The sequence below is a fragment of the Buteo buteo genome, chromosome 9 (genome assembly GCF_964188355.1).
Source record: "Buteo buteo chromosome 9, bButBut1.hap1.1, whole genome shotgun sequence".
NCBI lineage: Eukaryota > Metazoa > Chordata > Aves > Accipitriformes > Accipitridae > Buteo > Buteo buteo.
The window spans coordinates 15,328,098-15,400,186 of record NC_134179.1 but is presented as its reverse complement, the minus strand read 5'-3'; the positions used below and the strand labels follow the sequence as shown (position 1 = coordinate 15,400,186).

At 41.2% G+C, this 72,089-nt stretch overlaps 1 protein-coding gene across 1 annotated transcript; it reads left to right on the top strand.

The window, feature by feature from the left end:
- Window positions 1-32,398: 32,398 nt before the first annotated feature.
- JAG1 (jagged canonical Notch ligand 1) lies at window positions 32,399-69,133 on the top strand. The gene is made up of 26 exons (XM_075035461.1): window positions 32,399-33,036; window positions 33,997-34,302; window positions 45,109-45,160; window positions 50,678-50,932; window positions 51,918-51,978; window positions 55,796-55,926; window positions 56,241-56,360; window positions 56,821-56,934; window positions 57,490-57,603; window positions 58,446-58,559; window positions 58,961-59,007; window positions 59,512-59,685; window positions 60,195-60,345; window positions 60,882-61,046; window positions 61,574-61,687; window positions 62,343-62,456; window positions 62,567-62,680; window positions 62,805-62,921; window positions 63,427-63,454; window positions 63,619-63,704; window positions 64,505-64,618; window positions 64,879-64,988; window positions 65,070-65,306; window positions 65,641-65,772; window positions 66,251-66,401; window positions 67,184-69,133. The coding sequence occupies exons 1-26, from the start codon at window positions 32,959-32,961 to the stop codon at window positions 67,639-67,641; spliced, it is 3,657 nt and encodes a 1,218-aa protein (XP_074891562.1). The 5' UTR covers window positions 32,399-32,958; the 3' UTR covers window positions 67,642-69,133.
- The last annotated feature ends 2,956 nt before the right edge of the window (window positions 69,134-72,089 follow it).

Below are 72,089 nucleotides of genomic sequence, written 5' to 3'. Positions count from 1 at the left end.
GATATCAAAATATTACATCTGCAAGTCTTGGCTGCTGGACAGTACTTTGGAAAGCAAAGCCAGTTTCACTAGTCCAGATTAGTCAACATCAGGTTCATTGGTCTAACATTTCACAAAATATTTTCCCACATTTGTCCGACTATAGTTTGAAGGGTGTAGCTGACAACATAAATGTGCCCTTAGGTGAAAATCCCTAAACATTTCCCTTGGCGATCTTTGCGTCTGGACATTACCAATGCAGATGTCTGTAATCAAGAGATCTCTACGGGCCTGCTAATTATTCCCTAGGCTTTTCCACTGGCAATAAAAATCCCATTTGTCCCAGCTTGTTTGCAGAACTGCTTCCATTTCTACAGTGGTGGCATTAATTAGCAAAAACCTGTGAAAATTGTTGGAGTTTATAGGTTCAAAAAAACTCACTAAGTATTGCTCCTAAATATTCCTATAAATTCAGCCATGGCAACAAGTCCTGAAAGTCCAACTTTCTCAGTTGGAACAATTTTTCATGCTTGTAGCAATAAGTGGGAAATAATGGGGGTCTCAGATTCACATTAGGAAAGTTGCTTCTGTGACCTCTTCATGCAGATGGATGGTGAATTTCTCAGATAATAAATCAAAGTTTCCTGATGGTACAGTGGCATCTCTTGCTGAGGACCGCAGAGCTGCTGGCTGCCCTCTATTCAAAGGCAGCAGGCCTCTACCCTGCAGGATGCTTTCTCTACAAATCCTTCAGTCACAATCAGGAGGTATTAGGGCCTCTATAAACTGCCCAGGCATTTTGAGGAACAGCCAGCATCCTGCTGGGAAATGGACACTTTTCAACTTCATTGACATCTGTCACATATACAAAGAATAGAAAGTGATCAGGAAAAAAGCCACATTATGACTTTCCCATCAGCAGGGCCAGTTAAGTCTTTGTTCTTATAAGATATTTAAAAGGTTCATCAGAGCTACCTTGCTTAATAGTATCTTTACTAAGAGAATCTTACCTTTGGGGTTTTAATGACCATAGCAAGTTTCTCTATTTCTTGGTACTTTTTGCATTTGGCTAACTTTCCTGTAGGAATTTCAAACAAAACAAAAAAATAGTTGTGATGCTAGTTTTTCCATTAAGTTTTTATTAACTTTCTTCTGAATAAGTCCCTGCAAGGAAAATTACACCAATTTTTATTATCAGAAATATATTTATTAAGTGACAATCTAACTCCCAGAATAGCAATGCATTCATTTTTTTGGAGTTAAAGCTTTTTCCCAAATGACCCTAAAATAAGCATGGGAAAGTGGTATTGTAAATACAGTAATGAACTTCAAGTGAATACACTTTTTTCCCTCAATGTATTGTCTATATTAAACACCGTTTGGGGGATAGGGTTGTCAATTATTGTGCTTGTATAACATAAGGATAAAACTTAAGGTGATGCTCTCTTGCTGTTTATAATAATTTTTAAGTGTCTTAAATGCAGGCGACAAAATTTCAGTAGGAATTTCCCAGCCTCTGAGTGTGGTGTATATACACAACTATTTTTTCAGTTCCTTCTTTATGCAAGTATTTCCCTCAAAAATCAATAGAATTCAGTAGGTAAAGGCACCTGGTAGGGAAACAAGAATTTTCAGCTGTAGCTCTGACACACTATGGGACTATGGGCATACTTCTGGGACTCAGTTTCTTCAAGAGCTGATGATGCATAATGTAAGTGCTTTTATATGGCATTGTGATACCTAATGATAAAAAGAATTTTTAACTACTCTTGCACTTATCACAGAAGTCAATATAATCTATTCATTCTGGGTTTTCTTTATTGGCTTCAGCAGAATCAGTGTAGTTTATGTAATGGTAACTGAAAACAGGATTTGGCCAACTGGCTTCAGTCTTTCTACTAGTTCCACCCAAGTCAACTAAATTCAACAGTGAGGTGAATGAAGCAAGCAGAACAGGGCCATATTTTATACAAAGACAATGCAGAGCTTGATCTGGCAGAAGTATGGGAGATAATGTACTTACCCCCAAAAAACTGGGGGAAAAATCTCAATGTGCCTGCTCAGTTACAATGACAAAGCCCTGTTACTGCATAGGTGCCTGGGGAAAGGGATTTAGCTGCTGGTGGCTGGACAAAGAAGAGCAGTGACAGGCTGGGATCATCAGTCACTGAATGCTGACCATGGTATAATATTTGCAATTTAAGATTAGATGCAAGATTAGATGAGTAAATGATAAAGTGGGCTTAGAAATGGGTCCTGGTGAGGCTTACAGCAGACCACTAAGCCCAAAACCAGCTGGTGCACTGGTTTCCCAAAGCAGCATGACAGCCAGAGTCATACAAATGAGTCACACCTGCTTAAATCCATCGCAATAGAGAGTGATGAAGGGCAACCTGGTAACGGAAAGCAGTGTGGATCCCTCCACTGGGTGATAGATTTTTAATAACTTTTTCCCCGCTTTAGTTAGAAGACTTCGTTCTAGAGGCTGAGCCTGACTGAGCAAACTTAGCAGCAATGTCAAATTTAGCAGTCTTCAAAGTTTTAATGGAAAACACTATCAAATTCTGTTGGGCAGAAAATGTGTTTTTCATGAAGAAAACCTCTTTGTTAAAAATTAACATACTGAAAGCATTAACATAGTGTTTAAAAGACTAGGCTCATTCTGAACACCTTAAAACAAAAGTAACTACAACATTCCAGAAATAGGTTTTCATTCAGTCAGGAATTTAACAGTTAAATACCTTTAAAGGTCCAAAGTTTAATGATTCAGATGCTGGAATGACTTTTTAAAACTGCCTAATTCTACTAAAGCACGTAATTTTTTATAGCAAATAGACTTTTCTGAAATAAAGCTGCAATTTCCATCTTTCTTATTATGATTTCATGGACTGCCCACAGAATGTAGTTCACTGCACACTTCAGTCCTGGGTGTATGTGAACATGGCATAAGGATGGAGCACAGTTTATCACCATCAGTGCTACCTGTGCTCAGAGCTCAGGTTTGGAGCACAAGGACAACCCAATGAAGTATTTAAGCTTACACTTCATGTTCTAGGGTACAAATGGTGAAACCAAAGTCAAAGAGTCTGTTCAAATGCTTAAAACTAGTCACGACCTCAAGCATTTTGCTAGATGAGCCTAAAGTGCTCCCCATCTTGCTGGATCAAACTCTGATGCAAGGGCAAAGAGTTGTAAAATTGCAACACAGTCAAATCAAGCCAAAGGCAGCACTGAAGTCAGTGGTCTTCCCAGTTGATGCTAAAGCTACCCCATACAAAACAGTTAAAATGTCAATGCTTTAATTATGTATTGACTCTACTTTCAAAAAGGGAAATGAGTCAAAATAATTCAAAAAGGATCTTTCTATTTTTTTAACACAGTTTAAATATTGCAAAACAGATTTTCAAACTGTTGTTTTGTTTTCTGTTTATTTTCTGGAAACTGTTAAATAAACTGCTGTTCTTCTATTCCTTCTCTCAGGCTGTACCTTTTTCTGAACAGCTGCATGTTTTATAACTCTATATAGAGGGCATTTTATCACCAAGAATTGAAATAATCTAGATATTCTGGAATATAAATATTGAAGTAATAGAAGTGTCCTTAACAATCTGCAAGTATCAGCATATACTAAAGAAGTGCATTTAATACCGATAATGAGTGCATAGCTAAAATCTTAAGGCAAATAGCACAAATTCTGAAACACAGGCATTTATGGCTTTTAATTTTATATCATCAGGTTCTCCTTCTAGCATTATAATACAGCTTCAGAAATAATCTGATACTGTTGCTCCTATGTGCCCTGTATATAAGAAACTGCTATCCTTCTTTTACCTATTGTCTTATTCCATGGAGGGACTTCTGGGTTCTTGTTTTATTTAGGAAAAACCTACAGAATGCTGAACATGCCTTACTGTCATTCAAGCACATTTAAAAGCTAAGGGACCTCTCTCCTCTCCCTGGATCAAATAATTTCCTCTGTGTAAACATGTTTAAAATTTTAAAACTCTTTTTACACATGAAAAAATCTGGCAATCTTTCCCCCAGGATCTTCTGAACAAAATGTGAATACTTCATACTCTTGTGCTGTAAAGGGGAAAATTCATTCATCCTCTGACATTCATCCTTTGCAGTTACTGCAGAAGATAAGCTAATAACCCAAGATTTGCAAGGGGACTGCCCCATGCTGCGACTTCCAGCTTTCTAAAGGCCACACAGAAGGTTTCATTTGTCTCATTAACTTCCCCACTGTACCAACCAGAAGTTTATTATACAGTACTTTTCTCTTTCAACTTTTACAGTTCATATACCTCAGCAGGAGCCTGGACACAATGACCCAGGACGCCCCTTCCAGTCCTAGGTTCCTATGAGATGCATGAAAACAAATCACAAAGGTCCAAAGCAGTATTTTTAGAAACTCCAGATTAGATGAAGCACAACAATGGAACATATAATTACAACAACAACCTTCAAGGTAGTATGACAGACACAAACCATACTGTGTTGTATATAAACTATACAAACATTTCCACTTGATTTCCTAAGCAAATGAGGCTTATGCAGTCATGCCATCTGTCTGTTCATGTCCCCCCCTAATAACTTTCAAACCCACTGGCACATTTCAATGCAAGTAGTCAGGGGAAAAGCAAAAGACTTGGAGATAATTATGTTCCTTCAGGTCTTGTCACTGCACAGAGGAAAGAGACCTAAATTAGCGCCCCCCCGCTGAGGAAAACCTCCTTGAAGGTGTGGGATCAATGGTTACTCCCATCAGTACAAATCAGCTTATTTCTAGCCTTCGAATCAGTGCATGCGTAGCTCCATAGCAGATGAAGCAGAAGTTGCCTTGTGCCTTCCTGGTCATTAGTGGTTCTGGGAAGTGTCTGGGGGTGTCATGAAGGTCCTTAGAAGGTGTATGGGAGACAGAGGATATGGTTTCATAGGAAACTGGGCTTCTGCTGCTCCTAGAACAGCTCCTAATACTTTTTCACAAAACGAACAGTGTAGTTTCTGATTTTAATCCCTTGGCTATTTCTGCTCTGTCAGTTCTTCCATTGGCCTCAAAGGGCTGGAATCCAGTACACAGTTGTTCAAGAATGCTTGGTCATACTACTGGCTGCCTTTTTCAATTGAGATTGAGAAATTTATTACTGGGCTTAGGATTCCCTCAGACCTTTCAGAGACTCTTCTAGAGAGGGCATGCTCCATTCTCCTAGCCTTCCGGTAATTTATTAAACCATGTGAGCTCCTGCTGACATGCAAGGTTTGCTCTTTCTCACACTAAAGTTAAATCTACATAGTTTTATTCTTTTGCCACCCTTTGCTTGAGGGTGTCCTTTGGAACCAGTTTATCTTCCACAGTTACCTTCCTTTCCCCTCTCTGCTGCCTTCTCTTTTTATTCCCAGATCACATACACTAATACTGCCATGTTCAGAGGCATTCTGAGACACCTGTTAAACTCATGCTAAGTGGAAAGCAAAATGAGAAGAAACTCCTTGAAGCTGTGCTACTGACATGCATCATATGGAAAAGTTTTGTGAAAGTGGCTGGCTTCAGCATCCCATGGAGCATTCTAAATCCTGTCACTGCACTTGGAAAAAAAAAATAATTAAATTAATATGTCTGGATGCGAGAAAAATCACCCTGAAAAAAGAACTAACTCTCTGAAAAACATCTGACACCATTTCCAAGCCACAAAGAAAGTCAAATAGAGCAGGTAATGCAGCAACTTGAGAACTGAGCAGAAGAAAAAGAAAGCTTTAATCTAAATGTACCTTGAAGTACAATACTTTTGGATCCAGCAAGGCCTGTCCTTTTAACAGCTATTAAGTATTTACACACAGAGAAGAAGGACAGATTCATTGCATGTGAGATAAACAGAATACTGATGCCAAGTTGGAGAGTCTTTTAAAAATGTCAGATCAAGTCAATCATTAAATTAAAGGCTGCAATGCTTTGCACACTTGGGATGGGAAGCTCCCTCCCTTTCCAAGTTATCTGTCCTTCTTTTGAGGAATGAAAGTACACATACAGGATTTCTAGAAATTGTGATTTTGGAAAAGGTTTACACTTGCATTCTTTGCTGAAAATGAGTTACTTGCTGGGGATGTAGTCATATTTTTAAAGGATTCATCAGCAGACCTTATTTTTAGTAACCGTTTAACCATTCTGCCAACAAAGCATTACTCTTAAGAATTAATGAATGGATAATGGTGTTAAAACAGTGTTTTTCAAGAAGGACCAAGTGAAAATGAAACTGCAATCAGAGCATCTGGACAAACAACACACCGTCCTCCAAACCCAGTGTTATGACTCAGTTGGGCACTGTTGCTGAAGTCAGCCTGTTATTTGCATGGATATGAATTGTGAGAATTAGGCTTTTTTCTTTTTAATGAGTTATTGATTTTAGAAAATCACTCAAGGCGGAAAATCCATACATTAACAGGCCGGCTTCATTCACCAAGAGGTGTTATTTTATAGCACTACTGAGAAAATTCAATGCATAAAGTCCTTTCAGCTACTCTAGACAAGACAGATCAATGTGTTTCTTAGAGAACAACACTTTACAGTACTGATCAATAAGGAAATACCTGAGAGACTCCTCCCTCAGAGGGATTAAGATGTTTACACTTTTTCAGTGTGACAAAGACCTGAGATGATACAGAACTAGGGGGTGAAGTAGATTTTTTTTATTGTACACATAGCTTTTATAGACTTCCAGTGGATTTCCTTGTATAAGAAATTCCAGGTCTTGAAAACTAAGGGTTTGTGAAAATGTAAAGGAATATACTTTTAAAATCAACAGGATGTTAAAGCAGATGTGTTTTTGAAGGGAAAAAAGAAGAAAAGTAGCAAGACGCCAGAAAATAGAACTTCCTTAAAATAGTTGAAGCACACAAGCTATATCTCCAGTTCAGGAAAGCATCCCTATTCAGAAAAGGTGGTTTTGCACACAATTACATGTTGTCCATAAAATGGACGGATTTCAGTATGTGTTTAAGTGTTGTCAGAGCCTGGATTGGCAGCCTTCTATAAAATAAATGCATTAAAATACATTTAGAGAATATTCCTGAACTTAGGAAATGCAGTGGTAACAAAGCTCAAATGGACTTTTGAGGAGGATTTTTTGTCTGAGCTCACTTGTTTTTTAAATACCACCCCCCCCCAAAAAAGTATAAATTAAATTTCTACTTCAACTAACTTAGGTGTTAAAGGTACTCACTTCCTTGTGACTTGTTAACTGACAAATATTTCCAAGTTAAACATTGATTTTCCTTTGCCTCTTTTCATTCCTGTCTTGAGCAATGTCTCAGATTGTGGCATTACAAAAAGAGTACATACGTATATCACTCATTTCAGGTTTCATGGACTTCGGAATCATTAGGTCTTTATAAAGTAAACCTACAACAGCCAAGTCAGACTACATCTTTTGAGAGTGCTATTGCTTTGAAACCAGAGTTGTTAAAGTTAGCAGAGGTGTGATCTGGCCCACTGTCTGGCCGGAAATAGTTTTGCAGAGATAACCGAGTGGAATTCTATGGCATGCAAAATACATATGGTCATATTAGATAGTCTTGAGTTTCCTTCTAATCTAAAATCCATTAATTTAGTTATGATTCCTTCGTAAATGAAAGAGTAACTTTTGACAAGATGCAGATATATTTGTATCTTCACTAAATTTCTGCTGTACTTCTTGAACTCAATATTGTCCCAACTTTGGACTAACTTCACTGTGATTTTACTGCTTTCTGTTTATGAAAGTAATCACAAAAATGAATAAAATAAGCACAACATCCTATGAAAAACATTTAAAAAGTAAAATGTCAGTGGAGTAGACAAAGCCCAGAACAAAAATCTTCCGAATTTTGGGTCTGCTTTGCTACTTCCTCCCAAGAGCCAAGTTACTTGCTTCATTTTTCTGCCTCATTTTTTTTCTTAAAAGTAAGAGCAAAGCTGCCTGCTTGCTTTTCTCTCAAGCATATTGTAAAAATTAATTGATTTTTGTGCTTGCTTGTTTTATTTAGTTTACTCAAATTTAATAAGGCCCTCATCCGGCAAAGCTCCTAAGTGTATACTCCACAAACAATTGTACAGCCTTCTGCAAGAACAGAACACCTTGAACCTGACCTTCGCAACTGTGATTTTTCATCTTGCTTTCTGTGCACTCACTGAAGTTCACCAGTACATTTAGGGGTTCTTGTTAAAATGGATTTCCCCTTCTACACTTGCAATGATACTACCTCTAAGAGCAAACCTGCCCTGCAGCTTGGCTTCTCTGGACATGGTGGAGACTGCACTTATGAATGCAGGGAAGAGAAAAGCTTGTTGGAGACAGATGTAAGGGAGATGAATGGGGCTTTATGTTTCTTCTGCAATGAGAAGGGTAATGATATAGAAGGGCAGTAGAAAAGATTTGAGATACTACTCTGGGTTCTTCAGGTTTAGCAAGGGTCACCTCTCTTGGTTTCTAAGTAAAAAAGCAAAAAGAAGCCCAGTGGCAATACACCATAACAAGTATGCATACCCCAGAGTTTAGTGCTTAAAGGGCACATTTAAGGCTTGTGGAAACTGCACTTTCATTAGGCTCTGATATCTGTCAGTCAGACTCTCATTAGCAAATCAGGCTCCAGCATTAAGTGATGTTGCTATTAGGAGTGAAGGACGTTGTTGGGTAGGCAGAGTACTGTCTCCCTTTATTTGGAGCAACTTCTGAGAACTGTAAAATAATAGGAATAAAGTGAAAAAAGACAATATTCTATGTGGAAGAAAGAAGAATTTAAAAATCCCATCAAAGTCAAAGCCCTTCAGAAAGACAGAGTAGAGATAAGGGAAGTTTAAGCAGTAACTTTCCTTCCTAGCCAACAGGAACATGGTTTCCTTTCAGGTAATGGTTGATTCTGAAGCTATAGAGGTTTTATATAATTTAGTTAACTCAGGCAGGGGATGCAGACTATTAAATGTACAGGAGTAATATACTGAAACAGTACAGAAAAAAAGATGGAAATATTCTGTTACTAATTGATAGCTGAAAACACAAGCTGGTATGAGGGTCAAGCTGATATTATAGTGTAGGGGCGGGAAGAGAGAGAGAAATATTGTTAAAAGATTTAGGAATAACCCAACTAGAACTTGCCAAGAAAACGAAGCCACTCTACCCAAACTGAAAGTTAGGGGGCAGGGACAGTTCTGACAGATATGAGAGACAACATACAGAAATAGAGACCTGTGGCAAAAATATTGGAGTCCACAAAAACAAGACACAGTTTGTGAATAAAAGAAGCCAAGACAACATCTGGTATTTGGAAAAAGATACCAGAACTGCAATGGCTCACATCATTTTGGCATTTGCAAACTCTTGAAGGGAGGTACTGGACAAAGTCCAGTACAAAGTCAATGGCCACTGCAGGACTAGCTCAGAAAAGGTTGTAGGACATTAGATAATGCTGCAGAGGATCAACTGACTGCTGAGAAAATCGATTGTTTCATTTAAGTTGGACACAAACATGCAAGACAGTTTTATCCCAGGAAAAGAGTATTTGTGCTTGTCAATATTAGCGATGATCATAGAAAACAGTCAACAAAATGGCAAAACTCTTCTCTTTACTAAGGAAATGGAAACTAAGCATTGAGGTAGATACACTAGAAAGATATATTGTGTACCAGTACCAAAAGAAAGTATCTGCTGTGGAAAAAAAATGTTCCTGGGTCTTCTTAAGAGTGTGCATTCACTGCAGCGTTATGGGTCAGAAACAAATGAAGACTTTGATGTAAACTTTCAGGGGCAAGCAACTTCTTAGAGTACACAAAACTCAGCGAGCCCAAACACGTGATATTTCACACTCCTGGGAAAGTGTCCCTGGAAGCTACTAGAATATTTGAATAAGATTATTGTTTGAGAATAAGCAGAAGAGCCAAGAGTCAGTTCAATCATCAGTTCAGATTAAGGGGGAAAAATGAGTTCTTCTGCTGTGTATTGGCACCTCCATTCTGCCCCAACAAAAAAAAACCCTGAACCTTCAAATGTGTCACTCAAGTGGTCAAAAAGATCAGATATAGAGATCCACTGGAAGAGTGGTGTGCAATATGATGATAATGCTCAGTTTAACCATCCAATAGTGATCTGAGAGGACAATGGCAGGGAACAGACACAAGGGCAAATCACAGTAAAAAACAGGAAAAACTGAAGGAACGAGTTAGACGTGCCAGACCCAAGGTGTGACTGCAAACTTAAATCTGAATTCCCTCGGAAATTGCTAAAGTGGGTACCAGCACAGACTTGACAGCTGGGATGCTGAGGTTTCTGAAGACTCACAGCTTGCTGTAGTGGCACAGAGCATCCTGAACACTGAATGAATATTACTAATTAGTTAATAGATACTTAGAACACATAAAATGCTGTATTACGTTAATGTTTTGGGGCAAACTATCTTTAACATAATTTATTATGAGCAAGTTGGAATTTCATAAGTCACACAGTCTCATATTAAATAAAGCTGGGTCTGTCAGACACCTTGACTCCAAGCAATTTCTGCATGGTAGATGACTGGATGCTACTCTTGCTTTTTACATGTTTCTCAGTGATGATAGTCCTCTGCCAAAACTTGCAAGGTTGTACCTATATCAAGTTCATGGTGAATGAGGTAAGGCTCTGCTCACTGATGTAATCTGAAATAAATGGGATAGACAAGTGATCAGATTAAAGAAGTGGGTCAGATCTGCCACTGGCGCCGCTCCACTGACGTCAATAGAACTAAGCTGATTTACACCAGCTGAGTATCTGGCCTGAAGGTTTCAATGTATTTAGACAAAATAAATGAAAATGCACATAAAAAGCTTCCCTTGGAAGATCCCAAATCCAAACATCTCATTTCTAAATAAAGTAAATAAATTACAAGAAAGCAGTTACTGTAGACATCACTCATTACAAGTCAACAATGAACAGAATAAAGGTCAGGCCACCCTAAATCTTTAACTGCCCCTTACACTCCTGAGTGAGAAAGAAACTGATAATTCAGCACAAAATCACCTTAACTCTGACCCAGAACAAGTATCTTAACAGTAACCATTCCTGGAATGAACAGGTGCTATCCTTTGCCTCATGAAACATTAACTTCAATCCACATCAGGCAATTGAGGTTACAAAATAAAGTTTAGCTTCTGCCCAGAACTGGGTCATACCTTTACTGCTGAAGAAAACCAGTTTGTGGTCTATATACAGGAACGCAAACACTTTCTGAAAATAAATCTACAAGCATATATAAACTTTCAGGTGTTCCTCAGACTTAAGTTCACATCCCCACCTCCTTATGCTAACTCTAATACAATTTCCTTTGGAAAATGTCTTTGTAATTGCTGTTTTTCTAAATAATCCTTCAAAAATATTAGTCAGACAATATGTGTGCATTGTAATACTTCGTAACTTCGTCCCTGATGAGGAAGTATTTAGCTGTTGATAGTGTAAAACAACCATAAGAAATAGTAAATCAGGCTTATTATAATGAAAACATAAATCATACACAGTTCTTTGCATCTAGGAAAAATAGGCCATATCCTCAAATTGTTGGAAATCAGTGTTGCCCTGCAGAAATTACATAGCTTTGCCACTTGCACCAAGTGAGTGTTTGCTTTGACGCATTTATCATACCAAAAAATAAAACATACTCTCAGTTATTTAAGGATAGTGATCTAGAAAGGTGGAATTTCAGATGTTTAGATATAGTTATTTTCACAAATGACACCAAGCTGTATGTATTCCATACAAAAGCACTCTATTCTTTTTCCAATTTACTTCAATCTTAGCAATTCAATTCCTAGGTGCTTCTGTTCACACTGTGTTGACTTAAGGCACAGATGTTTCTGATGAGGCCTAGAAGAGAGCTGGAGAGTTTTATCACGTTTTAAAAATCCATCAGAAATCATACATTCAAGAAGCAGTCAAATTGTCCTGCTGGATGTACAAACTTACTCTGGCATCTCCCAAGTCTGTACTGCTTGTGTTTGCCACAATAAACTTTGGTGTGTTTTACATATACAAACTCCCCCAAAATATTTGCAAAGTAAATAGATTTGTTTATATTTATATGGTTGGGGTTTTTTCCTCACAGAAAAACAACTGTTTCAACTTCTACACTTCAGTCTCAGTTTTGAGGTCTTACTGATTCCAGCTTTCTGCTCTCTTGGGACTCAATCCACACCTGCTTTGTGGTATGGAGAGCATGAGCAAAGATGCAAACCTGGGAAGGCTGACTTGATAGTCTAATCCTTCCTCCTCTACATTCAATTATCGAAGCCTTCTTCCCTGCTGTGTGTTTGTGCACTAGAAACCCTCCTCTACAAACATCTACCCTGAGTAGTTGTACGCAGAATAAGTCTTGTGTTGAACTTATGCTGCCAGCATTCCAAAAATGCTACAGCTAAGCACAGAATTTGACCTATAGCACAGTGGAGGAAAAGTTCAAATACAAAACGAGATATCCATTCCACAATCTGAAATCCAATAAGCAATTTCCTTTTCCCAGTGTACCACAGATTCACATCAAATGACAGGCAGTAACAGACAGAAACCTTGCCAATTTTTATTTTATTTTTTATAACCCATAAAATTTCTTCAAGCAATTGTACAGATTTCAGGCTTCCCTTTGATCGGTCTTTGCAACAATGACTCCGGGCCTTTGCCTAGGTATGATTCCTCAATCCTAATACATACAATGGAAGCACCCTAGCCCACAGAAAGGCTTCTCATTAAAGCTCTAATCTGTTCCACTACATTCTTGCAAGCCAGAATTATCCAGCTTTAAAGCACGCCTCAATAGTGAGCCGTAATAAGACTGATAGAAACAGCTTAAGTAATTGGATTGCTATATGGTATTGAATGTCTGACAACAAAAGATATCAATCTCTATTCTACTACCAAATCTTTGTTCCAGCAATGAATTCATTTAGTAATGCACTTGGAGGCTTGCAGTCCCTGCAGGAGAAATAACAGACTGTGGACACAAAGGCAGGGCCATCTGATGAGCACAGAGAAAGCAACTGTGCCATTCCAAGAAGTTAATTACAGTGAACAAAAGCGCAAGACTATGACTTGTTGACCATTACCATAATCACTTTACTATAGTCCTTTATTCCCAGCAGCAGAGGGTCTATTCTTTCTTTCTATTTGGCGCTGCGCATCATATTTGTATTTTGTCACCTGAAATGTATTGTGGAACAGACCTCCCTCTAAAGATAGCTGGAAATGTCACACTTCTGCTTTGGTGCTGTTTCTTTTACAGTTTATTCTTTCAAGGCTGATTTACAAATACTGTAAATAGATTGTAGCATTCGCTACATATCAAGGTGCCACGCTTAGATCACTGGTCGGCCCGGACCAGGGAAAGAGACAGATAACACACGCAGTGTGAGCGCCAACTTCCCGCTTTTATTGCGCAGTTAATTCCTTTTATACTAACAAGGGGAGGTGGGGTTACAGGTACATCACAAGGCTGCGACTAACCCTCTAACTTTCCGTGACAACGCGAGATCTTCCGAACGCCGACCCCTACAATAGATTACTTTTTTAAAAACTTTAAACAAAGACAACGGCTCCCAAGATTTTCTGCAAATGAAAATTTCTAAAAATGATTGCCTATGAAAGCTTGTGCTTATGACATTTGATATTTCTATGATGTATGTATATTGTTGTAACTTAGACACAATAGACATGGTTCATGGTTCATGACATACTGTTTACACTTGCACCACTTTCAGACCTAAACATATCCCACACATAAACTAAATATACATATATATATATATATATAAGGAAGAATTTTTTTCATTCAAGCTCAGGTTGGACAGGGCTCTGAGCAACCTGATCTAGTTGAAGATGTCCCTGCTCATTGCAGGAGGGGTTGGACTAGATGACCTTTAAAGGTCCCATGCAACCCAAACTATTCTATGATTCTATGATATTTAACAATGTTCTAAATCCTTCTGGTTATTCCTGATTTACTCCACAATAAGGTTCCTTCTAATAACATGTGACAAATATTTTGCTTCAGATGAAAGGAAGTTCTGAGACCTTTAAAATGGATGACTTGATGGAAATAGCACTAGAACCCTGTGTTTTCATATCTATAGCAATGTACCAGGAGGCTAGGATACCTAGAATTGAGGGAGCTGGGTGGCATCTCTGTCTGAGAAAACCCTCAGCTTTCAATGCCATATGCCAGGGGACAATTTTTTAACTGGTATACATTAGCCTAGCACAAAGTTAATATATCTGGTTCCAATAACTCCACACATTTCATAGAAAATACAACCAAAAAAAACATAGCTAGATCTCTTCTTCTTCAAAGTAGCTTAAATGTCACAGTGAATTAATTCCCAACCACTTAGAATTATTCAAATGGTGCTGTGCCAAAAGCTGTATGAATTTATTTTTTAACACTATGATCAGCTTCAGTAGAGCAGTAAGTACTTCAGTTTGGAGAACAAGAAGAAATGGGATTGTCTACAGAGGAAAAGACCAGAGCAGTGTCCATTCCTCCCAGAAAGCTCCAGAAACAAGATCCCCAAATGCTCTCCAACAAAAGGGAGAAATGAACAAAAACCTGGGAGAATATCAAGATCACCAGCTTTCTCTGTTGTTCAACCAGCAGCCAGGAAGAAAATGCATAAGTAGCAGGAACCTGCCTGCAATCCATCATGGATTCATAGTTTCTGTATGAAGGACCCAATGTCTCTGCTATTTAACTTAACATAAGGATCATAAATTAGCAGAACACCTTTTAACTACCCAGCCAGGGTATCAAGAGTGCTGTCACAGGAGCAACTGAATTGCCAAGTGCTAATTGAACAACCAAGTCTCAAAAGAAGCTCTAGTCTATCCAAACCCTACCTCACCCATGGTTGGTCACAGAACACCTTAGCTAGTCATTACAGCCCACATCCTGCCTCTGTAGTGAACTGTTTCTGTCACAGTGCAGCTCCCAAATGAAGGACAGGGAGGTTTATGAAGGCCATGAAGCATGGCTCTCCAGACCTCAGCTGACCAGTGTAATTTCTACTTTGCTAGAATGCGTCTCACCCAAACCAATCCTTTTCACACCCCCCAAAAAAATCCCTTGTGGACCAGCCAAACCCTGAAAAATTTCAACCAAAGCAGAACATGCTATTGAACAAGAAACTCCCCAGCAGAGCCCTGGGGAGCCCACTGGATTACCACAGGGCAGTCTGATAAAAATCACCCACCATTGACTGGAATTGCTCTCTGTGGTCCAGTCTGACACACCACAGCACATTTCCTGTCATACGCAACCCATATTCCAGCAACAGCCCATCAACACCAAAAAACAAAAATACCCGTCCCTCTTGAAGCAGTCCTCCCCTCCAGAATGGCAACATGCTACAGAGTGCTGGCCACAGAACCCAGTGTTCAGACATGGAAACTGAGGCACCAAATGGCAGTGTGGCTTACTGGTTAGTTAAACCTGGAGAGGACTGTGGGGTTTCTGCTCACCAGGCCTCTCCACTTTCAGCTGTGAATTCAGGAACCCCCCCAAAATTTTTGTTTGAATTGTGACAGCTTCTAAATCTAGGCCTGAATTTTTAATAGCAGCACTGCTGGTTTGGAAACACTAAGCAGTATAGACACTTCCCTATGTAGAGTAATGATTAAAATCAGCAGTGCTGTAGGCTCTCTTGAAACTTGCTGAAGATTTATTCTTTAAACAAGAGAATGATTTATTTCAACAATTATCTTCAGGAGGATTAAATTATGTGCTTTCAGGGCTCTTATTCACCACAAAATTAAGAACACTGGGTGCCAGCCATGGAAGCCCCATGATCCTTTGAGACTCGGCACTGATGGAGACTCATCCCGACCCAGGAGGAAGAGCTGTCTCTTTCCCATGGCCACAAAATGCCATCCCTGACCTTCTGCTTGGCTCCACCATTTGCACAAATCCTTTGGCTTCCCCCTACTTGACCTCCTGCAAGTTGCAATGGACATATAAGGCACATGGCTCCCCAGGAACACACTAGGCATGCTCTGGGTCAGTGTCATGACAGAAGAGTTAGGCTCTGAAAGGATTCACTGATTACAAGCCAGATGCCCCAAAGCAGTAACATTTCCTAAGAGTATCTGTTTTAAAATGCTCTAAAAAACCCAAAGGTTTTTCAAGGAAGAAGCAGCTTTCAATGAGTGGGAAGTCACCATCAGGAACACTGAAAGCATTTTTTTTTTTAAGAATAAAATTTAAGAAAGCTTTTTGTGCATCTTATGAGGGAGGACCCTAGCTTCAGCTAGCAGTCTAAATATATTTATCATCACATAAAGCTACTTTTTGGCTTTGATGAATCAGGCTTACAGTTGAGAGGGAGGGAAGGTGTTGGTGAATTCTTGCTGATAAATAATCTCTTCATCTCCAAGAACCTCAAATCCAAACTTAAATAACAGGCTTCTTGCATCAAGCAAAGTGTTGGAAGAATGACTCATGCCTTTCCCCCATTGCTGGAACCCAGCTCTCTCTTTCATATAGAATAACCCTCAAATGTTGATTCTCCTTTTCCCTTCCCACTCTATTATTTCTATTTCCCTTGCTTTCAGCTTTTGCTCCCTTTATGGTTTTACAGCTTTGACTCAGTAAACAAAAGCCAGTTCTTCTGTGTGTACTGGACTTGCTCCTGTTCTTTTCACCACAGACCAAGATCACTTGAAATAAGCCATTCACACTGCCTAATGCTCAGTGTCAGCAGCAAGACACTCTAAAATATGGAGAGTGCAAGCCTTGCTAAAACACATACTCCAGAATTAAAGATACCCAAATGTACAGGAAACATTAAAATTGTAATGTGATCATCCTGTAGAAGACCACAGGCCCTGAACCAACACATTTGCAGTACCACCATGCTATGAGTCACTATCAATTTACCTCCAGCTGCAATATGAAAGATCATGCTCAGGCTGAAAAGTCATGCTCAGTGCTGTAGTACTCCTGTAATTTAAATACCTTTATTTTCACTCAGCTGTAATTATTAAGTAGTAGCAGCACAGCATGCCTGCCTGGCTCAGCCAAGCCATCATTTTCTTAGCAACAGAATTCATTATATTTCTACTTTGATAGTCTAAAACGCAAAAAATAAGAGCCTTTGATGATATAAGTGTTGCAAAATCTCATCTAGACAGTTTATAATATATGGGTATTTAGTATAAATTTTATTACTTTCCTATTACAATAGTGTCGCTACGTAAGTTCCTTGTCTGAAATACTGAATCCACCAGAAGCAGAAAAGAAAGGAGAAATGAGAGGGGTCCAGAGATTGGCAAGTGAATTGCCTAGAAGCTTAAAGAAATATCTGGAAGAAATAGGCTGAAAACACTAGGATTATCATTGTTAAATGAAAATGAGATGAAAGTTACATAACAGATGAAATATATAGAAAGTGAGCCTTGTCCTCTTCAGCCTCTCTTATGACAAAAGACAAATGTTCTGCCAATGAAGTAGAAAGATAATATTTAAAAGTGATTTAAGAAAAGTGTCAATATGAATAATTAATCTGTGGAACTCTCTGCCAGAACAACAACTGGGAAACCAAAAATGCTGCATATCAAAATGACAAAGTACAAATAAATTGTTATAAAACCTTGTGATTCTGATCCAATCTACTAACTAAAGGCTCAGGATATTGTTTTCCTTTAGGCAAATACTTAATTGGTTTCTAATTTCTTTGCCCCTTGTACTGACCAATACCAACAAATGTTACTGCATTGGACATCTTACGTGGTATGACAGTATTCACGCTTCATGGTTTCCTTCTTATGTAACTGACCTCTCTATAATATAGTGATATTAATAGCAATTTCCTTTTTTCAAAACAGTCCCTTTCAAGCTCAGAGTTGTTGGAAGTCTCTTGAATGCAGGACTTTCTTTGTGAAAGTGCTGCTTATATGAAAGTTATTCTGATTATAGCTTTTTGTTGACAAAAAGCCAATGACTATTTTGAGTGAGAATACAATTCTTGTGCTAACATTTGTAAGCATAACAGTTACAGTGAAAGAACCACACCATAATAAAAGCAAGAGCTATATTAACGGTTATGTAAAAGGAGCTGTTTCTAATGTTTAAGGATCTTCTCTACAGGCTCTTGCGCTTCTGGAAGTTTGGGGGTAATTGTTTATTTTTTTTAAAAAAACTTGAATTATAGACTGATCAGTTTAAATTGTGGTCAAAGTTATGAAATATTTAATCACGTTTTAGAAAGCTGTGTCCTGATGAAAAATGTGTGAAATAAAAACCCCACAGTTCCTTTTAGGTCAGTTTTCAAGTTATGTTTATCAACACTGGTTGAGGCATCAGAATGAAAGGTTAGCCTTGTAGTCAATCCATGGGGCACACAGCAAGGTATTTCAGCAAAAGAACCTCAGACAACTGATGTCTTCAGTTTCATGTTAAAGTATGTATTTCATTTCCTGCCTGGGTTGTTTTTTTGTAAGGTCTGGGCTAAGTGCTTATTCCTAAGCAGTCTTTCTTATATACTTTAATTCACTTTATGTCTCTATGCCATTTTTCTGTCCCAACTACTTAAACTAGGACTAGGAATTGTCTCATGATTAATATAATTGATCTCTGATACCAGTCATCAGTGCTAAGCACAACCGTCACAATCATACTGGAAGCTGTCTCACAGGAATCAGCCTTTCACTCTTCACCTCTGTACAAGGCCTTCACCAAATGATTTGTTGTCCTTAAAAAAATTCCAATTCCAATATGACTTTCCATATATCTGAGGCCAGCTAAACACACTGGGAAAGTATAAAAACTCCTGGACCCAATGAGAGATTTTCTAACAACTTTGAAATACTCTATATAAAATTACTCAGAAGTTGTCCAGCCTGCTTTAGGGCTGGTCTACTCCATGTCTTTCATCAAGGTCTCTTCAACCTTTCTCCCATCAATGAACTTCCTCTCAAAACCTGCAAGTCCAGAATCTTCTCCTCTGGTGACCAGGATTGTTGAGGATTTCTTGGCTGGGCGAGGGCATGTGAGCAATCCAGCCGTTAGGTGGGAACAAAGCATAAGTTTACAAAGTGCTGGAGCAGACAAGGACGCTGTGTCCTTGTACACTGGGAAAAAGGAAGATAAGAAGAGCCTGACAAACAACACCTGGATGCTGAAGAATGATATCAGTAACTGCTGGACACCTTGTGAAGAAGCTTGCACAGCCGATAGAGGATAAGATAGTGTCGCGTGAACAGGGGTATTGTACCAATTAGAGTATTGTATAAGGCGCATGCACAAGCGCATAAGATATATAACTGTGTCAAACGTTGTAGTAAATGGACTTCACTTGATCACATTGGGCTGTGTGTGATGTCCCCTGTGGATCCTCCGCAACACAGGATCACCCACTTAGCCACTGGATGCAGAGTGCTGACCGAATTTCAGATCTGCTGGCCATATATCTACCAAAAACAAAGGAGGACACAAATGTAAATTTCTTTTGTACTTGGAAGGCATCACCTTGGGAATAAATTTTGCAAAAATCCTCCTCTAATATTAAGTTTCCCTTAGCAAAGATTGCTTGGTCTTGGGAATAATCCTCTTTCAACAAAACTCCCCACATTTTTTGTAACCTGAAGTCACAAAAATAAAGAACACATTGGAGTAGAGAAAGAAAAGTCACTGTACGGACATACTCTTTTTAGAATGCCAGCTTTATTTTGCCAGTTCAGGTCTGACAGCTTTGCATTTTGTCAATTGATGTGGATAGCTTGAAACAACCTAAAACCAAGCCGTGCACAAACTTCTGTACAGCAACAAATCTTCCCAATCACTTCTCATGAATGACTGCAGTGCACCCACCCTGCCTACAGAGCACCATAAGCACTCTTCCTAAGGGAAACATCATGCTTAGAATCACAGCATAGTGAACTGTCAAGTCTTATTTCCCTTCTTAATGGCTTAGCAAACGGGCTGACATTTTTTTTACAAGCATCTAACTTGTGAATTGATAGTGTTTATCCTTGGCTATTATTTTTAAGGAAGCCTACTCTGGCCACAGTACAAACATCCCTTTTGCTGCAGGCTGCCCCTTTGTCTAACAATCTGATACATAGAGCCTATTGACTGGTCCACTGGTCACACAGAGATGAGCTTCCCCAGATATTGAGCTCAAACTTTCACTAATCTCCATTCAGGCTAAAAGTGGCCATGTTAAAAAAAGCTCAAAGAACTGGCAAACAATTCCAGAGTCCTACAGAAATAAAAAATTGTTAGAAGAAATCTTTGTTTGGCACAAACAAGCCTCTATTGGTACAGTGGAAAAGCACTGTTTTCCACCAACCCCATAGCTATCCCAGTGACAGTCTTCAGAAGAGTAGCATTTCTACAGTAACCTGCCCTTCACACAATAAGCAGGCATCTTTTTGTGCACAGCCAAGGGGAAGATGGGAAGGTGCAACATATATCCTATGACCTGTACAGGATGGGTGCAGTGGGGCCTGCCCTTCCTGATGGCAGGCTGCTCTGGAAAGCAGAGAGAAAAGGGGCTGCTTGACAGTAAAAAAAAAAAAAAAAAAGAAGAAGAAGGAAATAGAACCTTTCCAACTACCAGGACAGCGTCAATCCAGCTTGTGTCCTGTCCTTAACATCCACAGAGCCCTGGGGAACCCGCTCTACTCCAGCCTTAGGCAATATGGACCAGGGTGCTTTCAAAAGGTATGTGGCTGCAGAAGTAAGAGATGGGAGTGAGAGGTAAGAGTCACATTCAGTTCTATGTAAAGAAATGTGGCTCATAAAGAAGTCTTGCCTTCTCACTTGTTGGACTGGATGAAATAAATTACCTTCTGCACAAGAAAAGAGTTGTTTCCTAACAAAGGTGAGGTAGGTGCCACACATGGCAGCTTCTTCAGCTGGAGAAGCACATGGACAGAGCTAGCAGGACAAAAGAAACAAGGAGAGGTCTGCAGGACTCACAGGAGGGAACACAGCTATCCCAGAAATCCCAGTCTCTTCATGGCTGTTGGACCCTTCTCCCTTCTGCAAGGTCTTTCCTCTTGTATCGAGAATTCTGTGAATCAAAACCCTGAGGAGTTCAGGAATTATATGCCAATCACATCATGAAGATGCATTCAAGAAAGGACTGCACCAGTTGTAAAGCTGAAGAATGACTTCACTGTAACGACTGCCAAATTCCCATCAATTCAATTTTTACAAGCATTGATTATTGCAGCAACATATTTACTTAAACATAAGTAAAACAATGAGATGAAAAATATTTAGCAATAACGTTCACTTTATATTTTCTATTAAAACCAGTTGTGAGGTAAATTTGTACTCTCATATATAACACATTAAACAAACGCATTCCAGATTAACCAGCTAATACCTATAAACATTCAGAATACCCAAATATTGAAAGTTTAGTTATGGAAGGTGACTTGATGATATGCTTTAACAACATTATGGGCAAGCAGTAAAACAAACATGTTTTGCCACAGACTTAGGCAGAGGGGGGATCAGTGAAGCTAGCGAGAGAAGGAATGTAAGAGATAAGATAGAGTGGTGAACGGCAAAAGTTGGTATCGGTGAGATCTGGTGCTGAGTATGTCCCTTATATGTTATTTTGCAAATACAATGGACATGCAAAAACAGGCTGGAAAAAATCCTCTGAGGAGAAAATCTATAGCTTTATATGTCCCTCTCAAGTATCTTCTTTAGCAATCTTGCATTTGGTTTCAGTGTAATATGAACAGACCTATCTACTTACAAAAGCTCCCCTATTCCCACCAGCCTTGTTTGTTATTTTATGCGTTTCTGCATCATTTGCAGAGTTTGCTTTGATCTACATTCCTCCTGGATGTGCAGTTTCCTTTTTGGCTACCAAAAGGAAAACTGTTTGGCTTGAGAATTTGCTTATTTTGAAGCTCCACTGGCCCAAAATACCTATTTTTAATCCAAATGAGTACAGCTCAGTGCTTTCAGCTCTTCAGTGCTGGTTGCTTTTCCTTTCAGGAAAAACCTCTTTGAAACAATAAGTGACCTCTTCATACTCTAATAAAATTGCCAAACTGTAATCCTAGCTGGCACAAATGAGAGCATTCTGCTTGCTATGGCTGAGTTTGAATATTTACACTCATGCCTAATTTGATCCTTGAATTGCTTTTATTTTAGCACCCTCCTGAAATGGTCAATATTTTGTTCCACATCTGACACCCAACAACATATACCATGCTGCTCTAAAACATCATCAGAACAAGTAATTATGAATTTTCTCAGTATTTCTCTATTACAGACTCAATCTGTCTTCCACTGATGGCAGAATTCCTGCTGCCTCCAAGGGTTGGCTGGGCTTTGGTGCATTTGTAATATGACTGTAAATCCTTCTGCATACAATGTGATGTTGTATGCAAAGTCTGAGCCATTTTAATCCTGCCTCCTTTTCTAATAAGCATCACAACGCCCCCACACTAGGAATAGGCCATAGACAAAACAGTTCATAAATAACAGGTAAACAATCTTCAAATGAGAAGAGAAGACAGGACACATCCCTGGAATGAGTCTTTGACTGGGAAACAGGATATATTCTTCAAGGACCTTGCAAGAATAGTCCCAGAGGACAATTAGAGATTAGATCTTCTCTTCTATGGGGTTAGACCAGGAGTTAACTTGGGAAACAATTCAGATAAACAAAGTGCTAGCAAGAGAAAGGACACTGTTAGATTTTGCTTCTGTGTCTTTACCAGACACGGGCCTTCATGTCGAGCTCCACATTAGGAACCTAGTTTCAAATGGTAACGGAGCATTAACTGACACCACCAGTATTGGAAAGGACAATGCCCTATGATTCTAGAGACTAATTAACTATTGTGAGAAAATCCTTAATGAGATAACCTAGAATTAGGGTATCCTGATCCACTGACTGAAAGTAAGGGCAAATGTGGTTAGTGTCCCTCAGCAAATACACGACTCCTTCTACATGGGCAAGTGCAGAAGCTTGAAGATTTATGCTTTCTTCATCTGCAGCCTGGTGTACTATATGCAGGCAAAGGCAGACATGCTTTCTATGAATAATTTTTGTTTTAAGAAAAAATTCATGAGGGAAATTTGTATTCAAGTGCATGTGCACACACAAACACCGCCACATGTAGACCTACGTAAGTAGTGGGGGAAACAGTGTTCCTACTTTGCAAGAAGAAAAACATTCCTCATAAAAACATGGCTATGCCCACGTTACCATAGTAAATATTAAGAAAACAGTTATCAAGGATGAGTAACTGAAATGTTTAAGAATAGCTCCCCTTTTTCATATAGATATATATGAGGGGGAAAAAAACCCCAAATACATGGACCAATGTATATGCCCACGCCATGAATTATGAAGAAGCTTTGCTGGAAAAGGAGGGACATATAGAGAAGATCCAAACTTCTAAGCTGCTCTGTATCCAATCTAAAATTAAGAAAATGGAAGCTGTTTCCTGCTAAGTGTATGTGGATGAGGCTATTGCAGATTCTAATATAAAACATAGTGGTTTTCTGTACGCACTCTTTTGAAACATTTTTCTGTACCTTTAAAATGTAAGACTTTAATAATAAGGATACATTAAAACATGGTGATGGTGCTCTGTGTGGTTCATTCTGTGAAACAAGGTTTCCCATCTCAGAAAGTGAGAAGATTAAAATATCAAAGAAGATAATTAGTACTTGAGGCACACAAATAGTAATGCCAGTGGATCATCCAGGGAAAACCTGGTTTCTTTTTTCTAGATCTGAAGTATCTAGAAACATATATAAATTGTAAATCACAGATAAATAAGCTAAAAGCAGGAAACAGCACGTCCCAGCTGGCAATGCATTACTAAAGCAGCACATCAGGGTTACCCCAAAGCAGACCCCTAAGAGCAGTGTCTGTCCCGCTGCCTGCAACGTAGTGCCTCAGCTGTGCTGCCTGCCATCTTCTGTCAGTACCACAGCTTGCATCATTAAGACTTGAAACTGATCCACTTCAGTGATTAGGCTGATCCAAGGACACGGACAGAAGAGCAGGATTTAATGGGCAGGCAGGCAGGAAAAGTCTTTTAACACTTTAGAAAACATTGACTTGGTGGAAGGAATTGGCTAGCTCAAGGGATTAGTAATGAGATACTGAGCCCCTTAGCTCTAGGTCACCACACTGAATCTGGTCCAGGTCAGTAGAAATCAAAAGCTGTTGCTGTTCGGTGGCCTTCAGGAAATCAGCTGGTGGTCCTACCCCAGCTACTACCGGCAAATATCTGTACCGTCATTACCGATAACAATTGGCAACACTTACTTACAGGAAAGATTTAGGACTGTCACGGTACAAGAAAGGACTGACCAGAGAAAGATGTCCCACCAAACACACTAGGCTGGGACTCAAGAAAAATGATCATCTACACATTTCCAGTATGACTTGGGGCACAAGGTTAAGGACCCTGTTCAAGGAAACTTTGTTTCCTCGCTGCTACGGTCACAAGGCATTTGTGGCCTAAATGTCTCTGAAGGGCACAGCAATTGCTGAAGTTCAGATCCCCACCTTTAAAACAGGGGTAACTAGCTCACAGGGTTGCTGCAGAGAGATCCACAGTAAAGGGGTGATTAGATACAAATGCTAGACAAGAAACTAAGATGGGTGAGCAAACCTTTTTTACCTAAAATCAGCTCCCCTAACTCCAAAGCAAGGCATTTGCTGAGTGTGCACAAGGCTCCCACTCACAAAGCTCTGTGTTTAATATGCTTAAAAAGAACAAATTCCCCTTACAGCAAAAAGTGCCCCCCAAAGCCCCCCACATTTCCACTGTTGCCCAGCAGAGCAGCATCAAAGAATCCAGCTGCACCCAGCTTTTATCGCACCTAGGATGAAATTCTAATGTCTGAGTTGTGCAGGAGGTCAAATAGATTACCATAATAGTCCCTTCTGGCCTTAAAAACTATGAAATTGGAGAGTGAATCACAAGGTATCAGTTGCTATTGAAGGCGGGATGGTAGGTAGCATAGCTCAGTGATAGGGTGTGATATGTCAGAGTAAATCTGATGTTCTTAGGCCGTGTGAAGCTGGGAAACTGACATTTTGCCTTCTTTGTTGCCCCTTTGGGACACCGAGAAAGATGCAGGTTATTACAATAATAAGCCCAGTCCACTCTCAATGAAGCCTAAGAATATTGCCTCTTACGGGAGTGAGTGCATGAAGGATTGAGAAACACTAGTTATTTTCAAACTGGATTAAGTCTTTCAAAAGCTAATAGGTTTCCAATGAGCTGTGGTGTTGCTGCTGCAGCTGCTCTAATTTGAGAATAAAAGAATGCAGGCTTTGTGCCTAGGGACCTGTTATTGATCTGAGCAAGGAGGATGGGAAGGAAGGGGCTAGAGGAAGGTTATCCTCCTTTCAGCTGGGGTGGGGGCAGTCTTTTCAAAGTCACATTATCTGCTAGTAACAACAAAGCCTAACCCCATGACATGCTGCTCTATACAGGATTGCACTTGTTGAGAACTAAAAGCATTAGAGAAAAAAACCTCCTCTGGCAACCTTGCCCAGCTAACTTCATTGAGGGCTCACGAGACTCAACAGATGGGTCTCAGGACTCCCTCATTAGGAAACACGCCTGCCCCTTTGCATCTGGTGCCCCACTCTGCTCTGTGCCACACACTCATTAGCATTGCAGGCTCACAGATTCCTTAGCACGTGCTTCCAATAAATATTGGAAAGAAAGGAGTGGAGGGAAGCCACTGCTTGGAGCAGCAAGATGAGGGGTCACCCACTAGGCTGGGAAATCCTTCTACACACACACACTCCTCTGCAGCCCCAGAGGAGGGAGGACAATAAAAGGCAGCCAACCACAAATGTGCATTTAAAGGGACAGGTGTGGAATTGCTTCTATTCAAGTTGTGGCAGATCCTCATTCGTTCCCCTCTGCCACAGTAAATAAAAATCATCATTATATATATTAAAAAAACCCAACAATTCAGGGCAACACACAGATTGTGGATCTGTCAGAGTCTGTGGCCCTTTTCAGACATAAAGTGGATGCACACTGGGTAATGCCATTACCTTCAAAGAAATTAATTGGTTTTAAAGGTTCTACAGCCAGGGTCTTTTTCTTTCAGGTCTTCACCAAGCATGTCTTGCTGCCACAGTGCCACAAATCAGCGATGTCCTTCATCATCACACTTGGAGTGCTCTGTGACTTACGGGTGAGATCAGGAGCAATTGAACAGAAAATCATCTCCCATGAAAACATGGTGAGATGGAATGGCTGACAGGGAGGCAGGAATGTAAAACCTTCCAGGTACTGTCGAAAGAGCAAAGAAAAAACTTTAATCAGAAAGGCAGCGTGACAGGGCACTGTATCTTGCTCATACTCCTAAGAATAAGGCCTTTTATTTGCCATCTCTCCATGATGCTCCTAGCCTACTCTTATCCCATTTCTTCTCATTCATTCATTTCCACTATCCTGCTAGTAGCTGCAGGCACTTTGATCACAGCTAACTCCAGAGCGGGACTGGGAGAGGCTCAAGTGATTAACTGCTGAAGTTGATACAGACCTTGTTCAAAATGCAGTGTTTCAACACCAAAACTCCCAAATCAGAGCAGACTCAGACTATTCTGAATGCTGCTGGCTCTAACATACAGTCCTGTCACATCTCTCACTGCATGATCACTGGTAGAAAAGCCCTCAATGCACATACAGGTAACATCTGCATGCCATGTTGTAACATGCAGAACAGTCAAGGGTTTTTTTTTTATTCCTGTGTAAAGGATGGACACAGAGAAAGCCATTTTTAGTCCCTTTGTCTAGGACCTTGTCTTTATCTGTACCACCAAGGATGCTAGCCACCCTCTGGGGCCTGTGCTTTATCTAAAAATATTTAGCTGATACAAAAAGGTTCCTTCTGCCAGAGACGAGGCAGTGCCAATGGACAAGATAAACACAGGCCATTGTGCCACTGTATATAGCCCTAACTGCCTGGAGAAACCTCTCCCCTGTGGATCAGCAGGGTCACTTCCATGCACCCAACTTTGAGGCTCAACTCACTGGCCATTCCAGCAAGTTACTGAAGCACTTCCCTAACTTTAAGTTTTTTGTTCCTTGATTTAGGCACATTTATATTTTGGGCTGAATCTGGATTTTAGTAATCCTAATGCCTCTAAATGTTTCTTCATGCCAAATGATACAACTGGCTTTATATCCCCCATGCAGGATGAAGTAAACTCAAGGCCCAGAATGTTAGATCAGCCATGGAATAATGGTGGGCAAGAAGGCATATACTGTATACCCATACTTAAATTTGCTAATCACAGCTCTCTTCTTTTTAGTCATTTCCTTAGCTAAATGACACCCCTGTATACTTCAGTCTTGCACCCTTAGGACAGTTTGTGATTGAGAACATATTGAACACACACTATCATACGCATTTAACAATGAAAACAATCTACATAGACAGAAAACTTCAGATATTTTGATGCTTTCATAACAAGAAAATGAAACTTGATCTGAGCACTTACTCAATAAAATGGGCTAAAAGAAGCACCCTTGCAGAAAGCTGTGAGGAAAACCCTACTAGAAACCTGGAGCTCTCTTAAAAGCATCTGTTGTTTATTGGAGACAGGGCTCAGTCTAGGTTTCAGTGCAGCCTTTTCTTCAACTGTCAAGAATAGCTGAGGTTACTGCTTATCAAATGAAAGTGCCATCTTGTCCATGACAGATGTGCCAGCACTGCTTAGTGTCATAGTCTTTGCACCTACTGGAAGCTACTCTAGCTTGATAAGCTGTACCCCTACTCAGACCTAAAACTGTAGTCTCAGCTCTCCCCTGTTTTTAGAAAGCAGGGATTTGAGATCAAATCACTGGTGTATAGGAATCCCACCACTGAAGGAAAAAGCAATTGGGTTCACAGGTTAACATGGAGGCATCCCATCCTTGAAGGGCTAACAGAGAAACAACCAGAAAGCAGGTTTTATATGCATATAAATAAAGGAAACTGAAGGAGAAACAGTACTATTAGGTGATATGGAGTAAGGTCTCAATTTTAAGCTGTGACAGAAAGCAATAATATTATGGATTCAGTTAATTACAGCTGGATAAAACTTAAAAGCTCTACAATAGACATTTTTTGGCTCTACAGCTTTTAATTCTTTCAGGGACTTTACTAGTTCTCACTGCAGTCATTTCTGAGTGCCTCATTTTAATTCCAGGGAGCTAAGGTACAGAAAAACTAAGGTGGGAATTCCAAAGTCACAAAACACACATGCACAGTATACACAACGTTGCTTTGAAACTTTAATTCTCTTAAGCAACATGCTCCAGGGAAAGAGGAAAGTAAGTGCTTGTAGCAGCAAACTGGATTTGGGTCTCTGGTCACCAGAGCATCTTCTCCAAAATCTTTTGTCACAATTGGAAAGCTTGCCTAGAGATACAGCTTTAAGAAATTGCCTGACTTTGAAGAACTGAAGATTGTATGGAAGTAGGCATGCACTGTTCAGTGTTTGGTAAACTGTAGTCTTTCTCCTCACCTCTGCCACTTGCTCAACTTTATCATCAGAGGCAGTTGTCTCTCCTGATCCATTTGTGAACTAGTCTAACACGGGGTGTGGCCTTCCCACAAAATGTTTTCTAATTAGTTTCTGAACATTAAATGATTGTGGAAGTGCAATTCCCATTCCACTCAGGTGATGAAAAGCTTTACAGGAGTTCAGTCTCACTTTGTAATTAGAGAAATTAGCTTTCTAAGTTTAGATCACTCAACTGTGCAAATGGGTTCATCTGTTGGAATGTGTTGCTCTGAAACGTGTGTCAGCCAAGCAGCACAGCACAGTCACTGTCTCTGCCTCCGTGACACTCACCCAAGTGGGGAGGTCAGCTCCAGTACAGCAAGAGGAAAATAAAGTGTTATGGGTGTATTATAGGAAAGGCCTTATCTAAAAGCTCATTCATCCTTGATTGACTGTAGTGATACGTTCTTCTCCTTGAAATAGAGAAGCTTAACTCCTAGATAAAGATTTATCCCATTGGATGAAATTTTCACTCTTGCACTCAGTTCATCCAAAATCATACCTAGAACTGCAGCAAATGAATTTTAGAGGGTGGCTAATTTCAAGAAGCCAAACTCCTTTATAAAAATCTAGAGAAACAAAGGGCTCCTCTAGCCCCTTCATTTGCTGTGAAATGAGGTTGTCAAGCTTTATGAATTCTTTATGACTACAGATTCCATATTTCAACAGATTCTTTTCTGGTAGCCATTCCACTGGTTTATTGAAGGCTGATGCAGGATCAGGGCCCCACGATGATGCAACTGTCTTGATCTGCATTACAGTAGTAAACAAAAGTTTAGTCATTGACTTCAAAACGAGATGGATCAGGTCCCTGAACAAAGAATTTTTCCAGGGCTGTTGTTCCAAGCTTACCTTCAGGTATCACAAATCTGAGGAAATCCTGTGGGATTGTTCATAGCCATGATTCAATGAGTCACTGAGCTTTAAAAGGAAATTACAACTTTCCTAACACAAAGAATTGACTTCATGACACCTGACCCTTGTAAGCCAGGCGCTCCCTCTAAAGGCTGTGATCCTCATCCCACCAAAGTCCTGGGCATTCTCCCAGTGGCTTCAGTGAAGTGGGATCTAACTCTGTATTAGAGAAGTATCAGGCCCAAAGCGAAGTACTGTCTGTAACACTGGACCTTGGCGCAGTAGATGTTTATAACGGCTTCTAATGTGGATGTAATCTAATTATGTCAGAATAGGAAGATTAGCAGGAAGTAACTTTACGCAATGTAAAAAGCTGTGTGCCAGACATTGAAAAGTTCTTCACCAGCCTCAAAGGAAGACACGTTGGCTCCGCACCTTGTCAGACATGGACATACATAAGCAAAGCATTGCAGCAGGAATTTTACATGCACCAGTCTCGGGCTACTGCAAGCAACTAGAATTCAGGCTCCCTGTGCACATGCAGCAATTCCTACATTGCTGTATATATAGTGAAATGGGCATCTTAAAAAGGTCCTCAGGCTGCATAATGCACCATGCTCAACTGGTTTTCGGTGCTGCTGTGCAGTGGCTAAAGATCTGGCCTTGAGAGCTCAGTGAAGAAAAGCAGGGGACAGGACTTCAAGGGTGAAATTCTGGCCTCAGTAACTCAAGGGGATTTTACTCCTGACTTCCATGAGGTCAAAATTTCTTTCAGGGCTGCAAGGGAGAGAGTTTGCAATGTGTTTCTGCACATGACTCACACTCTGCCTCGGTTTACCTATCAGTAATACTTCGCGTCTCAAGACATTGGGAAGCTTAATTCACTAGTGCTTGCAAAGCATTTTAAATTGTTGGACGAGTAATTCTGTTTAAGGGCAGCTACACTGCTGAGTCACAAGCACTGTGGGAATGAGAACTCTGGATTTCCTAAGCACTGGAGTCAAACAGGTGGAGTAACCTTTTGCAGGAAGGCCAACTCCAGACCTGCCCTAAAGGTATGGAGCATACCAGCAAGCGGCAGGGTATTTAAAGGCCCAGAGGAGCACATATGTGGCACTTGTGAATGAGTAACTTTTAAACAGGCTGTGGAAGCTAACCAACACCCATTGAAAAAAAAGAAGAGAGGCACTGATTCTTGTATCACCAAACTGCAGCCACTTTGTGGATAGAACACAATGAAGGCTTACCAGCCTAAGAAAAGTTAATGACTCCAAGTAAGGAACAACTGATACTATTAGAACTTCTGGGCTGAATGAAGCTGGAAGGAGTATTCGGCAACCATGCACCTAACAGGCGTGCCAAAATTGCTGGTATGTAATCTAAGTTTTGAACTCACAAATGGGAAGTGATCTGCAGGAGTCTGATGAAAGTATGAGCATGGTTCTAGGGTTAGGGGCACAAGTACCACCAGCTTCACAGCCATAGATGCTCCATAACAGGACGGACCTCACTACAGACAAGAACAGGCATGCACTTTGCTTTTGCCATAGGAAATGAAAACAAAGGATATAAAATTGGGCGAGAAATCTTGTTTTCCTCTATACCACTGACTCTGGTGTATAAAATAGACATTCACGTATCTACTGTGTTAGATCAGGGTGGAATAGGAGATGGGGACATAAGAATGGCTTTTCCGAATCAGACCGAAAGTCACGTAGGCCAGGTTCCTGTCTCTAGCACCTCAGGAAGAAAGGGACAGTGATGCAGTGACAGTTCCAAGCACACTCACCCAATTTCTAGTTCAGTGGCTCAGGGACTTCCCAAACCAGAGACAAAATTAGGGGTGGGGTTTTGGGGTGTTTTTTTGTTCAATGCCCTTTGATGCGTGGGTCTTCCTCTGGGAGCTAGTCTGAACACTTTTTGCTACTGTGCAAACTGTTGGGCTTCTTAGTGTCCTGTGGCAAGGAGTCCCACAGGTAACCACCTGGCTACGTGCCACAGGACCCTGCTCCTGAAAGGATGTGCCTGACAAACCCCAGCATTCACTTGGAAGCTGGGTAGCTGGGACGTGAGTCTCCAGCGCCGGGAGCAGGCGAGGCTGAGGGAGCCTCTGCACTCAGCCAATGCTGTCTTCCCCGGACTAATCAGCCCAGAGCTGTAGCTGAGGGATGCGCCCCACTTCCAGCTCTTTCCCTCCTGAACCACAGGAGATGTTTGGCCGTGCAGCCTCGTGTTAAGGAGAGGACGAGTCCGACGGGGACGACTGCCACCTCCGCTTCCCTCAGGAGAGCAGCTGGCCAGGCCAGCAGCCACTACCTCAGCGATCGGGCCGTCCGTCCCTCCTTTCCCCTCGGGGAGCAAAAACCCGCTGCCGGGGAGCGCCGTCACCTCAGCGGCCCCGCCGCCCCCTCAACGGTCCTTCAACGGTCGCGCCGCGAGCGCGCGCGCGCCCCCCACCCCGTAAAAGCTGCGCTGCCTCAGGTAACGCGGGCGGCTGCTGCCGGCTGAAGTCAGGGGTAGTTTTCGCTTCAAAAGCGACCCCAAAGGCTTCATTTTTCCTTCAGCTAGCCCCGAGGGGGCCAGGAGGAAGGGGCTACGGCTCCCGCTCCGCTCCCGGGCAGGGAGGACCCGCACGTCCCCTCAGCGAGGGGCGGGCGGGAAAAGCCCTCTCCTCCGCGCGGCGCTGCCTCAGCCGCGAGTACCGCGGGGGGAACGCGCCCGCCCGCCGCTCGTGAGCCGCCTCAGCGAGGCCGCGGCGGGCTCCTGCTCCAGGTAGCCCGGGAGGCACCTGCGGAGCAGGGCTTCCCGAGGGAGGTGGGGCGGCGCGGCGGCCTGCGGCTCGGGGCCGGGGCTCGCCACCTCCCACAGCCGGCTAGCTCTCTCTCCTCTCTGCACCCTCTTCTCCGCCTCCTCCTCTCCTGAGCCGGTACCTGCCTTCCCCTACTCCTGCCATTCCCCTCTTTCTTTCCTTCCTTCCTTCCCTCCCTCCTTCCCTCCTCCTGCCCCCCTCATGCATATGGATGGACGCATGCGCGGGCGGGCGGCCTCCCCGCCTGCCGCCGTGGGCTAGATGAAGCCGAGCGGCGGCGGGGCTCCCAGACGGGCGGCCGGCTCCCGGGCGGTGTGTGTGCTGCATGTGCGTGCGTGTGTGTGTGTGTGTGTGCGCGCGCGTGTGTGTGTGTCTCGGGGGGGCGGGGGGGCTCGCCGCGCCTCCAGCGCGCGGTGGCCGGCGACCTGAAAGAAATAAAAGGATCGGGATAATAATCGCAATAATTAAAAAAAAGAGAGAAAAGAAAAGGGAAAGAAAAGAGGGAGGCGAGAGAATAAGGAGAATAAAAGGAGGCTGGGCTGCTTTGCATTGAAGACCGGGGCGCTATTGAAAGCGCTTGAAAAGCGGCGTTGTTCGGCGCGGGTGCGCGCCACGGCCGGCGCGGTATATTAGAGCGGGGCGGCGGCGGCGGCGGGCAGCAGCGGCGGCGCCTCCTCCTCCTCCCCTCCTGGCCCTCCCCGTCCCGGAGCGAGCGGCGGCGGCGGCCTGCAGGCGGGCGGGCAGGCAGCGCGGCGGCGGCGGCGGCATGCGTGCGCCCCGGCGGGCAGCCGCGGCGGCGTGCTCCCTCGTCCTCCTCCTGGCCCTGCTGGGGCTGCGGGCAAAGGTACGTACCTGGGCACCGCGCGTCCTCCAGGGCTGCAGCCCCTCAGCGGGAGGGGAGGGAGGGAGAGAGAGGGGAAACTTTAGCGAGCCTGAGTTGGGCGCTCGAGGCCGCCGCGCAGAGCGGGTTGCGGTAATTTTGCCGCTTTTCCGCGCAACGCGGCTCCCGCAGTGATTGCGGTAGATGGCTTTTAAAAAACCCAAACCTTCAGTGGTGCACAAGGTGCTGTTGCCAAGCTCCTCCAGCGAGAGTGGAGTTAACTGCTGCTGCTAACTTTTCTGCGGAGATGGCAAACGCAGAAGTCCTCCTTGCAGTAAGACTTAATTCCCTGGGAATAAAAAATGCAATTACAGCAAACCGCTTTTTTTCGAAATTACTTTTTTTGTTTGTTTTGTTTTTTAACTAGGGCTAATTGCAGTACTCTTGGGGTGACTAATGAGCAAGGTCTGAATCCCAGCTGGGCAGCCTTGAGCGGGGAGGCTATTTCCCGGTCTCAGCTGCACCTCGGACAAGGCAGAGGGGTTGAATTTCCAGGGTGCTTTAGCTACATCGTTTTGTTGGGTTTGCCCTCACGTATGCGCTCTTGGTTTGGTTTGGTTTTATTTTCTAAAGATATAGAAGCTTCCCTCACGCACATGGTGGTTTTCGGAGTTGGTACTTAAGGTTCTTTTTTAGCATTAATGGCATTATTTGGTTGGGATGATTTATGAGCCTTTCTCATGAAGGTCTGATAGGGAAAAGCTTGAAGTGGTTGGGATTTTTATTATTTTTTTTTTTTTTAAATATTTTGCATGGGCTTCTTGAAAGCACACTTAAAATACTGTCTCCTGTCTGCAGAGTTGTTGTAGATTGTGTTTGGGAGAAAAGTGAGGTAACTGTCTGTTTCTTGTTTCTTGTTTTGTTTTTTTTGGTTTGGTTTTTTTTGTTTTGTTTTCTCCTCTGGTTCTTTCTTGGGATTAACAGGTGACTTTAGCATCGGGACAGTTCGAGTTGGAGATCTTATCCATGCAAAATGTGAATGGTGAACTGCAAAATGGAAATTGCTGTGATGGCACCCGAAACCCAGGAGATAAAAAATGCACCAGAGACGAGTGTGATACCTATTTTAAAGTTTGCCTGAAGGAGTATCAATCGCGGGTCACTGCTGGCGGTCCTTGCAGCTTTGGATCCAAATCCACTCCCGTCATTGGAGGAAATACCTTCAATTTAAAGTACAACCGGAATAATGAAAAGAACCGGATTGTTATCCCTTTCAGCTTTGCCTGGCCGGTGAGTTGCATGGCCTGCTCTGGCTCTGTGTCTGTTGGATGGTACTGTTTGAGATGGCCATAGTAAGCTAGCTGAGCTCTAACTTCTTGCGCAGGGGGAGAGGGACCAGGATTGGGGAGGGAGCAGGCGTCTTGGCAGAAGCGTCGGGAATCCGCAGCACAGAAATGAGTAAAATGTGGTGGTGTTTTTGTTTTTGTTCCCTGGGGCTCACAATGCACAGCCTGTTAAATTTGAAAGTCAGATGTGCAGTGAGGGGGATCTAAATGGGTCAGGGAAGCAAACCCAGTATCTCTGCACTTTACAGCATGAATAAGTCTCTTGAGACTTAGAAGGTCAGAAGTTCATTTTTTTCTCCCCCCCCCCCCCCCCCCCCCAACCAGTGAAGTCTTGGGCTTAAGCCAAAAGAGCAGTGGGTTAGGGGCTGTAGAGGGATCCCGTGTGAAAAGTGTGTGTCATAGCTGGCCTCCTTCCCTGGAGCGTGTTTGGGAAGGCTTCCTGCTTCTCCCAAGGGGAAATCTTGCTGCACTGCTTAGTGTTGATGGGAGCTGCTGTTACTGCTCTTGTTGAACTAGTTGCCAGCTTCCCTGGGAAGCTTGCTTTGTTTTGAGATACTTGCAGCCTCTAGAAGCTAAAGACTGAGAAAAGCTTACCTTTAGCTTATGGTCCATTTCACCTACTCCTCCCCACAGCACACCTTTTTTTGGCTACTTGCCTCTGCAGTCCATAGATTCTGTCTTCCCTCTAGTTGTGTGCAAAACTTGATGGCTCAAGGAGGTGGGGCTCTTTGCCAGGCACTTTCCCGGTGTTGTCCACTCTAAATACCATTCAGCCTTGTGGAGCGGTGAGATGGAGGATGGGTGACCCCTTCATTAGCTGAAGCCTGCTTTGCTGTTGGTCATGTAAAGAAACACTCACTTAGACTTCAGTGCTGCTTGTGTCTTCTGCTCAAGAGGGTTGAAGCTTTGAATATGGTCAGCTCTGCAGTGGAGTCCTGTACTTGCTGCACAGAAACTGAGGACCATCTTTACAAAATGGCCATCACCCGGGACAGACCCACAGATGCAGGCTCCAGGGCTGTGGGGTTTTTGGACGTAGAAGACTGCTGTGGCTTTGGATGGCAGGAGGTGCATTGTTTTGTGCCCAGCAGTACTGCATACAGGCAAGCAAAAACTGAGGATGACTGGTCTCGGGGCCTCTTATGCACACACATCAGTTTGTCTTTTTGAGGTGGCTCTCTGGGATGCTATGGTGTAAAAACTGAAAACTCCCAAATTTATGCTCCTAAAACTTATATTTAGAGATCACCTAGGAAACAAAACTGTTTTCCCCCCTCCCCTTCTCCAAAGGTGCTGAGCAGACAATTTCCCGCTGACTGCCTTGGGATATGTTGATGCTCAGCAGTTTTGAAAATCCAGTCATCCTAACCTAGATGCCTAAGGTCGTTTTTGTGAGGGGAGGAGGGCTCTTACGTGCACGCAGGGGAGGGGTGAATCTTTTTTCCTATCCTCTGTCACTATCACAGCTGGCGATGTGGAAGCATGCGTAGACTATCCGCTCTTTCCAAAGCTTGGCTCTTCCTAGTTAGATAAGGACTGGTTGCTGGGGGAGCCTGGACTTTTGGGGGAGAAAGCCTGCCCCAAAAGCATTCCTTCTCCAGTTGTAGAGTAGACACCCACTTTGTAGTCCTACCGCCAAGTGCTGCAGGCAGCCATGTGTTCTTGAAATGTCCTGTGCTGCCTCCTACCTGCCTCCTGTGTCAGTTGTGAATTCTGGAGTATTGAGGGCTGGAGAGGCACAAGGGTGAAATCAAGTCTGCGTTTTTAAGGAGATGGTATTACAAAGTACAATAACAGAGTTAACAAAAGTATTCTCTGTTAGAAGTACAAGTCCTTCCTTTCTTTCTCTTTTCTTTCTCTTTCTTCTAACATGAAATGAGATAAAACTGTTATCAAATATGCCATCAAAGGGATAAAGGGCTTTGTAAAAATCTGAGGTATTTGAAGCTCTGCCAATGGCTGCAGCGCTTGTGTTGCAGATTTTGACTCTTTTCAGAAAAGTCAGGTTCCTCGAGGACTTTTTTTTTTAACTAGCCCCCTACCCTGCTTCCAGTAATTCCAGTGCCTTGAATCTGAAGATACATGTATGTATGTAAAAATGATGTGAAAACTGAATGTGTTCCTTCTAACAACCCCTTTCTTCATAGGGTTGGGAAGGGAAATCTGTGGGTAGAGGGTGGGTTTTTGGGGGTGGGGACCCTGGGACAAGTTTCTTAAGCTTGCCTGCATCTTAGTAAAAGAAATGCTTCTGTTGTCCTGCTGAATCTAATTGAGCACTGGAATCCTAGAGCAGCAGCAGCAAAACTCTAGTGCAGCCTTTGAAATGTGTAAAACTTGACAACTTCAGACACTCTGGTTCCTAAGACTGGAATTTTTTTAATAAACTCTTGCATATTCCCATGTAGAAATGCACTTTTTGAGATTGTGATGATAGTCTGTTTGCAATTATCAAGCCTGCCTCCCAGCTGTAACTTCCATAGGACACAGCTTTTATGCTAGCCATTGTGACTTTCAAATGGCATTTGAACAAAAGAATATTTAATGTGGCAAAGCTCTTATTTGTACTAAAATTGTGTACACAAATCATTTTAGGCATTTTGAAAGCTCTACAGATAAAGTAGTAAACTTAATTAGTCAAATCTGATGCTGAAATTTCAGAACTTTAAAAAAACTTCTTCAGACTGGTGGATACTGTTGACTTTACTAAAAGCTTGTGAATAGCATTGCATTTACCGATGTGGCTAATCATAAGAGTTGTCTTTGAATACGTCCAACTGAAAATTATAGTAAAGGTAATAGGAGCTAGACCAAAACGTTAATCATATTGCACTTGAAAATTCATGCTCATCTCTGAATATGTATTGTTTGTGTTCTACTGTCTGAGGGAGGCTTTTCTTGGATGTTCCAGCTTGAGTTGGTAACATTAAGAAGTCTTGTTGCCTTGAGTACTTAAAAAAAAAAAAAAAAAAAAATTACAAAAAAATCTCTTCCCATGTCAAGCTGCCCCCTTACGCTGCTTGTGGAAAATAGTTATACTGCATTAGAGGCCTTTATTAATCATGCAGGAGAGAAAGAAAAGAGAATGGCATGCTTTAAATGTATTGTTAGATTTGGCTTGTAGTTGTAACGTAGATTTGAAATGTTGGACTCTTACGAGTAACTTATGCGGTTTGCTCTTGTCAGTTTTAATATGTACCCCTGTGAGTAATGGGTGTGGAGATGGTGGGCCATAAATTAATTTAAGTGATGGGAGGTTTGAGTAAGTTGCTAGGAAACAGGGCAGCAGACAAGCATAAAGGAACTAGAGTGCATCAGAAAGCTGCCCCTGCAGTAGCTAGCAATTCTTCAGTAGATTGAAACAATAGGGATGATGATTTTAAAAAAAAAAAAAAAAAAAATACATGTAGGCTTGCTTCTTGCATTCATTTTGAGACTTCAGTGACTTTCTTGACAGGCAAACTTGGCTTATGAAGCCATACAGAAAAGTATGGAACAAAAGAATTTCCATGTTCCACTTGTCAAAGTCTGTCTCAACAAGTTTTGTTTCATGGTAGACACATGCTCTTCTCTGATGTAAATCAAATCTCTTGCCTTTCTTAAAGAATCCAAAGTGTGATGTGTGCTACACCTTAAGGGAGCTGTGCTTGAATTAACTAAGCAAAGCTTAGCACTGAACTTTGCTTTTGTGTAAAAGATCTTTTGGGGGTTTGGCGAGACTGAGTAAGGAGGAGGTCAAATTTGGCAATTCCTTTGGTATGCATAGCTCTAATTTCAAACGGCTCGTTTATCCTGAAATTATGATCTTTGTAATTATTTAATATTGGGGCTGATTATACCAACACACCAGGAAACTACTGAGGTGGAAAAAACCGTCCAGCATCTAAATGACTTTAGCTTAAAATACAATTAAAAGTGTTTTAAACATCTTGTTTCAATCTTACTAAAAAAAATAAAATAGTCAGCCTTTCCCCTTTTTAATGACAGATCTTACTGCTACTGGTTCCTGAAGACGTAAAATACATTTTTCTGGGTATGGGTTTGTTTTTTCTGGCTAGAAAGAGATAATGAAAGAGCTTTAGTGTGTTTTAAGCTTCCTGAACTTTTTCTTCCGGTCTTGACACAAGACATGTTAAAGTAACAGCCTTTTGAATCTGAGAGAAAAATATCACTTCATACAACTGTTGTGGTGGTGGTGTTGTTTTTAAAAACAGTAGGTCACAGTCATAAAACTAAAGCTTGTTTTTTGATTTTGATTTTCTCTCCCTCCAGTTAACTTTTTAAAAACTTGTGGAAGCAAATGCTAGATATTGTTCAAGCTTTTCTTAAAGAATGCCTGATAAGTCATCTTGGGGCATGAGTAGATCAGAAGAAATTTTTATAATAACAAAATACATATTAATCAAATCTACACTGTGTCATTTATTGTTGACTAATAATTCAAGAATAAATCTTCAGCACTGAATGTGCAATGTATTGCCTAGGATTACTATCTAAAACAGAGCTGTGAGTATTAAGTGATATCTGAAGCATAATTAGCATCCACAAGGCTGTTTTTTCCCAGGACTGCAGAGACACGATGCATCCATTTGCAGGTTTTGGACTTCTTACATGTTCTTAAGAGTTATTTATGTTCCATTCAGTTCGGAACTTCATCTTCCTGGTAAATCTATTTGACTATATTACCATAACATGTCTAAAAATAAATCCTCATCCTGCCTGCTCCTAGCATTTTTGTTCTTGTTATAATAAAGGCCTGCTCTAGTTTAACTTCAGTGGCAGCTGGACTGGGCCTAATACTGAAGCTTATTCCTAAACTTTCTCAAACTACATGCATCCAGCACTGTCAGCTTGTTTATGCAGCTGGAAGTCTGCATGTCTGAAAATGAATTGCATAAAATTGATGCTTTATGCTTAAAATTCTAGTTAAGTCAAGGAAACTTATGACTTCATTGTGGACTGAAGGTTGGAATAGAAGTAAACTAGTTCTGAAGCTAGTAGAATTGGGCCTTAGCTAATTAAGTGAGATGATGTGCCACATAAGAGGCTTGCACTCTTACATGGCACTTATTCCCACTTCAGTTCTGAAGTCTGATACCCTGCAGTACGTGCAAAAACCTTATGCTACAGTTGTTAAAAGTATTTCTGTGTAGATAATACTAACAGGATTGGTTTTGAAAATTCAAACTAAACTTGACTTTGCATTTCTGCTGATGGTTAGAAGATTTAAATGTTAATTGACACAGTTCTAATAATTTTAGCTGGTAACCTATATATGCCGTAACATGGGGAAAGATGTCAAAACTAGAAGCTGTTGTGTTCATTTCTTGTTAATCTGTGGAGCTCGTAGTTCTGTGGTCACTGTTGTGCATCATAAGTTACACTCATTATTCTTGTAGTATTCAGAAGAAACTGTAAAATGTGGATAGAAGTGGTTAAAGTGGTTTGTAAATAGTCAAACATGCAGAGTCCCTTACCAGCTCAACCCAGTTCTTATACACTTAGGTAAATAAGTAGGAAGACTTCTTGTTCAGGCTTGCTCTATGTGAACCTGACTGTTTTGCTTGGCTGGCTACTAGGTATTCTCTCTATTAACCTTGCCACCCTTTTGTAACTGGTGCATTTAATTATCAGTGGGATGCTTTAAACAGGTAGGGGGACTGATAAGAGCAGGTAATCTACTTGTTGGGGAAGGTTGAAAGCAACCATTGACATTTTGGCCTACCTGCTAGTCTTTGACAAGCAGGGCTCCGTGAGAAAATAACTCTGTAACTAGATAAGGTGCTGATTAAAATGCTGTTGTTGTATGAAGCACACTGGTAGCTGAGATCACTTAAAATCATTAGTTTAAAAAGAAAGTAAAAAAAAAAAGCTATACATTTCTCTCTCTCTCTCTCTCTCTCTCTCTCTCTCTCTCTCTCAGGAGGGGAAGAGTGAGGACCCCAAGTCTCCCCCCTCTCTCTATCCCAGTACATTGTTCAGTTAATGCATGCTAGTTTTATGATTGGAATACGTTGTAGTCCGGCCACCCAGACAGAGGTATTGACTGCTAATATTAACCAAGAACAATAGTGTGGCCATACTGACTGCAGTGAGGATTATAGAACATAATGGGGCCTATCCAAAAATAATGCTAATACAGGACAAGCAACAGGAAGCAGCAGTAGACTCAGCATTGCTCGGCTCCCAGACAAACCATGGACTTACTTCACACAATGGCAACTTCAGCACATTATGTATTCACAGGATACTCATTATTCCAGCAGGCTTGCCAGATCAGAGATCAGCCTGGTTTACTGGATGCTTAAGCGTATGCATAGTTTGGATAGCGGTACTTTTGTGTCCATCATTTGGCAGGAGGGTGGCAGTTGTATCGCAGAGAAGGTCTTGACTTCAGTTACTGGCTTGGCTTGTGCCAAGGCAGAATGGGGGGGAAAGTCTCTCCTGGAAGCTGCTAATATAGTTAAATTTGTTTTCTTGTCTCCTTTATGTGGCAATGAAGTGTTTACTGGCACTAACAGTAATGAAGGAACTACTCAAAATGAAGACGAAAGGAACAGTGTGCTTTGTCTTCGTGTGGGCATGTTCTGATAGGACTCTTGGCTGGACTACCTGCTTGAGGTTCAGCCTAGCTCTTGGCCATGGACTCTGAGGTGTGAGATTGTTACAGCTTAGCCTTTGTTTATATATGCAGGGTTGAGAAAGTAACAGCTTTATAGGGTGTTGCCTTATCCTTATGTAGGCTGGCCCAAAGAAGAGCTTCCTGATGATGTTGTATTCAACAAAGGGTTAAGAGGGTTAGGCTGTTTGTTGTCAGAGTTGACTGGCTGTCCATGGCATGATGTTGTGGCTCATCTATATAGCGTCATCGTGTCTTGTCATATGGCAACAGGGGTACCCAAGTGAGAGTCTTGCTGACATTCAGAGGAAGTGGTTTTGTGACTAGCCTTAACTCTGCTCAGAGATGCCCTCCTCCCTGGCACTTGGGCACTTTGAAATATGCCTCAGTTTCCCTCTTCCCTATCTCGCCTCCTTCTAGCTGAAGGGAGGAGGGATTGCTGGTGCTCTTGGCAATTTGCTGTGGCCTGCTGTGACAGCGTGCCAGTCTCCTTGCCATCTTCCCTAGGACGCAGGCAGGGTGGGGGCCCCGTTCTCAAACTGGTCTTCACATCTGTGCATGGCTGGCAGAGCATGAGAACATTGCTGGGCTTAACCTGCTCTCCTTGTTTGGCAGAGTAGGAGCAGGCGCAGCACTCAGAATGCAAACTTCCCACTGCATTTGTCTAGTCATGGTTTCACATGTTCAGCAAAGCTCTTTGCATGGTTTAACCACAAGGATAGGAGGGAAAGAAGTTTGACTAGTTGCAACCTCTTTCAAAAAGGAGGCAGTCCTTTCACTAATGAGGCTGATGTTTTAATCTTGCTCTGTCCCACTGACTTGCAGAATGCCTTTAGAAGCCAAAGTACAAAACCACCTCTTTTGTGTGGATGTCTGGCTGAAGGGAGGGGAGAAGGTAATCAAGCTGAGAGCTTTAAACACCTTCTACTTACCTGGACATGCTAGTATTTCATTTAAATAACCAGAAAAGAAGTTTCATTGCCCTTTCAGACCCTTAAAAGGGACGGTTTCCGATGGATTTCAGGGTCTTAATAGTCTTTCTTGAGTTGTATTATCAATGGATCAAGACTAAATTGTGGTGTCTTGTCATTGAGGAGAATAGCTCTTGCACATTGGTGCTTTCTTTGTTTTCTGGAGTGTGAACTTAACCATTTCCATCCTCTCATAGCTTAACTCATAGGAGTTTTGCTTAAATTTGACCATGCTGCCTTTCAGTCCTCTGGGCTGATCAGACTGTGGATGTTCTGCAAGTGTGCTGGCTTGCTGTTTCTTTCAAGCTGCCTTTCCTCTTGAGCCAGAATCCCTGCCTTCTGGTCAAGCTCAGGTTTACAGTGGCTAATTGGGTGTGACTCCAGAAAGTTCACTGCTGCCTTGTTGCCTAGGTCATTTCTTTGATGGAATAAGGTGCATGATGTGGAATTCTTGTGTCCGGATATATATATATTTATTTAAAGATGGGCAGAGGTCATCTATGGGCATGGGAAAACTTAAACCTCCACGCTGTAAGTAGTCATTCCTGAGATATCTGAATTGTTGATCTATAGAGTGGGGATGATACACACTTTTAAAAAATCTCAACAGTGCAGTCTTTGCAAAAAATTGGGGTTTTGGGGGGGAGCCGGGAGGGGGGGAATTGGCTAGAGGTATGCAATAGTTGGATTGTTGAGGGGGGTGTGCTACTGTTGTTGTGGGACTGTGGGTGTCTGTGTGCCTTTTGTTCAGAAGTGTCCCATCTTGAACACAAAGTCTTGTCCTCTCTGCCTCATGCTGAGAGGGACAGAGCCAGGACATTAAGCTGCCATTCTTCGTATCATCCCTTTTCAGGACAGGAATTCTTCGTTTAAAAATATTCAGATGAGGTAAGAGGAGGCACATAGAAACAAGGGAATTGCTAGGGTAGGTCTATTTCCCCCTGCATTTTGTTTCCATCCACTTAAGCAGAAGCGTCTCCTCTCTTCAGACAAACTCCTGTGTGGTGTTGGAAAGTGGTCACACAAGTATCTAGCAACAGTAGCACTTAAAGCTAGGATTCAGCCTTTCCTTTCCTTCAGGGCTAGGTGTGCTGGTAAACAGTCCTGAGAACCAACTGGGAACTGTTGCTATGAGTTTAGACAAAATAATCTTCCAAAACAATTATGCAAGGCTGAAAGGAAAACATCCTTAACTTTATTGGAAGTAGTGCTAGTTGCCATAATTCATTCTCCATATCATAATTTTTTTTTTTCAAGCTTGCAGTAACATGTTGTGCTTGTGCTTCTCAGTGTTGGTAATTAAACCAGTGAGGAAGCACCCAAGATAATGCAATCTGTATCTGTAATATGGCTCAGGAGTTCTGTTCTGGTTTTGTTTGTTTGTTTTACCTCTGACTTGTGTAAGGACTTCTTAAATCTGCTTTAAATAGTGTTAAATGATCATGTTGTGGTTTATTTTCAGAGTGTCTTTTGTGTTGACAGACTTGGTCTAGAATAGTAACAACTAAGATGTAACTTTCATGAAATGTTAACCAAAAATGGTTTGGGCCAGTGGAGCCTCTGCATAGAAGTTTGGGCCCATGTCTTGGCTTGCCCAGCTTTGCTTACTTTTGGAAGCATTTTCCCACAGTTATCAGTGAATGAAATGGAATCTTAGTCTGCTTTGAATATGAAACATATTTAGGCTATATTGCAAGCTGGGGTCCATCACAAACTAGGTTTTCATTCAGAGGCTGCATGCTGTGTCCAGTCGTGAGAAAGCAGTCTGCTTCAACTTTTTTTTTTTAAATCTCTCTTCCTAAGGAATTTGAGGTCTGCCTTACTCTTGCACCTTGTAGCAGCTTACTCTCAGAACTGTATTTTGGTTTCTGTTACAGAAAAGGTGTTAAGTGCTGCAGACCACAAATGAGCAGACTGTGACTGAGTGCAGATACAATTATGAAATAAACCTTATGATACACCGCTTCTATGGCAAAGCATGAAAACCCTTCATGCAGAGTTTTTGTTTGTTCTATTATTGTTCTGTTCACCAGAAAGATGTTATATTTATTACCTCATTTATAGTTGTTGTTATTATTCTACCTTTTCAAGTCATATTTTTTCTTTTTTTTTTCCTCAGCTTTTTTGTGGGATGGGGGGGTAGTGTTTTGTTTTTGAATCATTCTGTAAGTTTGGATGTGGCTGGCTGAATGGCAATTTTGAAAGATACAGCCTGGATAATAATATCTCAGAGTAGAGCTGGGGGAGGGAAAGATGTTTTAATGGCTCTTGTTCTCAAGTTAGAATTGAAGATAAAGGTGGCTTAGATGTAATAGCTGGCATCTTTCCAACCCATGGAGTCACTTCAGTTAGTTTATGCTTATGATTATTATTACTGGAGTGCTAAAGAGCTCATTGGCAGATCAGTGCATCTGTAAATGTGACACGGGGTGGTTAGTGCATCTTCCCTTTCCCTGCCCTTCCAAATAGTCTGATCTTAGCCTTTGTTTTACAGTGCTTCTCTCTCACCCCACCCCCTTCCCATGTCCATCAGTTCTTCCCTCAGTTACCTGATACTTGTGGGAGCTGCAATGGCCCTCATGCAGACAAAGCTTTCAAAGGGGGTGCTGAAAAGCAAAGTCCCTAGAGATTGCGCTGTCAAGGCAGAGCACAGTAATCTTAGCAACACTTCTTGCTTTCAGGATGGGTGGGGGAAGGGACATCAAGACTACTCTTCTGTAACTAAAATTCTTTTGAAGCAGTTGTAGAGGGTGGGGGTTTGGTTTGGTTTTCTTGGGTTTTTTTGATGCTGCTAAGCTAGCCCAGTGTTTTCTGTCTTCCATATGCAATTCTTCCACCCATGCTTTATTGTGGCTACAGCATAGTGTCAAAGGCTGTACTTCCTGGTTAAGTACATAAGATGCATTAATGATGACAAAGATGAGCTATCCAAGGTGAAAGGTCTTCTAAGTCAGACTGGATAAGGTAGCTTATGGGGTTTCAAGAAGATCATGTTTGTCTCAAGTATAATCTATTACCTATTTACGTTTTCAAGTACTCTGTTTTAGGGCAGAGATCAGGATTTTTCTTTTTAATTAAGATGGGGGGGGTGGTTTGGTTTTGTTTTTTTTTTTTTTCTTAGTCATGTGTAGCTTTGAAACTAACTCTTATTTCTTTTTTGCAGAGATCCTATACATTGCTTGTTGAGGCATGGGATTACAATGATAACTCTACTAGTAAGTATTCATTGCGCTGGTTTGTTTACTTTGGACATCTTGATTTCCTGTCCATTTAAAGGTTTTTGGTAGTCTAATGAACTTTCTGTGAAGTAGAGCATGAGGAGAGGGAGAAACTCTCCCCCAGACAATTTGGAGTAACTACTCCAGGCTCTGCAGCAGCCTGTCTCCCTCACATTGCCTGTAGAGGGTGAGTAGCTCGCTTACCTAGGCACCAATGGTGTGATACCTAAAAATAGATGTTATTAATTCCCTCTTTCTCCTTGGGGAGAATAAAAGCCAAGGATTTTTTTCAGGTTTTTTGGTTTGGATTTTTTTTTTTAATTAGGACTGCTATTCAGAAGCCTAAGTCTTGTTGACTTGGGATCTCTCTATAAACTATGTACTTCTCAAAACTGAACATGCTGCTTTAAAAAAAAAAAAAAAATTAAAAAAATCTCCATAAGATTTGGTATAGATATCTATCTAATGACTGTAGATGAGAAACAGGAGTGACTACCAGCTCTTCCTTGGAAGCTGGATGGCTAGAGATTTATATTCAGGGGTTGAAAAATATTTACCAGACACATCTGGTAGAGCTGGCTGGAAATCAAGGGTGGGAATCTTTTGCCTGGAATGTCTTTGGTTGGTTTCAGAAACTTTCTGCTAAGCTTTTCCTGTTGGCTAGAGGAAGCTGTATAGAGTCTCTTGGCATATGAGCTGTTCTGCTTATTGCCTACTGTTACTGAAGTAGGTGGGCAAAATTAGCTCTATTTTCAATCTAAGGCTTTAATAGTGTGTGGTAAAAGCTGCAGGAGAAAGTATGAATCTGAACACATAAACCTTTTGTTGACACAACAAGCCTTTTCCTTCAACAAGGAAGCAGCAGCACTGTGGCCCATCTTGCACAAATCTTGCAACAGCGGCTTGTAGTCCACTTTGGAATGCCAGGTGACAGCCGCACAGTAATGGAATGGACTGGACTTCATGCTTCATGAAAGAAGGGCCTTGTAGAAATGTGCACAGTGCTGTGGTTTTATGTTTAAAATGGTGAAGAGTACACTGCTTAGGAATGGCCTTTGAGTCTGGGAACCTTTCTGCACAGATCTGCTCTTTAGTTCTTTTTTTTAACATACATGGGATGTCCTATTAGTTCTTAGTTCCAGAAAAGAAGTTGTCCATTGCAGATGATTCCTGTTGCCTGTTAGTGATAGCTGCAGTTTGCCTTACAAGCCATGTTTCAACACTGTTGCAGTACCTGTGATTTCAGGCCCTACCCCAGCACAGCCATGGAGCGGTGGCTGGGAGACTTCATGGCTCTTGAGTATGGAGTGTTTTATGGAGGGGTAAAAAATAGATTGCTGCAGCAGCAGTGTTGTATTAAAAATGGAAGATGCCTGAATTCAAAATGACGGTCTTGTTTACAGTAGGATCTGAGAGTTTTTTCAGACTGGGTCTCTGCCACTTTTACTATTATTAGAGCTCATCTTTTTTCATGAAACAACTGCATTTCCAGAGCTACACAATGAACCTTTTCTTTGCTTTCATGTTCTGGAAGTACAATTGTCTTCAGACAAAATTGCCTCATTTCTCAGCAGTGCATTTGACCAAGTGCAGACATGTTCTTACATATGTTCCTGATTTGCATTCCTGCTCTAGCTTTGCTGTCACATATCCATCTGTAGGTCACTTCAGTGACTGTACTGCACAAAGCTTTTCCTTTGTACTGCATCACTTTACTTAGAGTCAGCTTTCCCATAGCTGAAGAATAAGTCTTGAAGAACTAGTTAAGGAAATCATTAGAACTAAATAATTGTCATCATATAATGTGATGAGTATTTTTTTTTTTTGATGTCCGGGGTTTTCTTTTACCCTAATTACTACTGAATTGTAAGAACTCTGAGAGAGTTCTCAAAAAAAAAAAAAAAAAAAAAAAAAAAAAAGGAAAAGTGGGTTTAGTAGGCTTTGTGTAACTTTTGAAAAGCTGTAGCATCCTCTGATGAATGCAGTTGTTGGGAGATCCTAGAGTGGATGCTTCCTTCCCCCCTCTACGTTCCACTCCTCCTACGTTCCCTTTACCACATACTCTCTCTTGTCTCACTTCCAAGAGTGGCTTGCAGTTAAATTCTGGCCCTGTTGAAGTTGATGAGAATCGTGCTTTGTTGGAGCCAAGATTCAACTTTAATGGTTTTCTTACTCTGGTTCTTGTCTAGATGCCATCTTGCTACTGTCGCTTCATATATAAAGCTAATGGGGCTGACATTGCATCTCAAACTGTGTCAAAGGGCTATTGTAAATTACTGGTATCAGTTGCATGCGAATTCCAGTCGGGCATAAGGTAAACCAAGCCATAGCTGGAAGCTGACTGAAACAAAGACTTTAAAAAATAACTGTGGTGTCCTTGGCCACCCAAACTGCCTAGAGGAGTCTGGGCTTTTGTTGTTGTTGTTTGCTTCCTGATGCTGCATAGTTAAAATTTCCAGAAACTGGAGCACTGAGAAGCAAAGGTGGGTAGTCACAATAGCTAGTTTCTCTGTGCCTAAAATCTTTGATACAGTTGCCCACTGAATAAAAAGACAGATTAATAGCTTTGAAGTGCAGCCACAAAAAGTGAATGAAAGTAACAACTCTCTGACAGCCAAGTGCAGAGTGGAAGCTAAAGACGTACAGAAAACCTCTCTCTTCCACTTCATCAATTGCTAATTGGTTAATGTTTCCTCTAACCTTGCTATCAAAGCATGGGATTCTGAGTCAGATGATGTCAGGGGAATTAGGAAGACCGCTTTCTCTCAAGCCTAGCTGACTGCTTTTTATTTACTTAACTGCTGCTTTGGGATTGCTTGTTATGAAGTTTAAAACATTGTTTGTGCGGGCTAAGAATGGAAGAGTTGTTGCAATGCCTTCCTGAAGTCTGGGTCAGCACACTTCTGTAAGTGTGTACTGACAGGTGGGAATAGGGAAGGGTGGAGAAATTTTTGTACAAGAAAGAACATGCTAATACTTCATTGTGAAAACTGTGGGTGATGGCTAATGGAAAGGGATCTTAAGTCTGTGAGACCTTACTTGAATTTAAATGTATGGTGGTAGCTTTATAACGTGTATCAAATGGAAGGTATTTTAGCCATGATCCAAAGTGAAATTGCAGCTGGTTTTCATCTGGGCCCTTAAAAAAAATAAAGTCCAGTGGACTAATAAGGATGTTTCCTTTTGAGTTCAGCCTGTGGCTAAGGGCTCAAAAGAGCCAGTGGCTGGAGTGAGATGTTGTAGACATACAGCAGGGACATGCTTCCTAATGAGCTGGAAGATAGGGGAAGAATGATAGAGCAGAGGCAAGAGGAAGGATCTCTTTTCCAGGGTGACTGTTTTTCTGGTGCCAAGGACTGAAATAGCTGTAGTGGTACGTGCCCAATGGGGAATGGGAAAAGACTGCAAAAGCAAGAGTTTGGGGCAGGGGAAGTTGTTGTTGGTGGTGGTGGGTGGTTTGCAAAACTAAATTGAGTGTCATTCCCCTTTTCTTCTGCCACTTACAGGAGAAAAGGATAGAGTAGTTTTACTTGCAAGAAACAGGATGTCTTTATGCACAGACTTGGTATTTGGGGAAATGCATTTGCTTTCCAACTGTGCTGTAGATCCGGGTGTAATCTTGGCAAGTGCAGAAAGCCATCTCCAGCATGCATGAGTGGAACTATAATCGCTTGACTAGCCCCATTCAAGGCAAATAGATATGCATCTGTTTAAGTACCTCTTAGAATTAGTCAGTAATCTTGTTGATGAGATCTAAGAGCCTTACACCTGCACAGTACAGGGTATGATATTGCTCTGGATATACCAGTATGGAAAAGTCCTTAGGCATCTACATTACCTGTGAATGGGATTTAAATTAATAAAGGCCTGCATGCATTTGAAAGTCTTAGACATAGATGTGGGTTTGGGGTCTTAGTGCCAATGAATAATAAAAACTGATTTAAATGGAAAGTATTATAGAACCAGAAATACCAGAGGGTTAATAAGAAGTTGTTGCCCTTAATTTCACACTGTAAACATTTAACGAATGCTGTAATCTCAAGTCAAGAATACCCCCAAAAATGGGTAAATGCTTACAATGTGTGTGTATTGACACTTTTCTGTGGTTGTGCAGCAAGTGCTTTGTCTTAACTTTATTCAAAACTGTAGACAAGCAGGCAGGATCTAGTGGTGAATTGATAATGGGTATCTGAAGCTTGAGAAGCCTGTTTGAAAGTTCTTTTTGAAAGCTACAAATCAAAGGTCCTTAGCAATACCTTTAAAAGTATTTGAGATGAAAAACTGCCTATGTGTCATCTTAAGCTTGATGTAGCTACTTCATTAGTCTTCAATTCTGCCTTATGTAAAATCCCCAAACTTTCTTTTGTAATTGTTGGAAGAACAAGCTGAACATAAGTACATTTTAATTCTTAACACTTGAATGTGCCAGTACTTCACATGCTGCTTTCTAACACATCATTGGCAAACTGCCCTTCTACCTAAAATTCTTCTGTTGCTGGATTATGCTCCCAGATCCAGAACAGTGTAGCCTGGTACTTATTTTTCCTTTTGTTCTATGTCTGCAAAGATATTTTGGCTGTTTTATGATAAACTTTCACTCGGCAGTCAAGTGCTTGCTAGCAGCAGGTTGTAAGGCACCGTCAGATCATTTAAGTCACAAGACCTGGACTACAAAGTGAAATACCACAGATATATACAATGTTCTGAGCTAATGTGAAATATTATTATTTCAAGCCATAATTTAGACAGTTGCAGGGCTCTCAAAGCCAGAAGACTTTTGCTGGAACTAGATGTCAAGTACAAAGTCTAAATTTTTAAATGCTTTATAGAGGGAAGGGGGAACTATAGCCCATCTGCAGTAATTTGAGTTCTCTGCTTGGAACTCTGGTAGTCTTGAATTTTTAGTGTCAGTTAACATCTGAAGAGAGGACTTCCACGGTATTTCTCAGCCAAAACCTGATGAGATCACTGATGTCATCTGAATGCCAGCATTGCTAGTTTTCAATCTGGTGTTTACACCAGAGTCCCAGAAGGCTGCAAACCTTTTGTGGTGCTTATGTTCCGTTTGTAGACATTGCTTTATTAGGCTATTGTAGTATGATGTTTTTGTAAATATTCCAGTTAAAACAAAATTAGTACCATTAATGGAGAAGCAGGGAAAACCACATAATGTACCATTATATTGGAGCTAGAAGTAAAAGCAGCTGAATTTTTCTTTAATCCTGAACTGTATGATTCTTATTAGATGTTCTTACACTGCAAAATGGATAAGTGATTGGCAGTAACTTAACAGTCCCTTTTGATTTCAAGCTTTGTTCAGTTTGATAATGCTGCATGTGTGTTTCAGTTAATGGTTTGTAGCTCCAGGGCAGCCTTGTCTTGCTCTCTAAAACAGAAAATTAGTAAAACCAAGTGGCTGCCTCAGAGTCTTGCCTGGAAAGCTAGAGCGCTGTGATGTGGGAGGTAATGATATCTAAACGAAGTGTTAACTCTGACATCTCTTCTGATTTCTAGATCCTGATCGCATTATTGAGAAGGCATCCCACTCTGGCATGATCAATCCAAGCCGTCAGTGGCAGACTTTGAAACATAATGCAGGAGTTGCCCACTTTGAGTATCAAATCCGTGTGACTTGTGCAGAACATTACTACGGCTTTGGCTGCAACAAGTTTTGTCGACCAAGAGATGACTTCTTCACTCACCATACCTGTGACCAGAATGGCAACAAAACCTGCTTGGAAGGCTGGATGGGACCAGAATGCAACAAAGGTTTGTGACAAATGCTTGACCCCCAAATGATCAGCGGGCTTGGATAGGATTTGAGTGCATTGTATCCAGGTTGCAATTCAGTGGTCAGTTTGTGCAGGCAACAGGGCTAAGGACTGATGGGACAGCAACTAACTCTTTACACAGAGAACTAGGGACAGGAGACTAGTTTCTGCCTTGTTTTAAAATCTTGAAGAGGTCTAAGTGCTGGGCACTTAGCAGATGTGTTCTTTTTCTGATTATCCACATCTTTGCCCTTGGGAAGAAAACCCAGCCCATTGACTTCAATGGGAGTTCTGCTGCTAACTTCAAAAAGGATTTCCGCTTTGGTGCAGAACTTCAAGACAAGCAGGAAGGAGAGACTTGTTTTAGAGCTGACCTGGCAAGTGTAAAGCTTTGGTGTTTGAGAAGTCCCAGGCTGTTTGTTCTACCTGAGATGATGTTTAACATGTTTATTAGGGAATGACAACTTCCTAGGTAATTTCAGAAGGAGAAGGCAGGACTCTGAGTAGGAACACACTATCAGGATGTCTTCCTGACTGAGTTTACCTGCAGTTTGAATTGATGCTCATCTTAATATCCTGTCTGTTCAGAGAGATGGCTCACAAGTAAATCCAGAGTAGTTAAAAGTTGCTCTGAATGAGATGTAAAGCCAGGGAGAGTAGGCCAGTTCACCTGCAAAAGACAGAGAAGGGAAACCTGTATACTCTAAGTGACCTGAGCTCTCTGAGGCGAGTTGGCTTCTCTTGCATAAAAACAACTCTTTGAACAGCATTAGGTACGATTCCTTTGCAAAGCTAGCTGATAGATTTCCTATCACAGGGAGCCACTACCTTGGTTTTCCTTCCAGTAGACTTGATATGAGAGACTTGTTAAAACCTTGGATTTAGTAGGATTACAATGCTGGTTAGAGATTAAAACATTCCCACGAGTGTGAAGATGCAGGAAGCAGGCAGCATGCTGATACTCTCCTTTTTTGTTTTAACAGCTATTTGTCGTCAGGGATGTAGCCCCAAGCATGGTTCTTGCACAGTTCCAGGAGAGTGCAGGTAAATGCTCCCTGTCCCTCCTTGTTTCCCCCCACCCCACCAAATAATTAAACAAGTGATGCTAAACACAATAGGATTGGGGAGGGAGGGTGTTTTTGGAGTCATGTTTTTGACCAAGGCACATTATTCATGCTGACTTGCCCAGAATAAGGGGGAGCAGGCTTTTAATGCACTGATAATTTTAAGAAGCTTTTGGTTTGTGAAATGGTGGTGCTGGGGGGAGGGGGGCATGAGATAAATCGTGTGAATGCTGCCTAATGAGCACTAACTAATTGTTTCTGCATAAATAGTGCAAATGTTTTGTGGGTATGTTTTTTTCCAACAGCCTGATTAATAGGCTTTTTCAACTACAAGCTTGAAGTGCAGGGTGGCTTTTCTCTCTTCTCCCTTTCACTGCTTCCCCCTTCCTCCCTCCCACCCCCTGGTTTCTTCCATCAGTAGGCAAAAGTCAAGCATTCTTTAGAATGGGATTAGTTAAATCTCTCGGTTCCTTTACCATTGTGAGCTGGACTCCGAGTGCTGAGAGGTTAATAGCTGGGATGAAATCTTGTCAGTAGGCTCCGATGAATGCAGAATTCTGCTCCTGTACTTTGAAGTCCGTTCTGTCCTGGCAAGGAGACAATGAAAAGCAGAGTTTATCCATAACCCAACAATTAAATATTTGGAATGCTTCAAAATATACAGCATATATTTACAGCACAGGGAGGTTTTCTCCCTCACTAATAGAGGTTAAAGGATATTAAATGTGGACATTCCTTATCAACAAACTGGTTGTAAGTTGCTTCATGTAACCCTTTATCATATCTGTTTACATGTGATAGGGAACTGAGGTCTTCTGAGGTTACAAAATGTTGATATTGATCCTGTGTAGGAAGGGTTAAAAGTGAAGCTTGGGTATTCATGAATAAAACTCAGAAGTCTGAAGGAACAGGAAGTAGTTTTTCTGCCTAACAAACATATTGATGGATTCTCTGTTGCTGGAAATTTTTGCATGAAGTGGACTGCTTTTCTTTCTAGATAAGCTGTAGTGCAAACAAGAACAAAATCTGGGGTGTCTGACTATATTATATAAGAGGTCAGCCTAAATAGTTACAGTAGTTCATTCTTTCTCTCTGTCCTGTAATCTGTGCTTCAAAAACAACAAAAAAATCATCAAGGAATGTTCTGAAAGTAAGGTAGGAAGTAACTTTTCATCTTCTACAACAGGCACGGCATAACCAAAGTCAAGCCGCAGGATGGACTGCTGTAGGTTGTTCGGTGATTTTAATGTTTAGCAGCACTGATACAAGCTGGTTAACCCCCAGAATACCAAATCTAAATCTTTTTTTAATTATAAAAAAAAAGAACAAAACCTGGCAAGTAGTAGGAAGTTTTGGGGGGCCAGATGGTGAGAGGAGTCTATCAGTCAAGGCTGCCAGTGATTTCTGCTTCTGTCATCAGAATAAACATGCTTTGTAGGGGTTGCTGTCTCCTAGTCAGAACAACAGGCTTTGTTTCCAGATTTTTTCTTTCCATTCTCTTTCTAAGTCTCTTACCTCCCACTCACTGCCCAGACATGCACTAGTGCTCTTATTTACTTAAGGTGCAACTTTCCCACACTTGATTTGCATAGTCTTGAAACAATGCTGTCCTTCTGGTGCTTTCAGATAACTTCTGCTTGCCAAGTTAGACCAATATCTTTAAAGTGAACACAGAAACAAGATTTTATTTTCTTTTAAGTTTTGATGAGTCATATAGCCTGTATGTTACAAATGCAACAGAGTTTTAAAAATAACATACCAGCATAAACTGCCCTGGGTTCTGGTACAATAGACAACTTGCAAACATTCTTAAAATATCCTTTTCCCTTTTGGTGCAAGTCACTTTCTTTAATGCAGGCCAGCCAACAAAACCATATTTACTCATGAATCACTATACAAGGAAAGTTAACTTTTAAATTTCTCATGAGAAACTGCTGCATACATATTATTACACAAGAATTATTACTGTGAATCTTTTTCTGGAATTGATATCTGACTTTTTTTTTTTTTAAATGCTCATAGCCTTATTCAATTTTGTTTGTTACACTTTGAAGCTGATGTTTGAAGAAAGTCGTATCTTTGGCTCTAAAGCTCATGGCTTTTTTCTGCATGTTGTTTTTTTTAATTACTTGTTTCTCTTTACACGTGCTTTAAAACAAAAAACTCCACCCATTTGATTTGGCAGAAAGGAGTAAAATTCTTGATTTGGATACCTATTTTTGCAGGTGATGTCCCTTAGTCTTGCTTGTGTGCAAACTCACAGGCAAGTTGCTTTGAATGCAATACAAATTAAAAGGGTATGTTCCTAAATTTTGATCTTTGTGCATTCTTATTATATTTCCTATGCAGAAGGATTTTCCAAGAGCTACTTGAAGGAGGTTCTTTTGCCTGATCTGGTTTTCTTTCATGTTCTTTGCACACAAAGACACAAGTTGGACTAGCTTGCTTTTTTTAATAGCTATTTCAACAGCAGTCTATTCAAAGTCAATGAGAAATTCTTATTAGTTTGTGTGTTTAAAAAAAAAAGTTGATTAGGATGCAGTTTGTCACCTGAGTTTTCTAGAAAGGAAGTTGCACTTACCACTAGCTGTGTGTGATTACCCAATGGATAGATCCTTCCAGCTTTTTCCCATGAGAAGAAATTGCCAGTAGAAGAATGGTGTGTGGGGGTTATAAATAGAAAGCTTAGCTGACTTCAGTACAGATGAAGTTTGTTTTCATAATTTAGTGACAGCTTAGTGTGTAATTGCTGCTGATCAATTACTCTCAGGACCTATTAATGAAATGCAGTAACTCAACAAACCCTTGCTTTTCATTTTCAACTTGTGTTCCTTGTTTCTTTCTATAAGTCCACTTTAATTTGAAGAATCCTTGGTCTGCCTTGCTAGTGAGAACTAAATGAAAGCCAAAATGAGCTTTCCCTTAAGGGGGCTTTACTCTAAAAGAATATCATCCTTTTAAGTACAGAATTCAGGTAGCTCATTGATAGTGGGAGTAAATACTTTAAATAATAAATTCTTCTCCAGACATGAAATTAAAGTTTCTTAGAATTTGATATGTTTTAGTTATTCCCTGAGAAGAGGTTAGCATAAATCGAACTCTGAAATACACTGACAACTGATCTTCTTTGAACACATGTAAAATCCTGATGTGTCCTGTTTTCTTTCATCTCTTACTGTGGCCCAGTCTATACTTGCTGTGTGTCTTCTAGTTCAGAATAAGGTTAACTTCTGACAGAGCAGAGAACTCCTAATGCTTTGCTACTGCCTTGCCGAGGGCTCAGAGTTGGTGTTTATGGTTTTGTTTGTCTCCCTGCAAACCCAGCATGGCTGAAATGCCTGGAACCTTGTATTCATGAGCATCTCTGGATAACTATTGTTTCCACTGACTTTTTCTCCCCCCCTCAATTTATAAACCACCCTGTCAAAGTCCAGAGATTGATTTGTAGTGCACACCCACCCTCTCTGCCACATTTGTATGAGGCTCCAAAAGAGTATTATTGTGCTCAATGGCCTCATGCTGGTTCTCTCAGTACAGTTATTCTTTTGTCAGGAGGCTAGCTACAGAGACCTTGGCAAAACTACTAAAATGTTTGTTTACAAGAAACCATCAAACAAACCTTGAATAGCTTCTCCCCTCCCCTTGTCCTGCCCTTCTCCCCCACCTCCCCAGTCTTTCTCCAAGCTTTGGAGTTCTACACTCACAGCTAGACAGAGCAGTTCTAAGGGGTTTTTGGTTTGTTTCCCTGTTCTGATTTTCTTTTTTTTTTTTTTCTTTTTTTTCTTTTCTAAACAAAGGTGTCAGTACGGATGGCAAGGCCAGTACTGTGATAAGTGCATTCCACACCCAGGATGTGTCCATGGCACTTGCATTGAACCATGGCAATGCCTCTGTGAAACCAACTGGGGTGGTCAACTCTGTGACAAAGGTATGCTAATCTTATGGATAGCCAAGTGTAACACTTGAATTTTAACACTGGCAGATTTAGCAAGGAGAGAGTGCACACGAGACTGAGCGAGCCTCCTGAAACATGGTGGGAGTTTTTTGTCCTTCAGCTACTTAGCGTTGTGTCCTCTGCTGTTCTGGTGTTGTTAGCATACGTGCTCAACTTTTCCCTGTCCTGTCCTACTCTTGTGTGCAGATGTATTCTGTAAAGGCTCTAGAATAATGGAACAAAGCATGCATGTGGTGATGCTTCTGTTCTTTTTCAACAATGTCTTTAATGCTCCTCACCTCTTGCAGATCTGAACTACTGTGGAACCCACCCACCCTGTTTGAATGGAGGTACCTGCAGCAACACTGGTCCTGATAAATACCAATGTTCCTGCCCTGAGGGCTACTCAGGACAGAATTGTGAAATTGGTAAGTGTTTGATGCGGCTGCTGAGCTGCCACTTGGCAGTTAATTCTTGCCAGCTTTTAGTGGCTGGTTTTGGATATATTTTATGAGGTTGGGGAAAAGTCAATTTCTAATATTAATTATGTCAGGGCTAGCCAGAAAGATCCAGACTTGCTTGTTCATGCTTCATCATGAACAGTTGGTATGTCTGAACATCAGCCTGCTGCTCACCAGAGAGATCACTACAAGTTCCCTTGTCTGGCTCTGACTCAAACAGGTGCAAGTCAGTGTGTTGATGAGTTTAGCACAGAAGATGACTTCCTGCTGGCTAGTAGCTTTTTGATTCACAGTTCTCACAGGAGTGCAGTAATACATCAAGAGTAATGATGGTGTGTCCAGAGTAGAAGCATGTGGAGGGAGCAGGGGGTGGCTTCTGGTGATATTGCTATAGTCCCTACCGTGATGTACTTCTGTCCCGGTGCAGCGGAGCATGCCTGCCTCTCTGATCCTTGTCACAATGGAGGAAGCTGCTTAGAGACGTCTACAGGATTTGAATGTGTGTGTGCACCTGGCTGGGCTGGACCAACTTGCACTGATAGTAAGTCCTTTCAAAAGTGAATTAAAAATGTGTTAGTTTGCTGTTTTAGATCAGTCTTTCTAGTCCCTGATAAACTTACAGGGCAGCCTACTTAACCTTTCCCAGCTTTAGCATTGGTTCTTGGCAGCCATTTATAACACTGTGCACTCTCTTCTCCTTTGCTTCTTGTACCAAGGTTTTTGTTAAATGCCAGGGGAAAGAATGGCCAATGTTCTCCTGAAAAAAGCAGAACGCTGAATTTTTGTAGCATTCTAGCAAGTTGTTTAAAATACTGTTCAGAGAGACTTGCTGGATCAAAATCTGACTTCCGCTTGCAAAAAGGCCACGGGTGTAGACTTCTTCCCCTGTGCTTTGAACTCCCTTTCACACTACTATTATTTTTCAAGGGGGCTTTTGCTGAAATCAGAGTAGACCTAGAAATTCCAAGCCGAAGTCCTGTTGTCTGTCTTTTCCTCAGGGCAAATCCTAGTAGCAGCAACCATTTATCAAATTTGTGAGTTACTGACATTGCCTGTTCAGTAACAGAGGTAAGCCTCTCCTTACTCTGCATTACAGATATTGACGATTGTTCTCCAAATCCCTGTGGTCATGGAGGAACTTGTCAAGACCTAGTTGATGGATTTAAGTGTATTTGCCCACCTCAGTGGACTGGCAAAACATGCCAGCTAGGTGAGAACTGCTTTTCTCTTTGTCCAGTGTTGCTTGGGGTGGGGGCAGGTAAATGCATGAGGAATCGTAGTCCAGCAGGTAAGGGCAGTGGTGCCCTTTGCTTTACGCACATTTATGGTTCCAAAGACTACGGATGTATTTTGGCACCTTGAGAATATTAAGTGTCGATGTTTGCAGGACTGGGGTCTAGGACAGTCTCAAAGCATAGAGTGGCTTTTTTCAGTTGTTGTTATGCTGATGCATGCTAGCAGTTGAAAGAAATGGTTAACTAAGCCAAACAGACATACTTTAAACCATAAGTGAACTGAAGTGGGGAGGGTGCATGTGTATGCCTTCCAGTCCTGCCCCCACATGTATTTCTTCCTTTAGCCTGTGAGAAAGTTGCTCTATCTCTTCAGCCATGTCAACTCCTCCAGACCAAAGAGTTCACAGCTGGGTTCCAAAATGTGGATGACCTCATGAAGAATGAGCTGGCTGCATTCTTTACACAACACACTAATCCCAATAACCAGGCTGCAGCACTCCTCCTTCAAAATGCTTGGTTGAGATGCGTGTGGGGGAGGGAAGTTGCTCTTAATGAGTGGCTGGGTAATTATCAAATAATTAGTGTAGTCTGTATGTTCTAATTGCAGAGAATTTGAAAGAGACTTCAGGACTTCAGAGACTGATGTATGATTGACTTTTGTTCGTTCAAGTCACGCTAATCCATGCTGTATCTTACAAGTTCCTCTTAGATCTGAATGAACTGCTGATTATTGCTGTGAAAACCAGCTGTAGGCTTTTTTTCTTTCTCCCCCCTGCTCTACAAGCCCTGCATTTGGCCATTCACATTGTTTTTTCAGATGCGAATGAATGTGAGGGCAAACCCTGTGTCAATGCCAACTCCTGCAGGAACCTGATTGGCAGCTACTATTGTGACTGCATTACTGGCTGGTCTGGCCACAACTGTGATATAAGTAAGTGTCTATATCCTTGGGTTTATTAAAAGCCGGTTGTGTGTGTATGCATGTATGCCACTGAGTTCTGACCTCAGATTTAAATACCAGGCTGAGTCCCAGTGGTTGATGTTTTTAGAAACGGAGTAGTTGGTGCAGAATGAAAATATACAATTTTATCAAACTCATTAGTCCATAACATAGCTATATTCTGATAAAGTGACTAAAACAATGATGTGAAATTTCACTGCCTCTAGCAGAAGAATCGCAAAAGGTTCCCACCCATTATAATAACCTTATCTCAAGGAAGGCACGCAGGAAACTTGACAAAAGGTTTATCTAGCTGCAGTTTTAGAGATATTTGAACTCTGTATCTAGTGTAAATATATTTTTGCCTTCTAACCACAGTAATTTTATTACAGATATTAACGACTGTCATGGACAATGTCAGAATGGAGGATCCTGTCGGGTAAGCCATTCTTGTTTTATTTTGGTTTCCCTGAGACTTGCAACAGTAACTAAAACATTTGAGTTGAAACACAAATAGTGTGGAAAATAGCAATTAGCTGGTATAAATTGTCATTTCTTTGGAGTTGGAGGGAGGGCCTATGTCATGCTACAGCATGTCAGGGTATCTCTGTAGAACAGCAAGGGCAAAAAAAAACCCCAAACCTGCAATAAATTACTCATTTTCACTGCCAGTGTCACCAGTGAATGGGCTGGTTGTTGTGCAAACTACCTACTGTAAATGGAGGTACTTCACTTCCAAATGTGGATTAATGTATCCTGCCTGGAAATTAAGAATGTAAGCCAGTACTGGGGTGTGTGTTTATTTTTCCCCCCTAAATATTCTTGCCTTGTTTGGACACAGGAAGAGGATTTTTTTTCTCTCCCTTTTTTTTTTTTTCTTTAATAAGAATATATCAAGAGGGAGGAAAAAACCTTGACTCTAAACTTTCTCATTCCTTTCCAGGACTTGGTTAATGGTTATCGGTGTATCTGTTCACCTGGCTATGCAGGAGATCACTGTGAGAAAGACATCAATGAATGTGCAAGTAACCCTTGCATGAATGGGGGTCACTGCCAGGATGAAATCAATGGATTCCAATGTCTGTGTCCCGCTGGTTTCTCAGGAAACCTCTGTCAGGTAAGAAGCATGGGAGAAAGGCAGGCCCTGAGCCAGTGGTATTTCTACCAGCACTCTGGATCTGTACACTGAATGCCTTGCATCCAGTGAACCATAGTATAAAGTTGTACTTGATATCGCTGTCAGTCTGCCAAGAAAGTGCTTGATTAATATATATTGGGGGGGGGGGCGGGGAAGAAACCAACAAAAAGCCCTGACAGGCTGCTGAGGATTCTTTTTGTTAAACAGACTGCAAGTGTTGGCACGTCAGGTTTTGTTGCACACTGACTATTAACTTTCAGTGGCTGTTTAATATCTAGAGTGCTGTCTGCCGAAATAGTTGCAAGTCTAACTAAACTCTGTGCATTATGAACAATTCATTGAGGCAGCAGATAAAAAGGTCAGATTCCACAATGTCTGCCTGTCATAGTGAGGGAAAGCTATGATAAAATTTCTGTTTCACTCAGCCTCTCAACCCCCCCCCCCCCTTTTTATTTCCCTTTCCTTTTCTCTCTCTGCACTACTTACAGCTGGACATAGATTATTGTGAGCCAAATCCTTGCCAGAATGGTGCCCAGTGCTTCAATCTTGCTATGGACTATTTCTGTAACTGCCCGGAAGATTACGAAGGGAAGAACTGCTCACACCTGAAAGATCACTGCCGCACAACTCCTTGTGAAGGTTTGTGTCGCCTTGCAGGTGAATGGGAATGACAGGCAGTAGTTTCTGCCCCTCCCCTGGCTGGAGGCATAATGCAGCTCCAATAATGTAGTCACTGGAGTAGCTCTGACATAAAGAGGCTGAATTTTGCCCTGTGCCTTATGCCTCTATTTGTATGAGAAGATGAGTAATATTTGTAAGTATCAGTGATTTGAAAGTCAGTGTTATGTCAATGTGGATGGAAAACACATGTAGCAAATGGCTTTTCTGAATTTATTCCAGGCCACAGATGTGGTCCAGCAATCTTCAGATAAGATGCTGTGATTGTTTTATCCACAAACAGTTGGTATAGTCCTTTTATTTTAAAGCAACAAGCATATTTGGCAGTGTTAGGTTAACAGTTTGACTTGATGATATTAAAGGTCTTTTCCAACCTAAACAATTCTATGATATGTTTGTCTTTTTAATTTATAGTGATGGACATTTAAATGTTGCTCTTAGCTTAAGACATCAGATAGAATGGGCAATCCTCACACAGGTCTCTGCTTTTTCTACAGTAATTGACAGCTGTACTGTGGCAGTAGCTTCTAACAGCACACCAGAAGGGGTTCGTTACATTTCTTCAAATGTCTGTGGTCCTCATGGAAAATGCAAGAGCCAGGCCGGTGGAAAATTCACATGTGAATGCAACAAAGGATTCACTGGCACCTACTGTCATGAGAGTAAGAGCTAAAAAGAGAATATATTTTACTGTCCCCTACTCTTTTTGGAAAAAGATTCCATCCTTTCCTCCCAGACTGGTATAAGGTTTCTTTCTTGTAACATAGTGAACCTTGGAACTGCTTTAAGTTTTCATATCCCGCTTGGGTGAGGCAGATTGGAATTTGCTAGGCCTTGGGGAAAGTTCACAGTAATGAACCTTCTGGCCTTGAATTGTATGTTTTTAAAAACCTTATGTATACAAGGTCTGAGGTAGTTAATAGTTGAGTTTAACATAGATCTTAAGGACCCCTGATTTTTTTTTTGTTTGTTTGTTTTTTGGTTTTAATAGTAATTGCTGAGTGACAGGCTCATCACTTTGTGCAGTGTTTTTCAGCTATTTCTCCTCTTGCTCATAACCCTTCCTCTCAAAAGAAATGGAAGTAGCACCAAATAGCCTGCAATAAGATGACTTCTAGTAGCTGTACTTCTAGTTTGATTTTTTTTTTTTTAATTTTCCCCCCTTCCCCTCTCCTCCAAACTGTTGCAGATATTAATGACTGCGAGAGCAACCCCTGTAAAAATGGCGGCACTTGTATTGATGGCATCAACTCCTACAAATGCATTTGTAGTGATGGATGGGAAGGAACATATTGTGAAACAAGTAAGTTAACCGTTCTTCAGTACGCAGAAATATCTCTTGGAAAAACAGCAGGAAGGAATGGCTGGTGCTGTCTTTAAGACAATAGTGACCAATGCCAATTCAACATGTCCTCTGTGGCCTTTGAAGCAGAGTTTAAGGTGTCCTCTTTTTTTCTGTTGAGTCCCAGGCTTTTGTATCAGAACTAAACCCAAGTTACGAAGCTGGACTGGGAGTAGAACCTGGTGCTTCTACTGTTCAATTTTATGCTCTAGCCTTTGGAAAACTTTCTGTAAGAAACCCTTGGCATTAGTACACACCATTTTACTAATGGCATATCTGCATATCACACTTGTATTTTGACAGTCTTGGGAACAGAAGAGGAGTAAGCACTCAACCCCTGTCCTCTGACTGATAGGATAGTTTATGTAACAGGCCTTTTCACTTCTTGTTTACTGAAACAAGATGACAAAAAAAATGAAAACAAACTGGAGGAATGTGGTGGAATACTGTTCATCTCTGTGACAGCGCTTAAAGCTTTAAAATACTGCCTTAAGTGTTTAATCCATAATTGAAATGCAGGCCAAAATTGGGGATGGGCCACGCACCTTTCAAGCATTAAGTGTCTGTCAGTTCTGTAAACACTGCTTAGCTTGTTTTCTGTCCTTTACATATCTAGATATTAATGACTGCAGTAAAAACCCTTGCCACAATGGAGGAACTTGCCGAGACTTGGTCAACGACTTCTTCTGTGAATGTAAAAATGGGTGGAAAGGAAAAACTTGCCACTCCCGTAAGTTCAGCATTTCCAAAACACAACAGGCATGCTCTGTTAGGCTGCTTAAACTTGTTGCATTGCATTAAGAAAGTGCTGGTATTAAGGGTAGTTTGGCTTCTTCACAGGTGACAGCCAGTGTGATGAGGCAACATGCAACAATGGAGGAACATGTTATGATGAGGGGGACACTTTCAAGTGTATGTGTCCTGCAGGATGGGAAGGAGCCACTTGTAATATAGGTAAATACCCTGCACAATCACCAGGAAGCAGATGCAGCACTGGATCTGTGACCTCAGTTTTTCCTGTTGGCTCAGTTTTGATGGCTTTCTAACAACTTAGTGGCAAATCTTGTTTCTGTTACAGCAAGGAACAGCAGCTGCCTGCCAAACCCCTGTCATAATGGTGGTACCTGTGTAGTCAGCGGGGATTCTTTTACTTGTGTCTGCAAGGAGGGCTGGGAAGGACCCACATGTACTCAGAGTAAGTTGTCTCTGCTTGAACTTTTCTAGAGTGTTGCATGATGAGAACATGAGCTCATCCTGTTGCCCTTGGAGTCAAGATTGAAACCAGAAGGGAAAGCTTGTTTGATGTAGGCTTTAGCATCACCTGAATCTTTGTTTTTAATGACTTTATGTGATAGAGCCTTGACCTGGGCATGAGAAAGTTGCAAATGAGTTAAGTGGAGACAGATGTTGTCTTGTTTTCTGGTGCATTCTTTTTCTACGAGCAGCTCTGTCTGCTTCCACTTTTTTTCCCGTTAGATTCTTTACAAGGATCTCTTCCTGTGTACATGTGTTCCACAATGTAGTTAACAAATTTTGTGGTAGAAGCCTGGAATCAATTTAGTAGAGAATTTCAGCATATTTTTGTTAAGTTGAGCTAAGTGTAACTTGGGTATTAGGGGAAGTTTGATCCTTCTTTACTGACAGTAGAGTTGTATTAGCCAAAGTCTGTATGTTTGACGTTGTCTGTCTCTGCTTTGCAGACACAAACGACTGCAGTCCTCATCCTTGGTAAGTTTAATATGTTTACCTTTCATCCTTTGCTTTTTTGTTGTTGGTGTTGGTTTTTTTGTTGTTGCAGGTTTGTTTGTTTTTTGTGGGTTTTTTTTTTGAATTCTCAATTCTTTTTATCTGTAGCAGTGTTTTTTACTGTATATAATGACTTTTCTTTATAGTTACAATAGTGGCACTTGCGTGGATGGAGACAACTGGTACCGCTGTGAATGTGCTCCAGGCTTTGCAGGTCCTGACTGCAGGATCAGTAAGTGTTTCAATGGCACTCTACCTTGCTTTTTGTCTCGCTTGAATCTTGTTGTGAGCCAATCATCTTAACTAAGTGGCAGATCAGATTAATGATAGATATCCTGTGTCTTCTGTATCTGTACCCAGAACTGTAGCAGATGTGGGGAGGGCAGGAATTGCATTGAAAATGAAAGAAATCTTAAAGTCAATTCAGCGAGGGCTGAAACCTCTTGGTTCAGCTGAGTGGGCAAAATACCCTTCAGGATAGTCTTCCCAGTTAGAATGTGTTTGTGTGGCATAGGTTTCTGCTCAAGATGAAAATGTATCAGCCAAAAACCTTGTCAATTAATAATCTACCTACAAGCCCTGAGGTAATGTATGCACTTCCCTGTAATTTAATAATAATTACAGGTAGGAGGACACTAACACTTTTTTAAATAACAGCCATGGAAATAGAAGTTTGCTAGTAGCAAGACAAGTGGAAAGGGGTTTAACATTGTCATCAGTTGAAGGGAGATGAAACTGGAGTATGTCAAAGAGAGGAAGTGTGTTTGTGTGAGAAGGAATGTGTCCTTGCCCTTGAAAAACTAAGTAGCCATAGGGGTCAGGTTTTGATCTTTGTTAGTGCCACACAGCAGAAACTTCAAAGAACTTGCGCTGAGATTATACTGGTGCTGCTATAATATGAATCTATTGCAGAGTAGACACTAGAAGATGAACATAAAGCTCCAGCAGGCAAATCTCTCCTATGTTTTTTTTCTGACAAAATAAAAGGATACTACAGAGTAACTTTTTTATTTCCTCTCCTTCCCTTCATAGATATCAATGAATGCCAGTCTTCACCCTGTGCCTTTGGAGCTACGTGTGTAGATGAAATTAATGGGTACCGGTGCCTTTGCCCACCGGGTCGTAGTGGTCCAGGATGCCAAGAAGGTATTCCAAATGTCATAGCTGGTCATAATACTCATAGCGAGATCTGTATAATAATTGTATGTTAACAGGCCTGTGGTTGTGTGGGGGTTTTTGGGGGCAGGGGTTATTTGTTGTAAAGCAAGTATCTTTCTTTACTGAAGAAGCAAACTTATCCCTAAGTTTAGGTGAGCTTAGGAAAGGGGGGGGGGGGAGTGGTGGTCACCCCCCCACCCCACCCCCCTTCTATTGTAAGTTTATGATTTTGTTCATTCTCTCTTCAGTTACAGGAAGGCCTTGTATTACCACTGTTCGTGTAATGCCAGATGGGGCTAAGTGGGACGATGACTGTAATACCTGTCAGTGTTTCAATGGAAAAGTCACCTGTTCCAAGGTACAGTTGTGCTGTGTTTTGGGTTATACTGTCTTCTGTCCTGTAACCAGTGGTTATTTACCAGTATTTATTCTCTTCTAGGTTTGGTGTGGTCCTCGACCTTGTGTCATACATGCCAAAGGTCATAATGAATGTCCAGCCGGACATGCTTGTGTTCCTGTTAAAGACGACCACTGTTTTACTCACCCTTGTGCTGCAGTGGGTGAATGTTGGCCTTCAAATCAACAGCCTGTGAAGACCAAATGCAATTCTGAGTCTTACTACCAAGACAACTGCGCCAACATCACCTTTACCTTTAATAAAGAAATGATGGCACCAGTAAGTAGCAGAACATAGCTCACTGTGCTGTGGCACATGCACGATTGCTTCCAGAGCATGAAACAACTTTTTCGACTAGTAAAAGTACAGTAAAAGCTGAGACTCCTTTATTATCAAAGAAAACGGATGGTATAGAAGAATTATAATACAGACTTCTACCCTAAATGCTTTTGTGTCCAGAGAACAAAAGGTGGTTTGGAGGGAATTCCACCTCCTCTTCCCTTGAGAACTCTTTACTTCGGGGGGGGGGGGAAAAAAAAAATAAATTCTTACATCTGTGTGTTCATGTGCATATATATTTAAGAAAAACCACCACCTTTTTTGTATCTTCTAGGGACTTACCACAGAGCACATTTGCAGTGAATTGAGGAATCTGAATATTCTGAAGAATGTTTCTGTTGAATATTCCATCTATATTACCTGTGAGCCTTCACACTTGGCAAATAATGAAATACATGTTGCTATTGTAAGTATTCCTGGAATATTTTTAAATGCCTTAGTAGTTAATTGCTTGGATATGTGTGCAACATGTGGATTTAATAAAAATTGTAATTCCTGGCTTTGTCAGCACTTCTCATGGTTTAGTTTCCATCCCAATTCCCTTTAAGAGCAAGGGAAGAAATCCTGGTTACATGTGCATATCTGAAAGCTACCATCTGGTGGCAACTGTAACAGGGGTAGTAAAACACTTTTTCTGTTATACTCTCCTGAGCTGAGCACTGCTTTTTTTTTGGGGGGGGGCTGTCTGTCTTTTTAAGGCTGGGACCAAAAATTAAGCATTATTAGTTTCTGCCCATAGCTGGGCTTTTTGTCTGTTTCTGTTTTGTTTTTTAAGTGTTAAAAGTACTGAGAGAGTCTTAACTGATTGTGAAAGTTTATAAAATAGCAGATTACCCACGCATCTGATCTGGCACTTGGTATTAATTGTATGACTTTTTCTGTAGTCTGCAGAAGATATAGGGGAAGATGAAAACCCAATCAAAGACATCACAGATAAGATTATTGACCTTGTCAGTAAGCGTGATGGTAACAACACACTAATTGCCGCAGTCGCGGAAGTCAGAGTACAACGGCGACCAGTTAAAAACAGAACAGGTGAGCTTTTCCTTGTCTCCAAAAGCCTCGTACACTTGCCATGACTAGAATAGCCTTTCAAAGCAGGTGAAGCTTTTCTCGCTTTTGAGATTTGTAGCAAGTCTGAGAATCTCTGCCTCTTGGCCCTGTTAACAGGGAACAATAAGGAGGCTTTGTACTGGGATCTGATTACTTTAAAAACCCAAAAGTTCTGAAAATGCTCTAAAACAGTGGCCTAACCTGTTAAAAGAGCTGCTACTGTTCTGCACTATTCATGAAGAAATAAGGAGGAAGAAAGCAACTGGTTGGCTCTGAAAGCTCCCATGTATTTACCTGGTAATGCCACTGTCCAGCTGTGATGAATTAAACATTGTCAGAAGTGTCCATTATTAGCTTTCCATGTAGTGCCAGGCAGGCACTGGCACCTTCCTGACAGACAGCAGTCCAGAGGGAAATGACAGTAGTGGGTATGGAGCCAACTGCCCTTGGGGCAGGAGATGTTCCCTCTCAGCTGGGAGCCGCTGCAGAGCAGCCTAAGGAAGCCGGTGTTACTCTTGCCAGCGGTGAGCGGCTCTGTGCGTGTGAGGAAGATGTTTTCCAGGAGGGCTATCAGTCAGTACTCTTGAGTCCTAAACTCACTTTAAACACCCTGTATTCTAAACAAGCCAAGATTATCCTTCTGTTACCATCTGGACCCCAGTGAAAAAATAAGGCTTAAGAGCTGAGATTTGTGTTCTTTGTAGGAAGCCTGGACTGGAACACTTGGTTTGCAGCGGGGTTAACGGGTCTCGTATCTCTTCCAGATTTCTTGGTGCCGTTACTGAGCTCAGTCTTAACAGTAGCCTGGATCTGTTGCCTGGTAACTGTTTTTTATTGGTGCATTCGAAAGCGCAGAAAGCAGAGCAGCCATAGTCACACGGCGTCTGATGACAACACTACCAACAATGTAAGGGAGCAGCTGAATCAGATAAAAAACCCCATTGAGAAACACGGAGCAAATACTGTCCCAATTAAAGACTACGAAAACAAAAACTCTAAAATTGCCAAAATAAGGACACACAATTCAGAGGTGGAGGAAGATGACATGGACAAACACCAGCAGAAGGCCCGATTTGCCAAGCAGCCAGCGTACACTTTGGTAGACAGAGATGAAAAGCCCCCCAACAGCACACCTACAAAACACCCGAACTGGACAAACAAACAAGACAACAGAGACTTGGAAAGTGCACAAAGCCTAAATAGAATGGAGTACATTGTATAGCAGACAGTGGGGTGCTGCCATGCAGGGCCTTTAAATATCATTATAAAGGCACTCAAGAGCTTGTAGTTCTTAAACTGTTGTGTAATATTTGAGTCTAAGGCTATTATTTACTTAGAATCCCTGTGTTAATTTAAGTTTTGACAAGCTGGCTTACACTGGCAATGATAGTTGCTGTGGTTGGCTGGAATACCAAGTGCTGCATTTCACATCTATGCAAAACTAGTCAAAAGTGCCCTCATAAATTCAGCTGTAGCTGATACACATCCTGGAAACGTTTCATAAGGTATTACATAGCCTTATTACTCTTCCTTAGTGTTAATTTTTTTTTTCTGCCAGATGTCCCAATTTATACAGTTTCTTTAGCCTAATACGTTTTATTTATATTTATTGAATTTGAGTTTTTTGTATATTGGTTTTATGGTGACGTACAACTAGTTCTGTATTTGAAAGTGCCTTTGCAGCTTGGAACCACAGCAACTATCAAAAATAAGTTTATTATTTATTTTTTTATTGTATTTTTGTTGGGGGTGGGTGGGGGGAACTTGTCAGCAGTTGCTGGTAAATGAAGAATTTAAAGAGGAAAATGTGTCAAAAATAGAAGTTTGTATAGAAATGTAAATAATTCTTTTTTTATTAATCACTGTGTATATTTGATTTATTAACTTAATAATCAAGAGCCTTAAAATATCATTCCTTTTTATTTATATGTATGTGTTTAGAGTTGAAGGTTTTTGATAGCATTGTAAGCTTGTGGCTTCTCTATTTTGAATTTATTTTCTTGTTACATGTTGCCTATATGCCAAAACTAAGGTGTTCTAAAATAGTTTATTTTTAATAGGATGGGCTTTCATGCCTTGATGCTGGTTTTTGTACAATGTCAAACGTTTGAAACACCTTCCATAGTATCACTTTAAGACTATTTGTAAGTACTGACTGAGGCAGTTTAGATAATTAGACTAGAAAATTTTTTTTGCTGCTTTAGACTTGAAAAATGAGTGACAGGCAGATAATCTGCTAAGAAGCAGTTTAAGGGAACAAAAACTGAGCTATTACTTTATGTAGATGAAATGTGAGTGGTTGCATGTAATTAAAATATCAAATTAGCGTGTGAAGTTGGAAACACAGCAATCTTATTTTGTAAATTCTAATTATTTTTTTTCTCACCATGAATATGTAATAACTGAACCACTTGTAGATTTGACTCTTTTGTAATCTACTGCATTTAGGGAGTATTCTAATAAGCTAGTTGTTGAATACTTGAACAGTAGAATGTCCAGTAAGATCACTGTGTAGGTTTGCCATAGATTACACTGCCCGCCTTAAGTGAGGAAATCAAAGTGCTATTACGATGTTTAAGATCAAAAGGCTTATAAACATAGTAATCTCAGTGGTTAACCATTGAGATCATGAAGATACCTTGTATTGTGATATTAGTGTTATATGAAAATGCATCTTTGATGTGTTGTTCCTGGCAATAAATCTTGAAAAGTAATATTTATTAAATTTTTTGTATGAAAACAGAAAAGAGCGTGGAGATTATTGAGCTTGGAGGCACTGCTGACTAGTTGGTTGTGCAAAACCAGTGGCAGGTGCCGGTTCATGTTTCCAAGACCTGCTACTGATTTCGGTGGAGTCAGTTTTTTGTTAGATGATTACATGTTCCCCTCTGGCTCTGAACCAGATTGAAGGGGTTTGAAAGCAGCATGTCCCTGCTTCTCGGTGTACCTCCGTGTACATCGAAGGGGAGGATGATGTGATTGGAATTGTGCAAGGAGTTTACTTTGTGTGGGCCAATGAGCTACCACCAGACAGATAGTAACCAAATCGAAGTAGCTAGGCGAGATACAAACTGCTGACCTGGATGGGAAAGGATCCATAGATTATACTGATTTCTAATGGCAAAAAGTGCTTTGTAAAGCATAAAATAAACTCTTAAAATATTCAACACACAATGCTGTTTAATCCTTTACTAATGCAGCCCCTCCCACCTAAAAGGGGCTCTGTGTGTTTAAGTAGGGGTTAGCTGTCTGATAGTCTGCTCTTATTTTAGCACATTTTCCTGATGAAGCTGCAAGTTTGTTCTGGTGAGGTGCTAGTACAAAGCTGAAGGAACAATTAAGTGTGAAACAAACTCAGTTGAAAAATAATAATTGAAAAATAGGGTTAGGCTGCTGCTTGTACTTCAGCTTAAAGGAACCCACTGCAAGGTTAGGCCTTTTCATCCACATTTTGTTTATAGTAAATAGAGATACTTTATATGATGCTTGCTGTGATATGAATACAACGAACACTTAAAAGATCTGATAGCAAGACATTCTCTGTTCTGTACCTTCTTTACAGCTGTCAAAAAAAAAATGGATAAAATCTATTTAGTGTTACTTTTTATTTCAACCTCACTTCAAAAGGAGATTTCTAACTTGTTGCTACACCACCTTGAAAGGGAGACACTGTTATTCTTTGCAATCACATGCCACATACATAACTTAAGCACTGGAGAATCATCAGTTTACTGCCTGCTGAATGGGAAGTCAATAAGATTAGCTTCATCTGACCACTTCAATAATTCCTCATCCAACAAATCCCATGAGTATTTATTTCCCTTTGTTGCCTGACTTCTACAATCTGCAATAAAGTGAACACTTTGTGTCTAAAAAAGCCACTTAAAGATAATAGAATCTTCCACCTGCCTCAGAAGTACAAAGTTGAGGCCATTAAATGAATGCTTTTCCATACTTTCAATATTGAATTAACCATCTTCCAGATATCTACCGTTCACACAGGTTTCAAATTCAATGCTGCAGAAACCAACTACCTTTTCTAAATGACTGAAACATTTATACCTGAATTTGTAGGAATAAATCTGAGTCTGCCTTCTATTAAGCAAAAGCAAAAAAAAAAAAAAAAAAAAAAAATCAGGCTTTTGCTAGTCCTGGGAACATGGATTTGACAGGCTACTTCAAAACCTGCTGAGTCAAATTCTAATTACAGACTTAATCACTTAATACATTGACAAAGCTGTTTAGATCTCTGAAGACTCCGTGTAGAGCAAAACCTGGGTTCCTCAAGCTTCAAAACTTGAATACAGTGCTCAAGGCTTTGACATTTAGTTAGTTATTTCCAGCCTTTCCTGTGCTACAAAGTACTGTACTGACCACGTGGAGATTTTGTTACTGCCGGGTTTCTCCATACATAAACTATTTTTCCCATATAACTCATTTCATTGCTACCTCATAGTGTTATAAAATTAGAGCTGCACAAGTTGTACAGGGGAGAGAAGTGAATTCTGTTAAAATGCTATAATGATATTTTAAAATTATATCCTCTTATCTCAGTGGTAGCTTCAAAATTTACACTGGTGAATATAACACAAACCCAATCTTCCAAAGCCCAGAACCACCACCAAGCTGGGGGCTGGTATATGAAGTGTTTTCCGCTGCCGTGAAAATAAATAGAAACACGAAGTTTAAGACTTTCCCATTAGAAATCCAAAGCACATTTATTTTTGTGGAAATTATTCTTTGCCAGTTCACGGTTTACTACTCTGGGAAGGTACATTCTGTTTAGTCAGGAGAAGTTTCCCGCTGCTCATGTGTGTTTGTTCTTTGGATCCTTGTTCATCTAAGTACTGAAAAATGTGCGCTTCCTGAGCTGCCATTTAAACATAGGAGCTTTAAAACAAAATAAATAGCAAAATAACTCCGCTTAGCACCCTCAGCTTTGCTCTACCTACAGCTAATTGAACCTGTCAAACCTGGGTTTGGTTCAACTCGAGCTGAGCATCACCACATCAAAGCCTCTGCACCTCCGCATGGAAAGGGCCCATCTCACATAGAGGCAACTCGCAAAAAGGCGCTGATCATGCACGTTACATCAGCTGTAACGCCAATATATTCATGTCACGGGGGGAAAGACAGCCTTGGGAACAGCTATTTCTGCATTGCTAATAGGAGCAAATGACAGCCAGCTAGCGCTCATACCTCTGAAGCCTAGCAAGTGACTAACGTAAACCAGTTTAGGGCCTAAACAAGCTATTTCGCTGATGAAGCTGTTTGTTTGCCTTTCCACAGAAACAACACTTCTTTTCTTACACCAGCTGACAGATGTACCCAACAAGAGTTAATATTATTAATCAGCTCTCTGCCAAGCTAGAAAATGTACAAGGTTATGCTCTCGGTTGCTCCTTGCGGACTGCACTTCAGCTTCTCACCCGCCAGCCCCCAGGGCGGCTGCCCCAGCCCTCCAGCTGAAGCTAGCCTTGCCTCCTCAGCTAGCTGGGGGCCCACATCACTACCCTTGCCCTTTGCAGAGCCACCCCAGAACAAGCCACAAGGCAGAGGTTTAATGTTTTTATTGGTGTATGCAAAGATGAGAACTTCTGACAAGGGAAGTACCAAATTCAGCCTTTTCCTCCCCAGAGGACGGAAGTGATTGTGTAAGCTCCCCCTCCC

Bases quoted from the DNA above. Each gene is read 5' to 3' on its own strand.
- JAG1 (XM_075035461.1), top strand. From the start codon at position 32,959: ATGCGTGCGCCCCGGCGGGCAGCCGCGGCGGCGTGCTCCCTCGTCCTC. The intron at 57,604-58,445 runs GTGAGAACTGCT...TTGTTTTTTCAG, and splicing joins TGGCAAAACATGCCAGCTAG to ATGCGAATGAATGTGAGGGC. The intron at 63,705-64,504 runs GTAAGTGTTTCA...TTCCCTTCATAG, and splicing joins AGGTCCTGACTGCAGGATCA to ATATCAATGAATGCCAGTCT.